Source organism: Pempheris klunzingeri, chromosome 16 (genome assembly GCF_042242105.1).
Source record: "Pempheris klunzingeri isolate RE-2024b chromosome 16, fPemKlu1.hap1, whole genome shotgun sequence".
Taxonomy (NCBI): domain Eukaryota; kingdom Metazoa; phylum Chordata; class Actinopteri; order Acropomatiformes; family Pempheridae; genus Pempheris; species Pempheris klunzingeri.
In genome coordinates, this window is record NC_092027.1 from 2,143,534 (window position 1) to 2,215,622 (window position 72,089).

Below are 72,089 nucleotides of genomic sequence, written 5' to 3' on the forward strand. Positions count from 1 at the left end.
CAGGACAATATTCCCAGTCTGTATCACTCAGGTTTGATTAAAACTTTAATATCATACTCTATTAAATCCTCCCATACATAAGATTTTCAAATAAATCTGCTAATCAGATGTGCATAGGTCTGTTAATAATAGCGGTGAACACTCTTTGAAAGCCAAACACCAACAGTGAGAGGAGAAAACAGTGAGGCCAAGGATGCTTTGTCTCATCTGAAGCTGCCGCTGTAGCTTAATCCATTATTCTGCTCTGAACAGAGTCATGAGAGGTGAGAGCAGACCAGCAGACCACCAGCCTCATAATGGACTGTGCTTGGATGCCAAACAATGGAAATAAACGGTGGATTCAAACTACTCCAACAAGTACATTTGACTCAGAACAGGTTACTGAATTGCTTTACATTTACTGGAGTAAATGTTACCACCCACCTCTGTACACCACCATGAGATCAGTTTGTTTACTCATGAAAACTGAGAAAACAACAAAATACAATTATTCCCCTTCTTTTAGCCCATATCATGATCAGGAATTAGAGCAGGTTTTCTGGTTACTTATTCTTCCCTCTCAAATGGACAGAATGCAAATGTGTGTTGCACAAAAGTCCCTGTTGGGGTCAGTGGGAGCATTTCCATAGAGAGCCACTTTGCATCAGCAGCACCATGCTCCACTGCTCTGGGAGAGTTTATAGTCCTGAGAGTTGAACACTGGATGACTGACAGCCGTCCTTCACAACAACAGAAGCCACAGAAATCCTCCTCATCACAAACATGACTCTGACCTCCGTCCTCATCTGGACTCTCCTCTGCTGCTGCTTCACAGGTAAAGTCCAGAGCATCAGACTCCTCTCCTCCATCAACATCCGTCTCTCTGAAATGAAGCCGACTAAACCGTGACGCTGCTTTATGTTTCTGTCTCTGTGCCCTCAGAGTCCAGAGGTCAGGTCACAGTGACTCAGCCTGGAGCAGTGAGATCTGCTGTGGGAGGCTCCGTCACCATCAGCTGTAGGATCAGTCAGGATGTTTCTAATGGGAACCGTTTAGCCTGGTACCAACAGAGAGATGGAGAAACTCCTAAACTGCTCATTAAGTATGCTAGCACTCGAGCATCAGGAATTCCAGGTCGTTTTACAGGCAGTGGATCAAACTCTGACTTCACTCTGACCATCAGTGGAGTCCAGACTGAAGATGCAGCAGTTTACTACTGTCAGAGTTATCACAACATCAACAGTCAGTGGGTGTTCACACAGTGAAAAAGCATCGTACAAAAACCTCCCTCAGTCAGACAGAACAGAAACTGAACTGACTGCTGCAGCTGGAAGCTACACACACACACACACACACACACACACACACACACACACACACACACACACACACACACACACACACACACACTCTAACTCAAGTATATAAAAGCATCATACACCTCATGTCCTCTCTCTGTAAAAACACATTCCCATAAAGCTCTCTTTTCATGTCCATTAACCCCTTGGCTGCCTGGATTAGTAGATGGATCAGAGTTTTAAACATCAGATCAGAGTCACAGTGGGTAAAGTAGAGTGGCCTGAAACTGTACTCAAGAAAACACACTGAAGTGGAATAAACATTAAAGTTGTCACCAACATAACCACATGGATTTGAGTACAAAAGCATCTGTGGGACAAAAAAGAGTAAATGTGAAAGAGTAATTATGAGGAGTGTCAACATTCAGTGTGTTTAGTGGAACTGACTGGCTGAATCCACAATGCAGACACAGAACACGATTGGTTTGAAGACAATTAGATTGAATAGAAACACAAAAAGTGGAGTGAAAATGAGGAAGGGACCAGGGGAAGCAGGCTGGAGGTGCAGGTAGCAGGGCTGGAAGGGACACCAGGGTAGCTGACGGGAGAGGGAGACAAAACCGGAGCAGAGACGAGGAACAAGAATATCAATAGTAGTGAGGAACGGCTGGACCGAGAGCCTGAAGTGCACCATCGGAAACGGACAATCTGGCAGTGAGGGAATGAACAGAGCTGGATTAAATAGACAGGGAAGGCGTGGGCGGCCTGATTGCCGATCGGGAACAGGTGTGTGATGTTTGCAGGTGTGTGGGTGGAATGACGTGAGTAACCTCCTCGACTCTGCTCCGGTTCCAGATAGAGGGAGACAAACACACATGAGGGAAAAGGACAGGGAAAGATAACAGGATCCTAACACAGTGTCCTTAAACTTTGATAATTCCAGTATAGATGTCTCAGGTCCCAGTTCCCATCACAGACACCCACAGATCAGGTGTGAACCCACCACATCCAGGTCTGTCCAGTCACATGGAGACAGTGAAATTACACAAGAGGCCAAATCTGTCTGTAGTCTGACTGAGAATGTCTGATATCAGACGTGTCGTTTCTCGTTTGTTTGCTCATGAAAACACCCCAATACAATTATTCCCCTTCTTTTAGCCCATATCATGATCAGGAATTAGAGCAGGTTTTCTGGTTACTTATTCTTCCCTCTCAAATGGACAGAATGCAAATGTGTGTTGCACAAAAGTCCCTGTTGGGGTCAGTGGGAGCATTTCCATAGAGAGCCACTTTGCATCAGCAGCACCATGCTCCACTGCTCTGGGAGAGTTTATAGTCCTGAGAGTTGAACACTGGATGACTGACAGCCGTCCTTCACAACAACAGAAGCCACAGAAATCCTCCTCATCACAAACATGACTCTGACCTCCGTCCTCATCTGGACTCTCCTCTGCTGCTGCTTCACAGGTAAAGTCCAGAGCATCAGACTCCTCTCCTCCATCAACATCCGTCCCTCTGAAATGAAGCCGACTAAACCGTGACGCTGCTTTATGTTTCTGTCTCTGTGCCCTCAGAGTCCAGAGGTCAGGTCACAGTGACTCAGCCTGGAGCAGTGAGCTCTGCTGTGGGAGGCTCCGTCACCATCAGCTGTAGGATCAGTCAGGATGTTGTTTTCTATAACAGCAATCACCTTTTAGCCTGGTACCAACAGAGAGATGGAGAAACTCCTAAACTGCTCATTTATGCTGCTAGCACTCGAGCATCAGGAACTCCAGATCGTTTTACAGGCAGTGGATCAAACTCTGACTTCACTCTGACCATCAGTGGAGTCCAGACTGAAGATGCAGCAGTTTACTACTGTCAGAGTCTACACTACATCAACAGTCAGCTTGTGTTCACACAGTGAAAAAGCGTCGTACAAAAACCTCCCTCAGTCAGACAGAACAGAAACTGAACTGACTGCTGCAGCTGGTGCAGAGACTGATACAGTTCACTGAGAACACACACACACACTCACACAAAGTTAAATCCACTAGAGCAGAACCAATTAATGAAACAAAACTCTTCATAATTTCTTAGAATTTGTAGAAAACAGTTTTCCAGCTGATCACAGTATCATGAGTTCTTCCTCCAAGTTGGTCAATAGCTGCAGAACCAGAAAATCACCTTGTCACTATGTTCTTTATAGTTCCTGCTGCCTGCAGACTCTCAGTACACGTCTGTTGACCCAGACTGACACGTAGAAATGTGACTATATAGGACAGAGTATGTACTTAAAATCAATCATTGGGAGGAATTAGCTAACAGTAAAGTTTCTTTTCATTGAAAACTTCCTAACAAATTATAAATATACAATTAGAATATAATATTCTTGGTTAATGGATATATTAACATGATGTTAGTTTATTGTAGGTTCAAACAAATCTCTGCTAAAATAGCCTGAATATGACTAGAAATACTGCAGTTTTATCATCAACAGAAACACACTGAGTTCTACCAGACATAAAGTGAATTATTTGACTGTAATTAATCCTAATTTACCTGCTTTAGTGGTACAATACATAAGATTGAGCCAGAGTTTTAGTTTAGAACATTAAAAAATGGACTAAATACATAAAACGAATGTGAAGAAATAACAGTACTGATGTCATGTTAAAGGTATCTGTACATAGATATCAGCTGAAGTACCTAAGAAGCTGGCCCAGGCCTGTATTGTCTCATAATCCCACCTTGTATCTGAGGGGTGACAGCAAGTCACTGTAGCGTCTGCTCTCAGACCAACAGGAGAGGAGGAGGAAGTAGCGTTGCCCCATCCAGCAGATAACCAACACCTAACACAGCATCTTTGGTGCAACAAATGACGACACAAACTGTGCCGGAAACATTCCAGAGCAGCGGCTTTGAAATGATCACTGATGCATCATCCAGCCAGACGAGACTTGGCAGCAGGTATCGTTTCAAATATGATCAGAGGCTTTTGAAATGAAGCGTGGGGGGCAGATTAAGAGCAGGGGACCTGCCAATCACTGCCCGTGGCGCTGGATGGCCACCGGTGAGACCAAATGCTGCAGCGGGTGGTGCGACTGTGGTGCCAGAGGAGACGGAGGAGAATCACCAGGATAAGAGCTGAGCCAACCCAGCTGCAACCAGGGCCTGCAGTCATGAGGAGGTGGAGCTGACAAGATGGGACTCAGACTGGACGAGTGAGGGGAAATCAGAGTATCCTTGTGCCCACATGTTTATAGAGAGCTGGCTGCATCTCAGTGTCCAGGATCAAGTTGTTGTGGACCAGCAGACTGAGCTGGACCTTTAAACCCAGACTGGGCTGAGCTCCGCACAACACTGATCTGTACAAAGCTTCTTGGGGCATTAAGAAAAGGTATAAGAGATTTGGAATGGGATGTTTAATGTTCTCTCTTTGTAAAGTGAGGAGCAGCAGAGAGGAGGTGGAAAGGAGGCTCCTTGGCTTTAAAATCAAGACACTTGGAATCAGTCTCTCCATGCAAAACACTGCTGGTTAATATGGAAACTCTCTACAAAATGTTTGATGAATACTCAGTGGGAGCATTTCCATAGAGAGCCACTTTGCATCAGCAGCACCATGCTCCACTGCTCTGGGAGAGTTTATAGTCCTGAGAGTTGAACACTGGATGACTGACAGCCGTCCTTCACAACAACAGAAGCCACAGAAATCCTCCTCATCACAAACATGACTCTGACCTCCGTCCTCATCTGGACTCTCCTCTGCTGCTGCTTCACAGGTAAAGTCCAGAGCATCAGACTCCTCTCCTCCATCAACATCCGTCCCTCTGAAATGAAGCCGACTAAACCGTGACGCTGCTTCATGTTTCTGTCTCTGTGCCCTCAGAGTCCAGAGGTCAGGTCACAGTGACTCAGCCTGGAGCAGTGAGCTCTGCTGTGGGAGGCTCCGTCACCATCAGCTGTAGGATCAGTCAGAAAGTTTATGATGGGAACCGTTTAGCCTGGTACCAACAGAGAGATGGAGAAACTCCTAAACTGCTCATTAAGTACGCTGGCACTCGAGCATCAGGAACTCCAGATCGTTTTACAGGCAGTGGATCAAACTCTGACTTCACTCTGACCATCAGTGGATTACAGGCTGAAGATGCAGCAGTTTACTACTGTCAGAGTTGGCACTACATCAACAGTCAGCATGTGTTCACACAGTGAAAAAGCGTCGTACAAAAACCTCCCTCAGTCAGACAGAACAGAAACTGAACTGACTGCTGCAGCTGGAAGCTACACACACACACACACACACACACACACACACACACACACACACACACACACACACACACACACACACACACACACACACATACACACACACACACACACACACACACACACACACACACACACACAAACCTGTACTGAGGACTCTCATTAACATAATCCATTCTCCAAGCCTTTATCTTAACAGTTTGATCAAGCAGATTGAACGTTTCCCCACTGTTGCTTTAACAACCAATGAACATGGATCAAAACAAGTTCAATGACAAAAAACAGTTTTGGTGTAAATCAATATTCCAGAATGTAGATGCTGAGACTGACCTATACTGATACCACACCTGTATGATATCAGGTGTTAGAACAATACAGTCTTTGTTTCACTGTACCACACAAAAATAAAATATTTAACATATTTAGTTACAAATATTTAATAAATCCTGACTTTTTACATTTAATGTTTGATTTAAAATCCCAGAAACATAATTTTTCTGAACTCAGAGCAGAAAAATAACAGCATAATCAGCTCTTCAAACATAAATTAGTTTCATGTTGATATAAATTGCATCTTGTCATTAATACATTTTATTGAACTCAAACACTTTAGTGAGTTGTTGATTAGATAACCTTTAGAAACTGTATTATACAGCAGAATTCAGTACAGATTAGGACACTGAGCTTTATTTCCTGATAGAATTGCTACATAACATTTTTAAAGTCTTAATTTTTCTTGGATAAATTCTTTGGATTAAATAAATCCACTGATTTAATCTAAAATAGCAACACATGAAGTATTTATTAACATTCATGGACACAGCTGATTTGCTGAATAAATCTTTATTGTTTTAACACACACAGAATGTCAGCATGACTGTAAAGCAATAAATCAAGACAATATGTTGATTCTGCTGACAGACAGCAAATAAATGTCATATACTCATTTATATAAAGTGTTTTGGTGAAATTACACAGACTGGTTTCATTGTTATTGAGTTTAAAATCTCAAATTAGATTCATGTTATCACTGTATGCAGATGATACTCTGCTTTCTGTAAATAATCATTATTATCTAGACTTTTCTAATTCAGATCTTCAGAATAATTCCTTGGTACAATTAAACAACACATGAACATTAGGCATTAGTTATGACAGAGAGCTTTGTGATTTACTACTGAAATGGTCTTACCACATGTGTTCTTACCAACATTATTTAATGTAGATAAAACTGGAACAACAACAGTAGATTATCCACAGTCTTAAAATCTTTAAATAGTAATCTGGAAAATGTGCATTATTCTTGTTAATCTGGTTCTAATACATAATATGTGTCAAAGAATGGAAATAAAGAGAGATTTCAATGCCACTTTTATAACATACATGATAAAATCTTTATTGTTTTAAAATGTTGAAACCAGCCGCCAACATGGTAACGTTGAAATGAGTCATAAGAGAAAGAGAGAATCAGAGAGAGGGAAGTCAGACTGAGAGCAGTAGCAGAGTAAAACCAGTAGCAGAGTCCCAGTGGGTCAGCTCAGGACTGGGGACACTGGTTCCTCATCAGTGTCTCTGAGACTGGAGACTGGGAGCCCTGGGTGGCCTCACAGGTCACAGAGCCCACCTTCTTCCACTGGTCAGCAGGGAGCCTCAGGGTGCTGCTCCAGCTGTAGCGGCCGTCCTTCTCCAGCACCCCGGGGCTCCTGCTCTCCTCCCAGCTGAAGCTGCTGCTGCCGTCCACCTTCCAGGCCAGACTCCAGCCTGAGGGGAAGCCCTTGTTGGCCAAACACATCAGCGTGGCCTTCCCCTTCTCCAGCTCCTCACCGGAGGGGGGCAGCACCGTCAGGGTGGGACGGACATCACCTAGGAGACACCAATCAGCTTAGAGGATGGGGACCACACAGCTGTCAATCAACCACCAGACACTTGGACACCTTCACGATGTGAGAGCTGATTTTGTCCTTTAAGGAGTTTCTGTCAGGTGCTTTTTCTGCTCCACCAGTCACTCACTCACTCACACATTGTTTCACTTCCCTTTAAGAAGCCTCTCATGCACATCAGCACAGAGAGAATCATCATCCAGAGTGACAAGAAATATATCAAACTACACTGGAAATAAAATATCAGCTACTGTCCTCATTTAAACAGGTTCTCATTAAAATCATCCACATCATCAATTATACATTACCTTAAAGGATTTAATGAAAATGTGAAAAGCACAGAAAATTAACTGACCACAATCGAATCAAATACGATTTCAGACATCATTACCAAACTGTTCAAGAGATTTTCACAGTTTCAAACTAAACATGGCACAATGAAGACATCTGAGATTTTGCACATTTCCAGATACCCATTTTTTATCTTCATTCTGTTCAAGTTTACACGTAGAACATGAATTTCAATTCATTGTAACAACAGTTATATTTTCTTGTGGAAACACAACACATATAACTGTTGTTATAACTAATCCTGGTGAATATTTTTACAGTTAGATTAACATTTTACTTTTGTTTCAAGCTGTTTAAATTTGAGTTTGACAGGAATATTTAAAGAAACGTTTAGTGAAGCTTCTCTGAGTTAGCCTTCATGATAAAGGAGCAGAAAGAAAAACATGTACATTAAAAGATTTACACACTGAACAAGCTGATTTATCTGCCTCAACATTTGAAAAATTATTCTTAAGCAGGATATAGTATTTAGTTTTAGTGCAGAAACTTACTTCCAATATCCAGTCTGGTTCCTCCACCGAACGTGTACCACAGTGATACAAACTCATTGAGCCGCCGTACAAAAACCTCTCAGTGTAAAGAGTCACGGCTCTCTGACTTTGTCTGAACTAAACCTACAAACCTGCACGATGCAACTTTACCATTAAAGTTGGAAATAACGATTTAACCTCAGGCTTAAGTTAAATCCATTGCAATTAGTTTTTTGGATCTCTTTTGCCAAAGCTAACTTTGTCTTTTAGTGCAAAATATTTGTGCAAAAATTATTCATCAAAGAGGAAAATCAACAATTTCTTCTGCCACACTGAATATGAAGGAAATAACAAGAAGAATAATTCCTGAAATAACAGAAATCTGAAACATTTGACTTACTTTGACTAACATCCAGTCTGGTTCCTCCACCGAACGTGTACCACAGTGATACAAACTCATTGAGCCGCCGTACAAAAACCTCTCAGTGTAAAGAGTCACGGCTCTCTGACTCTGACACAAACTCTACAGAAATAGTCTCTGATTATAAAATCTTTTCAGATAAAATGAAAAAAGACAATAAAACAGAGAAACAAGTTTACAGAATGAATCATTTTATTTGATACAAATACATTTGGAAATGAATTTATTGATTGTTATACAATTTATTTAAAGAAAACAGAAGACACTTAAAAACTTGTCTGTAAGCAAAAATGTAAAATTAAATAAAATTGGTATTAAACCATTTTTAATCAATACTATGTTGACCTGATTGATCCATTGATTAACGGTATCATCAGAGTAATCCATGTCCCTGTTGGGGTCAGTGGGAGCATTTCCATAGAGAGCCACTTTGCATCAGCAGCACCATGCTCCACTGCTCTGGGAGAGTTTATAGTCCTGAGAGTTGAACACTGGATGACTGACAGCCGTCCTTCACAACAACAGAAGCCACAGAAATCCTCCTCATCACAAACATGACTCTGACCTCCGTCCTCATCTGGACTCTCCTCTGCTGCTGCTTCACAGGTAAAGTCCAGAGCATCAGACTCCTCTCCTCTACCAACATCCGTCCCTCTGAAATGAAGCCGACTAAACCGTGACGCTGCTTTATGTTTCTGTCTCTGTGTCCTCAGAGTCCAGAGGTCAGGTCACAGTGACTCAGCCTGGAGCAGTGAGCTCTGCTGTGGGAGGCTCCGTCACCATCAGCTGTAGGATCAGTCAGGATGTTTATAGTGGGAGCTATTTCCACTGGTACCAACAGAAAGATGGAGAAGCTCCTAAACTGCTCATTTACTACACTAGCACTCAAGCATCAGGAACTCCAGATCGTTTTACAGGCAGTGGATCAAACTCTGACTTCACTCTGACCATCAGTGGAGTCCAGACTGAAGATGCAGCAGTTTACTACTGTCAGAGTTTACACAACATCAACAGTCAGAATGTGTTCACACAGTGAAAAAGCGTCGTACAAAAACCTCCCTCAGTCAGACAGAACAGAAACTGAACTGACTGCTGCAGCTGGAAGCTACACACACTCACACACACACACTCACACACACACACACACACACACACACACACACACACACACACTCACACACACACACACACACTCTAACTCAAGTATATAAAAGCATCATACACCTCATGTCCTCTCTCTGTAAAAACACATTCCCATAAAGATCTCTTTTCATGTCCATTAACCCCTTGGCTGCCTGGATTAGTAGATGGATCAGAGTTTCAAACATCAGATCAGAGTCACAGTGGGTAAAGTAGAGTGGCCTGAAACTGTACTCAAGAAAACACACTGAAGTGGAATAAACATTAAAGTTGTCACCAACATAACCACATGGATTTGAGTACAAAAGCATCTGTGGGACAAAAAAGAGTAAATGTGAAAGAGTAATTATGAGGAGTGTCAACATTCAGTGTGTTTAGTGGAACTGACTGGCTGAATCCACAATGCAGACACAGAACACGATTGGTTTGAAGACAATTAGATTGAATAGAAACACAAAAAGTGGAGCGAAAATGAGGAAGGGACCAGGGGAAGCAGGCTGGAGGTGCAGGTAGCAGGGCTGGAAGGGACACCAGGGTAGCTGACGGGAGAGGGAGACAAAACCGGAGCAGAGACGAGGAACAAGAATATCTATAGTAGTGAGGAACGGCTGGACCGAGAGCCTGAAGTGCACCATCGGAAACGGACAATCTGGCAGTGAGGGGATGAACAGAGCTGGATTAAATAGACAGGGAAGGCGTGGGCGGCCTGATTGCCGATCGGGAACAGGTGTGTGATGTTTGCAGGTGTGTGGGTGGAATGACGTGAGTAACCTCCTCGACTCTGCTCCGGTTCCAGATAGAGGGAGACAAACACACATGAGGGAAAAGGACAGGGAAAGATAACAGGATCCTAACACAGTGTCCTTAAACTTTGATAATTCCAGTATAGATGTCTCAGGTCCCAGTTCCCATCACAGACACCCACAGATCAGGTGTGAACCCACCACATCCAGGTCTGTCCAGTCACATGGAGACAGTGAAATTACACAAGAGGCCAAATCTGTCTGTAGTCTGACTGAGAATGTCTGATATCAGACGTGTCGTTTCTCGTTTGTTTGCTCATGAAAACACCACAATACAATTATTCCCCTTCTTTTAGGCCATATCATGATCAGGAATTAGAGCAGGTTTTCTGGTTACTTATTCTTCCCTCTCAAATGGACAGAATGCAAATGTGTGTTGCACAAAAGTCCCTGTTGGGGTCAGTGGGAGCATTTCCATAGAGAGCCACTTTGCATCAGCAGCACCATGCTCCACTGCTCTGGGAGAGTTTATAGTCCTGAGAGTTGAACACTGGATGACTGACAGCCGTCCTTCACAACAACAGAAGCCACAGAAATCCTCCTCATCACAAACATGACTCTGACCTCCGTCCTCATCTGGACTCTCCTCTGCTGCTGCTTCACAGGTAAAGTCCAGAGCATCAGACTCCTCTCCTCCATCAACATCCGTCCCTCTGAAATGAAGCCGACTAAACCGTGACGCTGCTTTATGTTTCTGTCTCTGTGCCCTCAGAGTCCAGAGGTCAGGTCACAGTGACTCAGCCTGGAGCAGTGAGCTCTGCTGTGGGAGGCTCCGTCACCATCAGCTGTAGGATCAGTCAGGATGTTGTTTTCTATAACAGCAATCACCTTTTAGCCTGGTACCAACAGAGAGATGGAGAAACTCCTAAACTGCTCATTTATGCTGCTAGCACTCGAGCATCAGGAACTCCAGATCGTTTTACAGGCAGTGGATCAAACTCTGACTTCACTCTGACCATCAGTGGAGTCCAGACTGAAGATGCAGCAGTTTACTACTGTCAGAGTCTACACTACATCAACAGTCAGCTTGTGTTCACACAGTGAAAAAGCGTCGTACAAAAACCTCCCTCAGTCAGACAGAACAGAAACTGAACTGACTGCTGCAGCTGGTGCAGAGACTGATACAGTTCACTGAGAACACACACACACACTCACACAAAGTTAAATCCACTAGAGCAGAACCAATTAATGAAACAAAACTCTTCATAATTTCTTAGAATTTGTAGAAAACAGTTTTCCAGCTGATCACAGTATCATGAGTTCTTCCTCCAAGTTGGTCAATAGCTGCAGAACCAGAAAATCACCTTGTCACTATGTTCTTTATAGTTCCTGCTGCCTGCAGACTCTCAGTACACGTCTGTTGACCCAGACTGACACGTAGAAATGTGACTATATAGGACAGAGTATGTACTTAAAATCAATCATTGGGAGGAATTAGCTAACAGTAAAGTTTCTTTTCATTGAAAACTTCCTAACAAATTATAAATATACAATTAGAATATAATATTCTTGGTTAATGGATATATTAACATGATGTTAGTTTATTGTAGGTTCAAACAAATCTCTGCTAAAATAGCCTGAATATGACTAGAAATACTGCAGTTTTATCATCAACAGAAACACACTGAGTTCTACCAGACATAAAGTGAATTATTTGACTGTAATTAATCCTAATTTACCTGCTTTAGTGGTACAATACATAAGATTGAGCCAGAGTTTTAGTTTAGAACATTAAAAAATGGACTAAATACATAAAACGAATGTGAAGAAATAACAGTACTGATGTCATGTTAAAGGTATCTGTACATAGATATCAGCTGAAGTACCTAAGAAGCTGGCCCAGGCCTGTATTGTCTCATAATCCCACCTTGTATCTGAGGGGTGACAGCAAGTCACTGTAGCGTCTGCTCTCAGACCAACAGGAGAGGAGGAGGAAGTAGCGTTGCCCCATCCAGCAGATAACCAACACCTAACACAGCATCTTTGGTGCAACAAATGACGACACAAACTGTGCCGGAAACATTCCAGAGCAGCGGCTTTGAAATGATCACTGATGCATCATCCAGCCAGACGAGACTTGGCAGCAGGTATCGTTTCAAATATGATCAGAGGCTTTTGAAATGAAGCGTGGGGGGCAGATTAAGAGCAGGGGACCTGCCAATCACTGCCCGTGGCGCTGGATGGCCACCGGTGAGACCAAATGCTGCAGCGGGTGGTGCGACTGTGGTGCCAGAGGAGACGGAGGAGAATCACCAGGATAAGAGCTGAGCCAACCCAGCTGCAACCAGGGCCTGCAGTCATGAGGAGGTGGAGCTGACAAGATGGGACTCAGACTGGACGAGTGAGGGGAAATCAGAGTATCCTTGTGCCCACATGTTTATAGAGAGCTGGCTGCATCTCAGTGTCCAGGATCAAGTTGTTGTGGACCAGCAGACTGAGCTGGACCTTTAAACCCAGACTGGGCTGAGCTCCGCACAACACTGATCTGTACAAAGCTTCTTGGGGCATTAAGAAAAGGTATAAGAGATTTGGAATGGGATGTTTAATGTTCTCTCTTTGTAAAGTGAGGAGCAGCAGAGAGGAGGTGGAAAGGAGGCTCCTTGGCTTTAAAATCAAGACACTTGGAATCAGTCTCTCCATGCAAAACACTGCTGGTTAATATGGAAACTCTCTACAAAATGTTTGATGAATACTCAGTGGGAGCATTTCCATAGAGAGCCACTTTGCATCAGCAGCACCATGCTCCACTGCTCTGGGAGAGTTTATAGTCCTGAGAGTTGAACACTGGATGACTGACAGCCGTCCTTCACAACAACAGAAGCCACAGAAATCCTCCTCATCACAAACATGACTCTGACCTCCGTCCTCATCTGGACTCTCCTCTGCTGCTGCTTCACAGGTAAAGTCCAGAGCATCAGACTCCTCTCCTCCATCAACATCCGTCCCTCTGAAATGAAGCCGACTAAACCGTGACGCTGCTTTATGTTTCTGTCTCTGTGTCCTCAGAGTCCAGAGGTCAGGTCACAGTGACTCAGCCTGGAGCAGTGAGATCTGCTGTGGGAGGCTCCGTCACCATCAGCTGTAGGATCAGTCAGGATGTTTATATTGGTAGCAGCAATCACCTTTTAGCCTGGTACCAACAGAGAGATGGAGAAACTCCTAAACGGCTCATTTACCACGCTAGCAGTCGAGCATCAGGAACTCCAGGTCGTTTTACAGGCAGTGGATCAAACTCTGACTTCACTCTGACCATCAGTGGAGTCCAGACTGAAGATGCAGCAGTTTACTACTGTAAGAGTCAACACTACATCAACAGTCAGTGGGTGTTCACACAGTGAAAAAGCGTCGTACAAAAACCTCCCTCAGTCAGACAGAACAGAAACTGAACTGACTGCTGCAGCTGGAAGCTACACACACACACACACACACACACACACACACACACACACACACACATACACACACACACACACACACACACACACACACACACACAAACCTGTACTGAGGACTCTCATTAACATAATGCATTCTCCAAGCCTTTATCTTAACAGTCTGATCAAGCAGATTGAACGTTTCCCCACTGTTGCTTTAACAACCAATGAACATGGATCAAAACAAGTTCAATGACAAAAAAACAGTTTTGGTGTAAATCAATATTCCAGAATGTAGATGCTGAGACTGACCTATACTGATACCACACCTGTATGATATCAGGTGTTGGATCAATACAGTCTTTGTTTCATTGTAACACACATAAATAAAATATTTAACACATTTAGGTACAAATATTTAATAATCCTAACGTTTAATGTTTGATTTTAAAATCCCAGAAACATAATTTTTCTGAACTCAGAGCAGAAAAATAACAGCATAATCAGCTCTTCAAACTTAAATTAGTTTCATATTGATGTAAATTGAATCTTGTCATTGATACATTTTATTCAACTCAAACACTTTAGTGACTTGTTGATTAGATAACCTTTAGATACTGTATTATACAGCAGAATTCAGTACAGATTAGGACACTGAGCTTTATTTCCTGATAGAATTGCTGCATAACATTTTTAAAGTCTTAATTTTTCTTGGATAAATTCTTTGGATTAAATAAATCCACTGATTTAATTTGAGATAGCAACACATGAAGTATTCATTAACATTCATGGACACAGATGATTTGCTGAATAAATCTTTATTGTTTTAACACACACAGAATGTCAGCATTACTGTAAAGCAATAAAACAAGACAATATGTTCATTCTGCTGACAGACAGCAAATAAATGTCATATACTCATTTATACAAAGTGCTTTGGTGAAATTACACTGACTGGTTTCATTGTCATTGAGTTTAAAATCTCAAATTAGATTCATGTTATCACTTTATGCAGATGATACTCTGCTTTCTGTAAATAATCATTATTATCTAGACTTTTCTAATTCAGATCTTCAGAATAATTCCTTGGTGCAATTAAACAACACATGAACATTAGGCATTAGTTATGACAGAGAGCTTTGTGATTTACTACTGAAATGGTCTTAACCACATGTGTTCTTACCAACATTATTTAATTTAGATAAAACTGGAACAACAACAGTAGATTATCTACAGTCTTAAAATCTTTAAATAGTAATCTGGAAAACATGTACATTTACATGTACATGTTATTTTTGTTAATCTGGTTCTAATACATAATATGTGTCACAGAATGGAAATAAAGAGACATTTCAATGCCACTTTTATAACATACATGATAAAATCTTTATTGTTTTAAAATGTTGAAACCAGCCGCCAACATGGTAACGTTGAAATGAGTCATAAGAGAAAGAGAGAATCAGAGAGAGGGAAGTCAGACTGAGAGCAGTAGCAGAGTAAAACCAGTAGCAGAGTCCCAGTGGGTCAGCTCAGGACTGGGGACACTGGTTCCTCATCAGTGTCTCTGAGACTGGAGACTGGGAGCCCTGGGTGGCCTCACAGGTCACAGAGCCCACCTTCTTCCACTGGTCAGCAGGGAGCCTCAGGGTGCTGCTCCAGCTGTAGCGGCCGTCCTTCTCCAGCACCCCGGGGCTCCTGCTCTCCTCCCAGCTGAAGCTGCTGCTGCCGTCCACCTTCCAGGCCAGACTCCAGCCTGAGGGGAAGCCCTTGTTGGCCAGACACATCAGCGTGGCCTTCCCCTTCTCCAGCTCCTCACCGGAGGGGGGCAGCACCGTCAGGGTGGGACGGACATCACCTAGGAGACACCAATCAGCTTAGAGGACGGGGACCACACAGCTGTCAATCAACCACCAGACACTTGGACACCTTCACGATGTGAAAGCTGATTTTGTCCTTTAAGGAGTTTCTGTCAGGTGCTTTTTCTGCTCCACCAGTCACTCACTCACTCACACATTGTTTCACTTCCCTTTAAGAAGCCTCTCATGCACATCAGCACAGAGACAATCATCATCCAGAGTGACAAGAAATATATCAAACTACACTGGAAATAAAATATCAGCTACTGTCCTCATTTAAACACGTTCTCATTAAAATCATCCACATCATCAATTATACATTACCTTAAAGGATTTAATGAAAATGTGAAAAGCACAGAACATTAACTGACCACAATCAAATCAAATACGATTTCAGACATCATTACCAAACTGTTCAAGAGATTTTCACAGTTTCAAACTAAACATGGCACAATGAAGACATCTGAGATTTTGCACATTTCCAGATACCCATTTTTTATCTTCATTCTGTTCAAGTTTACACGTAGAACATGAATTTCAACTCATTGTAACAACAGTTATATTTTCTTGTGGAAACACAACACATATAACTGTTGTTATAACTAATCCTGGTGAATATTTTTACAGTTAGATTAACATTTTACTTTAGTTTCAAGCTGTTTAAATTTGAGTTTGACAGGAATATTTAAAGAAACGTTTAGTGAAGCTTCTCTGAGTTAGCCTTCATGATAAAGGAGCAGAAAGAAAAACATGTACATTAAAAGATTTACACACTGAACAAGCTGATTTATCTGCCTCAACATTTGAAAAATGATTCTAAAGCAGAATAAAGTATTTAGTTTTAGTGCAGAAACTTACTTCCAATATCCAGTCTGGTTCCTCCACCAAAAGTCCACCACAGTGATACAAACTCATTGAGCCGCCGTACAAAAACCTCTCAGTGTAAAGAGTCACGGCTCTCTGACTTTGTCTGAACTAAACCTACAAACCTGCACGATGCAACTTTACCATTAAAGTTGGAAATAATGATTTATCCTCTGGCTTAAGTTAAATCCATTGCAATTAGTTTTTTGGATCTCTTTTGCCAAAGCTAACTTTGTCTTTTAGTGCAAAATATTTGTGCAAAAATTATTCATCAAAGAGGAAAATCAACTATTTCTTGTGCCACACTGAATATGAAGGAAATAACAAGAAAAATAATTCCTGGAATAATAGAAATCTGGAACATTTGACTTACTTCCAATATCCAGTCTGGTTCCTCCACCAAAAGTCAACCACAGTGATACAAACTCATTGAGCCGCCGTACAAAAACCTCTCAGTGTAAAGAGTCACGGCTCTCTGACTCTGACACAAACTCTACAGAAATAGTCTCTGATTATAAAATCTTTTCAGATAAAATGAAAAAAGACAATAAAACAGAGAAACAAGTTTACAGAATGAATCATTTTATTTGATACAAATACATTTGGAAATGAATTTATTGATTGTTATACAATTTATTTAAAGAAAACAGAAGACACTTAAAAACTTGTCTGTAAGCAAAAATGTAAAATTAAATAAAATTGGTATCAAACCATTTTTAATCAATACTATGTTGACCTGATTGATCCATTGATGAACGGTATCATCAGAGTAATACATGTCCCTGTTGGGGTCAGTGGGAGCATTTCCATAGAGAGCCACTTTGCATCAGCAGCACCATGCTCCACTGCTCTGGGAGAGTTTATAGTCCTGAGAGTTGAACACTGGATGACTGACAGCCGTCCTTCACAACAACAGAAGCCACAGAAATCCTCCTCATCACAAACATGACTCTGACCTCCGTCCTCATCTGGACTCTCCTCTGCTGCTGCTTCACAGGTAAAGTCCAGAGCATCAGACTCCTCTCCTCCATCAACATCCGTCCCTCTGAAATGAAGCCGACTAAACCGTGACGCTGCTTTATGTTTCTGTCTCTGTGCCCTCAGAGTCCAGAGGTCAGTACACAGTGACTCAGCCTGGAGCAGTGAGCTCTGCTGTGGGAGGCTCCGTCACCATCAGCTGTAAGACCAGTCAGGATGTTCATGGTGGGAGCTATTTACACTGGTACCAACAGAGAGATGGAGAAACTCCTAAACTGCTCATTTACTACACTAGCAATCGAGCATCAGGAACTCCAGATCGTTTTACAGGCAGTGGATCAAACTCTGACTTCACTCTGACCATCAGTGGAGTCCAGACTGAAGATGCAGCAGTTTACTACTGTCAGAGTTGGCACATCATCAACAGTCAGAATGTGTTCACACAGTGAAAAAGCGTCGTACAAAAACCTCCCTCAGTCAGACAGAACAGAAACTGAACTGACTGCTGCAGCTGGAAGCTACACACACACACACACACACACACACACACACACACACACACACACTCTAACTCAAGTATATAAAAGCATCATACACCTCATGTCCTCTCTCTGTAAAAACACATTCCCATAAAGATCTCTTTTCATGTCCATTAACCCCTTGGCTGCCTGGATTAGTAGATGGATCAGAGTTTCAAACATCAGATCAGAGTCACAGTGGGTAAAGTAGAGTGGCCTGAAACTGTACTCAAGAAAACACACTGAAGTGGAATAAACATTAAAGTTGTCACCAACATAACCACATGGATTTGAGTACAAAAGCATCTGTGGGACAAAAAAGAGTAAATGTGAAAGAGTAATTATGAGGAGTGTCAACATTCAGTGTGTTTAGTGGAACTGACTGGCTGAATCCACAATGCAGACACAGAACACGATTGGTTTGAAGACAATTAGATTGAATAGAAACACAAAAAGTGGAGTGAAAATGAGGAAGGGACCAGGGGAAGCAGGCTGGAGGTGCAGGTAGCAGGGCTGGAAGGGACACCAGGGTAGCTGACGGGAGAGGGAGACAAAACCGGAGCAGAGACGAGGAACAAGAATATCAATAGTAGTGAGGAACGGCTGGACCGAGAGCCTGAAGTGCACCATCGGAAACGGACAATCTGGCAGTGAGGGAATGAACAGAGCTGGATTAAATAGACAGGGAAGGCGTGGGCGGCCTGATTGCCGATCGGGAACAGGTGTGTGATGTTTGCAGGTGTGTGGGTGGAATGACGTGAGTAACCTCCTCGACTCTGCTCCGGTTCCAGATAGAGGGAGACAAACACACATGAGGGAAAAGGACAGGGAAAGATAACAGGATCCTAACACAGTGTCCTTAAACTTTGATAATTCCAGTATAGATGTCTCAGGTCCCAGTTCCCATCACAGACACCCACAGATCAGGTGTGAACCCACCACATCCAGGTCTGTCCAGTCACATGGAGACAGTGAAATTACACAAGAGGCCAAATCTGTCTGTAGTCTGACTGAGAATGTCTGATATCAGACGTGTCGTTTCTCGTTTGTTTGCTCATGAAAACACCACAATACAATTATTCCCCTTCTTTTAGGCCATATCATGATCAGGAATTAGAGCAGGTTTTCTGGTTACTTATTCTTCCCTCTCAAATGGACAGAATGCAAATGTGTGTTGCACAAAAGTCCCTGTTGGGGTCAGTGGGAGCATTTCCATAGAGAGCCACTTTGCATCAGCAGCACCATGCTCCACTGCTCTGGGAGAGTTTATAGTCCTGAGAGTTGAACACTGGATGACTGACAGCCGTCCTTCACAACAACAGAAGCCACAGAAATCCTCCTCATCACAAACATGACTCTGACCTCCGTCCTCATCTGGACTCTCCTCTGCTGCTGCTTCACAGGTAAAGTCCAGAGCATCAGACTCCTCTCCTCTACCAACATCCGTCCCTCTGAAATGAAGCCGACTAAACCGTGACGCTGCTTTATGTTTCTGTCTCTGTGCCCTCAGAGTCCAGAGGTCAGGTCACAGTGACTCAGCCTGGAGCAGTGAGCTCTGCTGTGGGAGGCTCCGTCACCATCAGCTGTAGGATCAGTCAGGATGTTGTTTTCTATAACAGCAATCACCTTTTAGCCTGGTACCAACAGAGAGATGGAGAAACTCCTAAACTGCTCATTTATGCTGCTAGCACTCGAGCATCAGGAACTCCAGATCGTTTTACAGGCAGTGGATCAAACTCTGACTTCACTCTGACCATCAGTGGAGTCCAGACTGAAGATGCAGCAGTTTACTACTGTCAGAGTCTACACTACATCAACAGTCAGCTTGTGTTCACACAGTGAAAAAGCGTCGTACAAAAACCTCCCTCAGTCAGACAGAACAGAAACTGAACTGACTGCTGCAGCTGGTGCAGAGACTGATACAGTTCACTGAGAACACACACACACACTCACACAAAGTTAAATCCACTAGAGCAGAACCAATTAATGAAACAAAACTCTTCATAATTTCTTAGAATTTGTAGAAAACAGTTTTCCAGCTGATCACAGTATCATGAGTTCTTCCTCCAAGTTGGTCAATAGCTGCAGAACCAGAAAATCACCTTGTCACTATGTTCTTTATAGTTCCTGCTGCCTGCAGACTCTCAGTACACGTCTGTTGACCCAGACTGACACGTAGAAATGTGACTATATAGGACAGAGTATGTACTTAAAATCAATCATTGGGAGGAATTAGCTAACAGTAAAGTTTCTTTTCATTGAAAACTTCCTAACAAATTATAAATATACAATTAGAATATAATATTCTTGGTTAATGGATATATTAACATGATGTTAGTTTATTGTAGGTTCAAACAAATCTCTGCTAAAATAGCCTGAATATGACTAGAAATACTGCAGTTTTATCATCAACAGAAACACACTGAGTTCTACCAGACATAAAGTGAATTATTTGACTGTAATTAATCCTAATTTACCTGCTTTAGTGGTACAATACATAAGATTGAGCCAGAGTTTTAGTTTAGAACATTAAAAAATGGACTAAATACATAAAACGAATGTGAAGAAATAACAGTACTGATGTCATGTTAAAGGTATCTGTACATAGATATCAGCTGAAGTACCTAAGAAGCTGGCCCAGGCCTGTATTGTCTCATAATCCCACCTTGTATCTGAGGGGTGACAGCAAGTCACTGTAGCGTCTGCTCTCAGACCAACAGGAGAGGAGGAGGAAGTAGCGTTGCCCCATCCAGCAGATAACCAACACCTAACACAGCATCTTTGGTGCAACAAATGACGACACAAACTGTGCCGGAAACATTCCAGAGCAGCGGCTTTGAAATGATCACTGATGCATCATCCAGCCAGACGAGACTTGGCAGCAGGTATCGTTTCAAATATGATCAGAGGCTTTTGAAATGAAGCGTGGGGGGCAGATTAAGAGCAGGGGACCTGCCAATCACTGCCCGTGGCGCTGGATGGCCACCGGTGAGACCAAATGCTGCAGCGGGTGGTGCGACTGTGGTGCCAGAGGAGACGGAGGAGAATCACCAGGATAAGAGCTGAGCCAACCCAGCTGCAACCAGGGCCTGCAGTCATGAGGAGGTGGAGCTGACAAGATGGGACTCAGACTGGACGAGTGAGGGGAAATCAGAGTATCCTTGTGCCCACATGTTTATAGAGAGCTGGCTGCATCTCAGTGTCCAGGATCAAGTTGTTGTGGACCAGCAGACTGAGCTGGACCTTTAAACCCAGACTGGGCTGAGCTCCGCACAACACTGATCTGTACAAAGCTTCTTGGGGCATTAAGAAAAGGTATAAGAGATTTGGAATGGGATGTTTAATGTTCTCTCTTTGTAAAGTGAGGAGCAGCAGAGAGGAGGTGGAAAGGAGGCTCCTTGGCTTTAAAATCAAGACACTTGGAATCAGTCTCTCCATGCAAAACACTGCTGGTTAATATGGAAACTCTCTACAAAATGTTTGATGAATACTCAGTGGGAGCATTTCCATAGAGAGCCACTTTGCATCAGCAGCACCATGCTCCACTGCTCTGGGAGAGTTTATAGTCCTGAGAGTTGAACACTGGATGACTGACAGCCGTCCTTCACAACAACAGAAGCCACAGAAATCCTCCTCATCACAAACATGACTCTGACCTCCGTCCTCATCTGGACTCTCCTCTGCTGCTGCTTCACAGGTAAAGTCCAGAGCATCAGACTCCTCTCCTCCATCAACATCCGTCCCTCTGAAATGAAGCCGACTAAACCGTGACGCTGCTTTATGTTTCTGTCTCTGTGTCCTCAGAGTCCAGAGGTCAGGTCACAGTGACTCAGCCTGGAGCAGTGAGATCTGCTGTGGGAGGCTCCGTCACCATCAGCTGTAGGATCAGTCAGGATGTTTATATTGGTAGCAGCAATCACCTTTTAGCCTGGTACCAACAGAGAGATGGAGAAACTCCTAAACGGCTCATTTACCACGCTAGCAGTCGAGCATCAGGAACTCCAGGTCGTTTTACAGGCAGTGGATCAAACTCTGACTTCACTCTGACCATCAGTGGAGTCCAGACTGAAGATGCAGCAGTTTACTACTGTAAGAGTCAACACTACATCAACAGTCAGTGGGTGTTCACACAGTGAAAAAGCGTCGTACAAAAACCTCCCTCAGTCAGACAGAACAGAAACTGAACTGACTGCTGCAGCTGGAAGCTACACACACACACACACACACACACACACACACACACATACACACACACACACACACACACACACACACACACACACAAACCTGTACTGAGGACTCTCATTAACATAATGCATTCTCCAAGCCTTTATCTTAACAGTCTGATCAAGCAGATTGAACGTTTCCCCACTGTTGCTTTAACAACCAATGAACATGGATCAAAACAAGTTCAATGACAAAAAAACAGTTTTGGTGTAAATCAATATTCCAGAATGTAGATGCTGAGACTGACCTATACTGATACCACACCTGTATGATATCAGGTGTTGGATCAATACAGTCTTTGTTTCATTGTAACACACATAAATAAAATATTTAACACATTTAGGTACAAATATTTAATAATCCTAACGTTTAATGTTTGATTTTAAAATCCCAGAAACATAATTTTTCTGAACTCAGAGCAGAAAAATAACAGCATAATCAGCTCTTCAAACTTAAATTAGTTTCATATTGATGTAAATTGAATCTTGTCATTGATACATTTTATTCAACTCAAACACTTTAGTGACTTGTTGATTAGATAACCTTTAGATACTGTATTATACAGCAGAATTCAGTACAGATTAGGACACTGAGCTTTATTTCCTGATAGAATTGCTGCATAACATTTTTAAAGTCTTAATTTTTCTTGGATAAATTCTTTGGATTAAATAAATCCACTGATTTAATTTGAGATAGCAACACATGAAGTATTCATTAACATTCATGGACACAGATGATTTGCTGAATAAATCTTTATTGTTTTAACACACACAGAATGTCAGCATTACTGTAAAGCAATAAAACAAGACAATATGTTCATTCTGCTGACAGACAGCAAATAAATGTCATATACTCATTTATACAAAGTGCTTTGGTGAAATTACACTGACTGGTTTCATTGTCATTGAGTTTAAAATCTCAAATTAGATTCATGTTATCACTTTATGCAGATGATACTCTGCTTTCTGTAAATAATCATTATTATCTAGACTTTTCTAATTCAGATCTTCAGAATAATTCCTTGGTGCAATTAAACAACACATGAACATTAGGCATTAGTTATGACAGAGAGCTTTGTGATTTACTACTGAAATGGTCTTAACCACATGTGTTCTTACCAACATTATTTAATTTAGATAAAACTGGAACAACAACAGTAGATTATCTACAGTCTTAAAATCTTTAAATAGTAATCTGGAAAACATGTACATTTACATGTACATGTTATTTTTGTTAATCTGGTTCTAATACATAATATGTGTCACAGAATGGAAATAAAGAGACATTTCAATGCCACTTTTATAACATACATGATAAAATCTTTATTGTTTTAAAATGTTGAAACCAGCCGCCAACATGGTAACGTTGAAATGAGTCATAAGAGAAAGAGAGAATCAGAGAGAGGGAAGTCAGACTGAGAGCAGTAGCAGAGTAAAACCAGTAGCAGAGTCCCAGTGGGTCAGCTCAGGACTGGGGACACTGGTTCCTCATCAGTGTCTCTGAGACTGGAGACTGGGAGCCCTGGGTGGCCTCACAGGTCACAGAGCCCACCTTCTTCCACTGGTCAGCAGGGAGCCTCAGGGTGCTGCTCCAGCTGTAGCGGCCGTCCTTCTCCAGCACCCCGGGGCTCCTGCTCTCCTCCCAGCTGAAGCTGCTGCTGCCGTCCACCTTCCAGGCCAGACTCCAGCCTGAGGGGAAGCCCTTGTTGGCCAGACACATCAGCGTGGCCTTCCCCTTCTCCAGCTCCTCACCGGAGGGGGGCAGCACCGTCAGGGTGGGACGGACATCACCTAGGAGACACCAATCAGCTTAGAGGACGGGGACCACACAGCTGTCAATCAACCACCAGACACTTGGACACCTTCACGATGTGAGAGAGCTGATTTTGTCCTTTAAGGAGTTTCTGTCAGGTGCTTTTTCTGCTCCACCAGTCACTCACTCACTCACACATTGTTTCACTTCCCTTTAAGAAGCCTCTCATGCACATCAGCACAGAGACAATCATCATCCAGAGTGACAAGAAATATATCAAACTACACTGGAAATAAAATATCAGCTACTGTCCTCATTTAAACACGTTCTCATTAAAATCATCCACATCATCAATTATACATTACCTTAAAGGATTTAATGAAAATGTGAAAAGCACAGAACATTAACTGACCACAATCGAATCAAATACGATTTCAGACATCATTACCAAACTGTTCAAGAGATTTTGACTGTTTCAAACTAAACATGGCACAATGAAGACATCTGAGATTTTGCACATTTCCAGATACCCATTTTTTATCTTCATTCTGTTCAAGTTTACACGTAGAACATGAATTTCAATTCATTGTAACAACAGTTATATTTTCTTGTGGAAACACAACACATATAACTGTTGTTATAACTAATCCTGGTGAATATTTTTACAGTTAGATTAACATTTTACTTTTGCTTCAAGCTGTTTAAATTTGAGCTTGACAGGAATATTTAAAGAAACGTTTAGTGAAGCTTCTCTGAGTTAGCCTTCATGATAAAGGAGCAGAAAGAAAAACATGTACAATTAAAGTTTTAGACACTGAACAAGCTGATTTATCTGCCTCAACATTTGAAAAATGATTCTAAAGCAGGATAAAGTATTTAGTTTTAGTGCAGAAACTTACTTCCAATATCCAGTCTGGTTCCTCCACCAAAAGTCCACCACAGTGATACAAACTCATTGAGCCGCCGTACAAAAACCTCTCAGTGTAAAGAGTCACGGCTCTCTGACTTTGTCTGAACTAAACCTACAAACCTGCACGATGCAACTTTACCATTAAAGTTGGAAATAACGATTTAACCTCAGGCTTAAGTTAAATCCATTGCAATTAGTTTTTTAGATCTCTTTTGCCAAAACTAACTTTGTCTTTTAGTGCAAAATATTTGTACAAAAATTATTCATCAAAGAGGAAAATCAACTATTTCTTGTGCCACACTGAATATGAAGGAAATAACAAGAGAAATAATTCCTGGAACAATAGAAATCCGGAACATTTGACTTACTTCCAATATCCAGTCTGGTTCCTCCACCAAAAGTCCTCCACAGTGATACAAACTCATTGAGCCGCCGTACAAAAACCTCTCAGTGTAAAGAGTCACGGCTCTCTGACTCTGACACAAACTCTACAGAAATAGTCTCTGATTATAAAATCTTTTCAGATAAAATGAAAACGGACAATAAAACGGAGGAACATATTTACAGAATGAATCATTTTATTTGATATAAATACATTTGAAAAGGAATTTATTGATCTTATGCAATTTATTTAAATAAAACATGACAGTCTAAAAAATTTTCTGCAAGCAAAAATGTAAAATCAAGTAAAATTAGTATTAAACAATTTTTAATCAATACTCTGATAAACTGATTGATCCATTCATAATGATCATCATCAGAGTAATCCATGTCCCTGTTGGGGTCAGTGGGAGCATTTCCATAGAGAGCCACTTTGCATCAGCAGCACCATGCTCCACTGCTCTGGGAGAGTTTATAGTCCTGAGAGTTGAACACTGGATGACTGACAGCCGTCCTTCACAACAACAGAAGCCACAGAAATCCTCCTCATCACAAACATGACTCTGACCTCCGTCCTCATCTGGACTCTCCTCTGCTGCTGCTTCACAGGTAAAGTCCAGAGCATCAGACTCCTCTCCTCTACCAACATCCGTCCCTCTGAAATGAAGCCGACTAAACTGTGACGCTGCTTTATGTTTCTGTCTCTGTGCCCTCAGAGTCCAGAGGTCAGTACACAGCGACTCAGCCTGGAGCAGTGAGCTCTGCTGTGGGAGGCTCCGTCACCATCAGCTGTAGGATCAGTCAGAAAGTTTATAATGGAGACTATTTAGCCTGGTACCAACAGAGAGATGGAGAAACTCCTAAACTGCTTGTTTATCGTGCTAGCACTCGAGCATCAGGAACTCCAGATCGTTTTACAGGCAGTGGATCAAACTCTGACTTCACTCTGACCATCAGTGGAGTCCAGACTGAAGATGCAGCAGTTTACTACTGTCAGAGTGCACACAGCATCAACAGTCAGTATGTGTTCACACAGTGAAAAAGCGTCGTACAAAAACCTCCCTCAGTCAGACAGAACAGAAACTGAACTGACTGCTGCAGCTGGAAGCTACACACACTCACACACACACACACACACACTTGTATTGAGGACTCTAATTAACATAATCCATTCTCCAAGCCTTTATCTTAACAGTTTGATCAAGCAGATTGAACGTTTCCCCACTGTTGCTTTAACAACCAATGAACATGGATCAAAACAAGTTCAATGACGAAAACCGGTTTTGGTGTAAATCAATATTCCAGAATGTAGATGCTGAGACTGACCTATACTGATACCACACCTGTATGATATCAGGTGTTAGAACAATACAGTCTTTGTTTCACTGTAACACACAACAACAAAATACTTAACACATTTATGTACAAATATTTAATAATCCTAATGTTTAATGTTTGATTTAAAATCTCAGAAACATAATTTTTCTGAACTCAGAGCAGAAAAATAACAGCATAATCAGCTCTTCAAACATAAATTAGTTTCATGTCGATGTAAATTGAATCTTGTCATTAATACATTTTATTCAACTCAAACACTTTAGTGACTTGTTGATTAGATAACCTTTAGAAACTGTATTATACAGCAGAATTCAGTACAGATTAGGACACTGAGCTTTTTTTCCTGATAGAATTGCTACATAACATTTTCAAAGTCTTAATTTTTCTTGGATAAATTCTTTGGATTAAATAAATCCACTGATTTAATTTAAGATAGCAAAACATGAAGTATTTATTAACATTCATGGACACAGCTGATTTGCTGAATAAATCTTTATTGTTTTAACACACACAGAATGTCAGCATGACTGTAAAGCAATAAAACAAGACAATATGTTGATTCAGACAGACAGCAAATAAATGTCATATACTCATTTATATAAAGTGTTTTGGTGAAATTACACTGACTGGTTTCATTGTTATTGAGTTTAAATTAGATTCATGTTATCACTTTATGCAGATGATACTCTGCTTTCTGTAAATAATCATTATTATCTAGACTTTTCTAATTCAGATCTTCAGAATAATTCCTTGGTACAATTAAACAACACATGAACATTAGGCATTCGTTATGACAGAGAGCTTTGTGAATAATTTAATTTGATATAAATACATTTGAAAAGGAATTCATTGAATTTTATGCAGTTTATTTAAATAAAACATGACAGTCTAAAAAATTGTTTCCCAGCAAAAATGTAAAATTTAATAAAATTGGCATTAAACCACTTTTAATCAATACTCTGATAAACTGATTGCTTCATTCGTAATGATCATCATCAGAGTAATCCATGTCCCTGTTGGGGTCAGTGGGAGCATTTCCATAGAGAGCCACTTTGCATCAGCAGCACCATGCTCCACTGCTCTGGGAGAGTTTATAGTCCTGAGAGTTGAACACTGGATGACTGACAGCCGTCCTTCACAACAACAGAAGCCACAGAAATCCTCCTCATCACAAACATGACTCTGACCTCCGTCCTCATCTGGACTCTCCTCTGCTTTACTCACGGTGAGGAAAATCATCTTTCTGTGATGTGAAAATCATTTGTTGTGTGAGTTTCAGCTCACCATCTCATGTCCTGTGCTTCTTCTCTTTCCTCAGGCTCTGTTGGACAAAATGTTGTCTTGACTCAGCCAGCAGCCAAAGCAGTCCAGCTGGGTCAAACTGTTTCTATTGACTGTAAAGCCAGTCCAAAAGTTGCTCACTACACTGGCTCACAGTATCACCTGGCCTGGTACCATCAGAAAACTGGAGAAACTCCTAAAGCTCTGATCTACTTAACATCGGAAAGATTTTCAGGAGTTTCATCCAGATTTAGTGGAAGTGGAGCAGGGAATGGAGTTGACTTCACTCTGACCATCAGTGGATTACAGACTGAAGATGCAGGAGTTTACTACTGTCAGAGTCTACACTACATCAACAGTCAGCTTGTGTTCACACAGTGAAAAAGCGTCGTACAAAAACCTCCCTCAGTCAGACAGAACAGAAACTGAACTGACTGCTGCAGCTGGTGCAGAGACTGATACAGTTCACTGAGAACACACACACACACACTCACACAAAGTTAAATCCACTAGAGCAGAACCAATTAATGAAACAAAACTCTTCATAATTTCTTAGAATTTGTAGAAAACAGTTTTCCAGCTGATCACAGTATCATGAGTTCTTCCTCCAAGTTGGTCAATAGCTGCAGAACCAGAAAATCACCTTGTCACTATGTTCTTTATAGTTCCTGCTGCCTGCAGACTCTCAGTACACGTCTGTTGACCCAGACTGACACGTAGAAATGTGACTATATAGGACAGAGTATGTACTTAAAATCAATCATTGGGAGGAATTAGCTAACAGTAAAGTTTCTTTTCATTGAAAACTTCCTAACAAATTATAAATATACAATTAGAATATAATATTCTTGGTTAATGGATATATTAACATGATGTTAGTTTATTGTAGGTTCAAACAAATCTCTGCTAAAATAGCCTGAATATGAGTAGAAATACTTCAGTTTTATCATCTACAGAAACACACTGAGTTCTACCAGACATACAGTGAATTATTTGACTGTAATTAATCCTAATTTACCTGCTTTAGTGGTACAATACATAAGATTGAGCCAGAGTTTTAGTTTAGAGCATTAAAAAATGGACTAAATACATAAAACGAATGTGAAGAAATAACAGTACTGATGTCATGTTAAAGGTATCTGTACATAGATATCAGCTGAAGTACCTAAGAAGCTGGCCCAGGCCTGTATTGTCTCATAATCCCACCTTGTATCTGAGGGGTGACAGCAAGTCACTGTAGCGTCTGCTCTCAGACCAACAGGAGAGGAGGAGGAAGTAGCGTTGCCCCATCCAGCAGATAACCAACACCTAACACAGCATCTTTGGTGCAACAAATGACGACACAAACTGTGCCGGAAACATTCCAGAGCAGCGGCTTTGAAATGATCACTGATGCATCATCCAGCCAGACGAGACTTGGCAGCAGGTATCGTTTCAAATATGATCAGAGGCTTTTGAAATGAAGCGTGGGGGGCAGATTAAGAGCAGGGGACCTGCCAATCACTGCCCGTGGCGCTGGATGGCCACCGGTGAGACCAAATGCTGCAGCGGGTGGTGCGACTGTGGTGCCAGAGGAGACGGAGGAGAATCACCAGGATAAGAGCTGAGCCAACCCAGCTGCAACCAGGGCCTGCAGTCATGAGGAGGTGGAGCTGACAAGATGGGACTCAGACTGGACGAGTGAGGGGAAATCAGAGTATCCTTGTGCCCACATGTTTATAGAGAGCTGGCTGCATCTCAGTGTCCAGGATCAAGTTGTTGTGGACCAGCAGACTGAGCTGGACCTTTAAACCCAGACTGGGCTGAGCTCCGCACAACACTGATCTGTACAAAGCTTCTTGGGGCATTAAGAAAAGGTATAAGAGATTTGGAATGGGATGTTTAATGTTCTCTCTTTGTAAAGTGAGGAGCAGCAGAGAGGAGGTGTAAAGGAGGCTCCTTGGCTTTAAAATCAAGACACTTGGAATCAGTCTCTCCATGCAAAACACTGCTGGTTAATATGGAAACTCTCTACAAAATGTTTGATGAATACTCAGTGGGAGCATTTCCATAGAGAGCCACTTTGCATCAGCAGCACCATGCTCCACTGCTCTGGGAGAGTTTATAGTCCTGAGAGTTGAACACTGGATGACTGACAGCCGTCCTTCACAACAACAGAAGCCACAGAAATCCTCCTCATCACAAACATGACTCTGACCTCCGTCCTCATCTGGACTCTCCTCTGCTGCTGCTTCACAGGTAAAGTCCAGAGCATCAGACTCCTCTCCTCCATCAACATCCGTCCCTCTGAAATGAAGCCGACTAAACCATGACGCTGCTTTATGTTTCTGTCTCTGTGCCCTCAGAGTCCAGAGGTCAGGTCACAGTGACTCAGCCTGGAGCAGTGAGATCTGCTGTGGGAGGCTCCGTCACCATCAGCTGTAAGATCAGTCAGAAAGTTTATAGTGGGAACCTTTTAGCCTGGTACCAACAGAGAGATGGAGAAACTCCTAAACTGCTCATTTACTACGCTAGCAGTCGAGCATCAGGAACTCCAGGTCGTTTTACAGGCAGTGGATCAAACTCTGACTTCACTCTGACCATCAGTGGAGTCCAGACTGAAGATGCAGCAGTTTACTACTGTCAGAGTGTACACTACATCAACAGTCAGGATGTGTTCACACAGTGAAAAAGCGTCGTACAAAAACCTCCCTCAGTCAGACAGAACAGAAACTGAACTGACTGCTGCAGCTGGAAGCTACACACACACACACACACACACACACACACACATACACACACACACACACACACACACACACACAAACCTGTACTGAGGACTCTCATTAACATAATCCATTCTCCAAGCCTTTATCTTAACAGTTTGATCAAGCAGATTGAACGTTTCCCCACTGTTGCTTTAAGAACCAATGAACATGGATCAAAACAAGTTCAATGACAAAAAACAGTTTTGGTGTAAATCAATATTCCAGAATGTAGATGCTGAGACTGACCTATACTGATACCACACCTGTATGATATCAGGTGTTGGATCAATACAGTCTTTGCTTCATTGTAACACACATAAATAAAATATTTAACACATTTAGGTACAAATATTTAATAATCCTAACGTTTAATGTTTGATTTTAAAATCCCAGAAACATAATTTTTCTGAACTCAGAGCAGAAAAATAACAGAATAATCAGCTCTTCAAACTTAAATTAGTTTCATATTGATGTAAATTGAATCTTGTCATTAATACATTTTATTCAACTCAGTTTGAGTGGCTTGTTGATTAGATAACCTTTAGAAACTGTATTATACAGCAGAATTCAGTACAGATAAGGACAGTGAGCTTTATTTCCTGATAGAATTGCTACATAACATTTTCAAAGTCTTAATTTTTCTTGGATAAATTCTTTGGATTAAATAAACCAACTGATTTAATTTAAGATAGCAACACATGAAGTATTGATTAACATTCATGGACACAGCTGATTTGCTGAATAAGTCTTTATTGTTTTAACACACACAGAATGTCAGCATGACTGTAAAGCAATAAAACAAGACAATATGTTGATTCTGCTGACAGACAGCAAATAAATGTCATATACTCATTTATATAAAGTGCTTTGGTGAAATTACACTGACTGGTTTCATTGTTATTGAGTTTAAAATCTCAAATTAGATTCATGTTATCACTTTATGCAGATGATACTCTGCTTCCTGTAAATAATCATTATTATCTAGACTTTTCTAATTCAGGTCTTCAGAATAATTCCTTGGTACAATTAAACAACACATGAACATTAGGCATTAGTTATGACAGAGAGCTTTGTGATTTACTACTGAAATGGTCTTAACCACATGTGTTCTTACCAACATTATTTAATGTAGATAAAACTGGAACAACAACAGTAGCTTAATTATTAAAATCTTTAAAAAGTAATCTGGAAAATGTGCATTATTTTTGTTAATCTGGTTCTAATACATAATATGTGTCACAGAATGGAAATAAAGAGAAATTTCAATGCCGCTTTTATAACATACATGATAAAATCTTTATTGTTTTAAAATGTTGAAACCAGCCGCCAACATGGTAACGTTGAAATGAGTCATAAGAGAAAGAGAGAATCAGAGAGAGGGAAGTCAGACTGAGAGCAGTAGCAGAGTAAAACCAGTAGCAGAGTCCCAGTGGGTCAGCTCAGGACTGGGGACACTGGTTCCTCATCAGTGTCTCTGAGACTGGAGACTGGGAGCCCTGGGTGGCCTCACAGGTCACAGAGCCCACCTTCTTCCACTGGTCAGCAGGGAGCCTCAGGGTGCTGCTCCAGCTGTAGCGGCCGTCCTTCTCCAGCACCCCGGGGCTCCTGCTCTCCTCCCAGCTGAAGCTGCTGCTGCCGTCCACCTTCCAGGCCAGACTCCAGCCTGAGGGGAAGCCCTTGTTGGCCAGACACATCAGCGTGGCCTTCCCCTTCTCCAGCTCCTCACCGGAGGGGGGCAGCACCGTCAGGGTGGGACGGACATCACCTAGGAGACACCAATCAGCTTAGAGGACGGGGACCACACAGCTGTCAATCAACCACCAGACACTTGGACACCTTCACGATGTGAGAGAGCTGATTTTGTCCTTTAAGGAGTTTCTGTCAGGTGCTTTTTCTGCTCCACCAGTCACTCACTCACTCACACATTGTTTCACTTCCCTTTAAGAAGCCTCTCATGCACATCAGCACAGAGAGAATCATCATCCAGAGTGACAAGAAATATATCAAACTACACTGGAAATAAAATATCAGCTACTGTCCTCATTTAAACACGTTCTCATTAAAATCATCCACATCATCAATTATACATTACCTTAAAGGATTTAATGAAAATGTTAAAAGCACAGAGAATTAACTGACCACAATCAAATCAAATACGATTTCAGACATCATTACCAAACTGTTCAAGAGATTTTCACAGTTTCAAACTAAACATGGCACAATGAAGACATCTGAGATTTTGCACATTTCCAGATACCCATTTTTTATCTTCATTCTGTTCAAGTTTACACGTAGAACATGAATTTCAATTCATTGTAACAACAGTTATATTTTCTTGTGGAAACACAACACATATAACTGTTGTTATAACTAATCCTGGTGAATATTTTTACAGTTAGATTAACATTTTACTTTTGCTTCAAGCTGTTTAAATTTGAGTTTGACAGGAATATTTAAAGAAACGTTTAGTGAAGCTTCTCTGAGTTAGCCTTCATGATGAAGGAGCAGAAAGAAAAACATGTACATTAAAAGACTTACACACTGAACAAGCTGATTTATCTGCCTCAACATTTGAAAAATTATTCTAAAGCAGGATAAAGTATTTAGTTTTAGTGCAGAAACTTACTTCCAATATCCAGTCTGGTTCCTCCACCAAAAGTCCACCACAGTGATACAAACTCATTGAGCCGCCGTACAAAAACCTCTCAGTGTAAAGAGTCACGGCTCTCTGACTTTGTCTGAACTAAACCTACAAACCTGCACGATGCAACTTTACCATTAAAGTTGGAAATAATGATTTATCCTCTGGCTTAATTTAAATCTGTTGCAATTAGTTTTTTAGATCTCTTTTGACAAAGCTAACTTTGTCTTTTAGTGCAAAATATTTGTGCAAAAATTATTCATCAAAGAGGAAAATCAACTATTTCTCGTGCCACACTGAATATGAAGGAAATAACAAGAAAAATAATTCCTGAAATAATAGAAATCTGGAACATTTGACTTACTTCCAATATCCAGTCTGGTTCCTCCACCAAAAGTCAACCACAGTGATACAAACTCATTGAGCCGCCGTACAAAAACCTCTCAGTGTAAAGAGTCACGGCTCTCTGACTCTGACACAAACTCTACAGAAATAGTCTCTGATTATAAAATCTTTTCAGCTAAAATGAAAATGGACAATAAAACGGAGGAACATATTCACACAACGAATAATTTTATTTGATATAAATACATTTGAAAAGGAATTTATTGATTTTTATGCAATTTATTCAAATAAAACAGTCTAAAAAATTGTCTCCAAGCAAAAATTTAAAAATTAAATGAAATTAGTATCAAACAATTTTTAATCAATACTCTGATGAACTGATTGATCCATTCGTAATGATCATCATCAGAGTAATCCATGTCCCTGTTGGGGTCAGTGGGAGCATTTCCATAGAGAGCCACTTTGCATCAGCAGCACCATGCTCCACTGCTCTGGGAGAGTTTATAGTCCTGAGAGTTGAACACTGGATGACTGACAGCCGTCCTTCACAACAACAGAAGCCACAGAAATCCTCCTCATCACAAACATGACTCTGACCTCCGTCCTCATCTGGACTCTCCTCTGCTGCTGCTTCACAGGTAAAGTCCAGAGCATCAGACTCCTCTCCTCCATCAACATCCGTCCCTCTGAAATGAAGCCGACTAAACCATGACGCTGCTTTATGTTTCTGTCTCTGTGCCCTCAGAGTCCAGAGGTCAGGTCACAGTGACTCAGCCTGGAGCAGTGAGATCTGCTGTGGGAGGCTCCGTCACCATCAGCTGTAAGATCAGTCAGAAAGTTTATAGTGGGAACCTTTTAGCCTGGTACCAACAGAGAGATGGAGAAACTCCTAAACTGCTCATTTACTACGCTAGCAGTCGAGCATCAGGAACTCCAGGTCGTTTTACAGGCAGTGGATCAAACTCTGACTTCACTCTGACCATCAGTGGAGTCCAGACTGAAGATGCAGCAGTTTACTACTGTCAGAGTGTACACTACATCAACAGTCAGGATGTGTTCACACAGTGAAAAAGCGTCGTACAAAAACCTCCCTCAGTCAGACAGAACAGAAACTGAACTGACTGCTGCAGCTGGAAGCTACACACACACACACACACACACACACACACACATACACACACACACACACACACACACACACACAAACCTGTACTGAGGACTCTCATTAACATAATCCATTCTCCAAGCCTTTATCTTAACAGTTTGATCAAGCAGATTGAACGTTTCCCCACTGTTGCTTTAAGAACCAATGAACATGGATCAAAACAAGTTCAATGACAAAAAACAGTTTTGGTGTAAATCAATATTCCAGAATGTAGATGCTGAGACTGACCTATACTGATACCACACCTGTATGATATCAGGTGTTGGATCAATACAGTCTTTGCTTCATTGTAACACACATAAATAAAATATTTAACACATTTAGGTACAAATATTTAATAATCCTAACGTTTAATGTTTGATTTTAAAATCCCAGAAACATAATTTTTCTGAACTCAGAGCAGAAAAATAACAGAATAATCAGCTCTTCAAACTTAAATTAGTTTCATATTGATGTAAATTGAATCTTGTCATTAATACATTTTATTCAACTCAGTTTGAGTGGCTTGTTGATTAGATAACCTTTAGAAACTGTATTATACAGCAGAATTCAGTACAGATAAGGACAGTGAGCTTTATTTCCTGATAGAATTGCTACATAACATTTTCAAAGTCTTAATTTTTCTTGGATAAATTCTTTGGATTAAATAAACCAACTGATTTAATTTAAGATAGCAACACATGAAGTATTGATTAACATTCATGGACACAGCTGATTTGCTGAATAAGTCTTTATTGTTTTAACACACACAGAATGTCAGCATGACTGTAAAGCAATAAAACAAGACAATATGTTGATTCTGCTGACAGACAGCAAATAAATGTCATATACTCATTTATATAAAGTGCTTTGGTGAAATTACACTGACTGGTTTCATTGTTATTGAGTTTAAAATCTCAAATTAGATTCATGTTATCACTTTATGCAGATGATACTCTGCTTCCTGTAAATAATCATTATTATCTAGACTTTTCTAATTCAGGTCTTCAGAATAATTCCTTGGTACAATTAAACAACACATGAACATTAGGCATTAGTTATGACAGAGAGCTTTGTGATTTACTACTGAAATGGTCTTAACCACATGTGTTCTTACCAACATTATTTAATGTAGATAAAACTGGAACAACAACAGTAGCTTAATTATTAAAATCTTTAAAAAGTAATCTGGAAAATGTGCATTATTTTTGTTAATCTGGTTCTAATACATAATATGTGTCACAGAATGGAAATAAAGAGAAATTTCAATGCCGCTTTTATAACATACATGATAAAATCTTTATTGTTTTAAAATGTTGAAACCAGCCGCCAACATGGTAACGTTGAAATGAGTCATAAGAGAAAGAGAGAATCAGAGAGAGGGAAGTCAGACTGAGAGCAGTAGCAGAGTAAAACCAGTAGCAGAGTCCCAGTGGGTCAGCTCAGGACTGGGGACACTGGTTCCTCATCAGTGTCTCTGAGACTGGAGACTGGGAGCCCTGGGTGGCCTCACAGGTCACAGAGCCCACCTTCTTCCACTGGTCAGCAGGGAGCCTCAGGGTGCTGCTCCAGCTGTAGCGGCCGTCCTTCTCCAGCACCCCGGGGCTCCTGCTCTCCTCCCAGCTGAAGCTGCTGCTGCCGTCCACCTTCCAGGCCAGACTCCAGCCTGAGGGGAAGCCCTTGTTGGCCAGACACATCAGCGTGGCCTTCCCCTTCTCCAGCTCCTCACCGGAGGGGGGCAGCACCGTCAGGGTGGGACGGACATCACCTAGGAGACACCAATCAGCTTAGAGGACGGGGACCACACAGCTGTCAATCAACCACCAGACACTTGGACACCTTCACGATGTGAGAGAGCTGATTTTGTCCTTTAAGGAGTTTCTGTCAGGTGCTTTTTCTGCTCCACCAGTCACTCACTCACTCACACATTGTTTCACTTCCCTTTAAGAAGCCTCTCATGCACATCAGCACAGAGAGAATCATCATCCAGAGTGACAAGAAATATATCAAACTACACTGGAAATAAAATATCAGCTACTGTCCTCATTTAAACACGTTCTCATTAAAATCATCCACATCATCAATTATACATTACCTTAAAGGATTTAATGAAAATGTTAAAAGCACAGAGAATTAACTGACCACAATCAAATCAAATACGATTTCAGACATCATTACCAAACTGTTCAAGAGATTTTCACAGTTTCAAACTAAACATGGCACAATGAAGACATCTGAGATTTTGCACATTTCCAGATACCCATTTTTTATCTTCATTCTGTTCAAGTTTACACGTAGAACATGAATTTCAATTCATTGTAACAACAGTTATATTTTCTTGTGGAAACACAACACATATAACTGTTGTTATAACTAATCCTGGTGAATATTTTTACAGTTAGATTAACATTTTACTTTTGCTTCAAGCTGTTTAAATTTGAGTTTGACAGGAATATTTAAAGAAACGTTTAGTGAAGCTTCTCTGAGTTAGCCTTCATGATGAAGGAGCAGAAAGAAAAACATGTACATTAAAAGACTTACACACTGAACAAGCTGATTTATCTGCCTCAACATTTGAAAAATTATTCTAAAGCAGGATAAAGTATTTAGTTTTAGTGCAGAAACTTACTTCCAATATCCAGTCTGGTTCCTCCACCGAACGTGTACCACAGTGATACAAACTCATTGAGCCGCCGTACAAAAACCTCTCAGTGTAAAGAGTCACGGCTCTCTGACTTTGTCTGAACTAAACCTACAAACCTGCACGATGCAACTTTACCATTAAAGTTGGAAATAATGATTTATCCTCTGGCTTAATTTAAATCTGTTGCAATTAGTTTTTTAGATCTCTTTTGACAAAGCTAACTTTGTCTTTTAGTGCAAAATATTTGTGCAAAAATTATTCATCAAAGAGGAAAATCAACTATTTCTCGTGCCACACTGAATATGAAGGAAATAACAAGAAAAATAATTCCTGAAATAATAGAAATCTGGAACATTTGACTTACTTCCAATATCCAGTCTGGTTCCTCCACCAAAAGTCAACCACAGTGATACAAACTCATTGAGCCGCCGTACAAAAACCTCTCAGTGTAAAGAGTCACGGCTCTCTGACTCTGACACAAACTCTACAGAAATAGTCTCTGATTATAAAATCTTTTCAGCTAAAATGAAAATGGACAATAAAACGGAGGAACATATTCACACAACGAATAATTTTATTTGATATAAATACATTTGAAAAGGAATTTATTGATTTTTATGCAATTTATTCAAATAAAACAGTCTAAAAAATTGTCTCCAAGCAAAAATTTAAAAATTAAATGAAATTAGTATCAAACAATTTTTAATCAATACTCTGATGAACTGATTGATCCATTCGTAATGATCATCATCAGAGTAATCCATGTCCCTGTTGGGGTCAGTGGGAGCATTTCCATAGAGAGCCACTTTGCATCAGCAGCACCATGCTCCACTGCTCTGGGAGAGTTTATAGTCCTGAGAGTTGAACACTGGATGACTGACAGCCGTCCTTCACAACAACAGAAGCCACAGAAATCCTCCTCATCACAAACATGACTCTGACCTCCGTCCTCATCTGGACTCTCCTCTGCTGCTGCTTCACAGGTAAAGTCCAGAGCATCAGACTCCTCTCCTCCATCAACATCCGTCCCTCTGAAATGAAGCCGACTAAACCGTGACGCTGCTTTATGTTTCTGTCTCTGTGTCCTCAGAGTCCAGAGGTCAGGTCACAGTGACTCAGCCTGGAGCAGTGAGCTCTGCTGTGGGAGGCTCCGTCACCATCAGCTGTAAGATCAGTCAGAAAGTTTATAGTGGGAACCTTTTAGCCTGGTACCAACAGAGAGATGGAGAAACTCCTAAACTGCTCATTTACTACGCTAGCACTCGAGAATCAGGAACTCCAGATCGTTTTACAGGCAGTGGATCAAACTCTGACTTCACTCTGACCATCAGTGGAGTCCAGACTGAAGATGCAGCAGTTTACTACTGTCAGAGTTTTCATGTTATCAACAGTCAGCATGTGTTCACACAGTGAAAAAGCGTCGTACAAAAACCTCCCTCAGTCAGACAGAACAGAAACTGAACTGACTGCTGCAGCTGGAAGCTACACACACACACACACACACACACACACACACACACACTCTCTAACTCAAGTATATAAAAGCATCATACACCTCATGTCCTCTCTCTGTAAAAACACATTCCCATAAAGATCTCTTTTCATGTCCATTAACCCCTTGGCTGCCTGGATTAGTAGATGGATCAGAGTTTCAAACATCAGATCAGAGTCACAGTGGGTAAAGTAGAGTGGCCTGAAACTGTACTCAAGAAAACACACTGAAGTGGAATAAACATTAAAGTTGTCACCAACATAACCACATGAATTTGAGTACAAAAGCATCTGTGGGACAAAAAAGAGTAAATGTGAAAGAGTAATTATGAGGAGTGTCAACATTCAGTGTGTTTAGTGGAACTGACTGGCTGAATCCACAATGCAGACACAGAACACGATTGGTTTGAAGACAATTAGATTGAATAGAAACACAAAAAGTGGAGCGAAAATGAGGAAGGGACCAGGGGAAGCAGGCTGGAGGTGCAGGTAGCAGGGCTGGAAGGGACACCAGGGTAGCTGACGGGAGAGGGAGACAAAACCGGAGCAGAGACGAGGAACAAGAATATCAATAGTAGTGAGGAACGGCTGGACTGAGAGCCTGAAGTGCACCATCGGAAACGGACAATCTGGCGGTGAGGGAATGAACAGAGCTGGATTAAATAGACAGGGAAGGCGTGGGCAGCCTGATTGCCGATCGGGAACAGGTGTGTGATGTTTGCAGGTGTGTGGGTGGAATGACGTGAGTAACCTCCTCGACTCTGCTCCGGTTCCAGATAGAGGGAGACAAACACACATGAGGGAAAAGGACAGGGAAAGATAACAGGATCCTAACACAGTGTCCTTAAACTTTGATAATTCCAGTATAGATGTCTCAGGTCCCAGTTCCCATCACAGACACCCACAGATCAGGTGTGAACCCACCACATCCAGGTCTGTCCAGTCACATGGAGACAGTGAAATTACACAAGAGGCCAAATCTGTCTGTAGTCTGACTGAGAATGTCTGATATCAGACGTGTCGTTTCTCGTTTGTTTGCTCATGAAAACACCACAATACAATTATTCCCCTTCTTTTAGCCCATATCATGATCAGGAATTAGAGCAGGTTTCCTGGTTACTTATTCTTCCCTCTCAAATGGACAGAATGCAAATGTGTGTTGCACAAAAGTCCCTGTTGGGGTCAGTGGGAGCATTTCCATAGAGAGCCACTTTGCATCAGCAGCACCATGCTCCACTGCTCTGGGAGAGTTTATAGTCCTGAGAGTTGAACACTGGATGACTGACAGCCGTCCTTCACAACAACAGAAGCCACAGAAATCCTCCTCATCACAAACATGACTCTGACCTCCGTCCTCATCTGGACTCTCCTCTGCTTTACTCACGGTGAGGAAAATCATCTTTCTGTGATGTGAAAATCATTTGTTGTTTGAGTTTCAGCTCACCATCTCATGTCCTGTGCTTCTTCTCTTTCCTCAGGCTCTGTTGGACAAAATGTTGTCTTGACTCAGCCAGCAGCCAAAGCAGTCCAGCTGGGTCAAACTGTTTCTATTGACTGTAAAGCCAGTCCAAAAGTTGCTCACTACTCTGGCTCACAGTATTTCCTGGCCTGGTACCATCAGAAAACTGGAGAAACTCCTAAAGCTCTGATCTACAGAACATCGGACAGATTGTCAGGAGTTTCATCCAGATTTAGTGGAAGTGGAGCAGGGAATGGAGTTGACTTCACTCTGACCATCAGTGGATTACAGGCTGAAGATGCAGGAGTTTACTACTGTCAGAGTTATCACAGCATCAACAGTCAGAATGTGTTCACACAGTGAAAAAGCGTCGTACAAAAACCTCCCTCAGTCAGACAGAACAGAAACTGAACTGACTGCTGCAGCTGGTGCAGAGACTGATACAGTTCACTGAGAACACACACACACTCACACAAAGTTAAATCCACTAGAGCAGAACCAATTAATGAAACAAAACTCTTCATAATTTCTTAGAATTTGTAGAAAACAGTTTTCCAGCTGATCACAGTATCATCAGTTCTTCCTCCAAGTTGGTCAATAGCTGCAGAACCAGAAAATCACCTTGTCACTATGTTCTTTATAGTTCCTGCTGCCTGCAGACTCTCAGTACACGTCTGTTGACCCAGACTGACACGTAGAAATGTGACTATATAGGACAGAGTATGTACTTAAAATCAATCATTGGGAGGAATTAGCTAACAGTAAAGTTTCTTTTCATTGAAAACTTCCTAACAAATTATAAATATACAATTAGAATATAATATTCTTGGTTAATGGATATATTAACATGATGTTAGTTTATTGTAGGTTCAAACAAATCTCTGCTAAAATAGCCTGAATATGAGTAGAAATACTGCAGTTTTATCATCAACAGAAACACACTGAGTTCTACCAGACATAAAGTGAATTATTTGACTGTAATTAATCCTAATTTACCTGCTTTAGTGGTACAATACATAAGATTGAGCCAGAGTTTTAGTTTAGAGCATTAAAAAATGGACTAAATACATAAAACGAATGTGAAGAAATAACAGTACTGATGTCATGTTAAAGGTATCTGTACATAGATATCAGCTGAAGTACCTAAGAAGCTGGCCCAGGCCTGTATTGTCTCATAATCCCACTTTGTATCTGAGGGGTGACAGCAAGTCACTGTAGCGTCTGCTCTCAGACCAACAGGAGAGGAGGAGGAAGTAGCGTTGCCCCATCCAGCAGATAACCAACACCTAACACAGCATCTTTGGTGCAACAAATGACGACACAAACTGTGCCGGAAACATTCCAGAGCAGCGGCTTTGAAATGATCACTGATGCATCATCCAGCCAGACGAGACTTGGCAGCAGGTATCGTTTCAAATATGATCAGAGGCTTTTGAAATGAAGCGTGGGGGGCAGATTAAGAGCAGGGGACCTGCCAATCACTGCCCGTGGCGCTGGATGGCCACCGGTGAGACCAAATGCTGCAGCGGGTGGTGCGACTGTGGTGCCAGAGGAGACGGAGGAGAATCACCAGGATAAGAGCTGAGCCAACCCAGCTGCAACCAGGGCCTGCAGTCATGAGGAGGTGGAGCTGACAAGATGGGACTCAGACTGGACGAGTGAGGGGAAATCAGAGTATCCTTGTGCCCACATGTTTATAGAGAGCTGGCTGCATCTCAGTGTCCAGGATCAAGTTGTTGTGGACCAGCAGACTGAGCTGGACCTTTAAACCCAGACTGGGCTGAGCTCCGCACAACACTGATCTGTACAAAGCTTCTTGGGGCATTAAGAAAAGGTATAAGAGATTTGGAATGGGATGTTTAATGTTCTCTCTTTGTAAAGTGAGGAGCAGCAGAGAGGAGGTGGAAAGGAGGCTCCTTGGCTTTAAAATCAAGACACTTGGAATCAGTCTCTCCATGCAAAACACTGCTGGTTAATATGGAAACTCTCTACGAAATGTTTGATGAATACTCAGTGGGAGCATTTCCATAGAGAGCCACTTTGCATCAGCAGCACCATGCTCCACTGCTCTGGGAGAGTTTATAGTCCTGAGAGTTGAACACTGGATGACTGACAGCCGTCCTTCACAACAACAGAAGCCACAGAAATCCTCCTCATCACAAACATGACTCTGACCTCCGTCCTCATCTGGACTCTCCTCTGCTGCTGCTTCACAGGTAAAGTCCAGAGCATCAGACTCCTCTCCTCTACCAACATCCGTCCCTCTGAAATGAAGCCGACTAAACCGTGACGCTGCTTTATGTTTCTGTCTCTGTGTCCTCAGAGTCCAGAGGTCAGGTCACAGTGACTCAGCCTGGAGCAGTGAGATCTGCTGTGGGAGGCTCCGTCACCATCAGCTGTAAGACCAGTCAGGATGTTTATATCTATAACAGCAATCACCTTTTAGCCTGGTACCAACAGAGAGATGGAGAAACTCCTAAACTGCTCATTTACTACACTAGCACTCGAGCATCAGGAACTCCAGATCGTTTTACAGGCAGTGGATCAAACTCTGACTTCACTCTGACCATCAGTGGAGTCCAGACTGAAGATGCAGCAGTTTACTACTGTCAGAGTCGACACAGCATCAACAGTCAGGCTGTGTTCACACAGTGAAAAAGCGTCGTACAAAAACCTCCCTCAGTCAGACAGAACAGAAACTGAACTGACTGCTGCAGCTGGAAGCTACACACACACACACACACACACACACACACACACACACACACACACACAAACTTGTATTGAGGACTCTCATTAACATAATCCATTCTCCAAGCCTTTATCTTAACAGTTTGATCAAGCAGATTGAACGTTTCCCCACTGTTGCTTTAACAACCAATGAACATGGATCAAAACAAGTTCAATGACAAAAACCAGTTTTGGTGTAAATCAATATTCCAGAATGTAGATGCTGAGACTGACCTATACTGATACCACACCTGTATGATATAAGGTTTAGAACAATACAGTCTTTGTTTCACTGTAACACACAGCAATAAAATATTTAACACATTTACTTAAAAATATTTAATAATCCTAACGTTTAATGTTTGATTTTAAAATCCCAGAAACATAATTTTTTTGAACTCAGAGCAGAAAAATAACAGCATAATCAGCTCTTCAAACATAAATTAGTTTCATATTGATGTAAATTGAATCTTGTCATTAATACATTTTATTCAACTCAAACACTTTAGTGGCTTGTTGATTAGATAACCTTTAGAAACTGTATTATACAGCAGAATTCACTACAGATTAGGACACTGAGCTTTTTTTCCTGATAGAATTGCTACATAACATTTTCAAAGTCTTAATTTTTCTTGGATAAATTCTTTGGATTAAATAAATCCACTGATTTAATTTAAGATAGCAACACATGAAGTATTGATTAACATCCATGGACACAGCTGATTTGCTGAATAAGTCTTTATTGTTTTAACACACACAGAATGTCAGCATGACTGTAAAGCAATAAAACAAGACAATATGTTGATTCTGCTGACAGACAGCAAATAAATGTCATATACTCATTTATATAAAGTGCTTTGGTGAAATTACACTGACTGGTTTCATTGTCATTGAGTTTAAAATCTCAAATTAGATTCATGTTATCACTTTATGCAGATGATACTCTGCTTTCTGTAAATAATCATTATTATCTAGACTTTTCTAATTCAGATCTTCAGAATAATTCCTTGGTACAATTAAACAACACATGAACATTAGGCATTAGTTATGACAGAGAGCTTTGTGATTTACTACTGAAATGGTCTTACCACATGTGTTCTTACCAACATTATTTAATTTAGATAAAACTGGAACAACAACAGTAGATTATCCACAGTCTTAAAATCTTTAAATAGTAATCTGGAAAATGTGCATTATTTTTGTTAATCTGGTTCTAATACATAATATGTGTCAAAGAATGGAAATAAAGAGACATTTCAATGCCACTTTTATAACATACATGATAAAATCTTTATTGTTTTAAAATGTTTAAACCAGCCGCCAACATGGTAACGTTGAAATGAGTCATAAGAGAAAGAGAGAATCAGAGAGAGGGAAGTCAGACTGAGAGCAGTAGCAGAGTAAAACCAGTAGCAGAGTCCCAGTGGGTCAGCTCAGGACTGGGGACACTGGTTCCTCATCAGTGTCTCTGAGACTGGAGACTGGGAGCCCTGGGTGGCCTCACAGGTCACAGAGCCCACCTTCTTCCACTGGTCAGCAGGGAGCCTCAGGGTGCTGCTCCAGCTGTAGCGGCCGTCCTTCTCCAGCACCCCGGGGCTCCTGCTCTCCTCCCAGCTGAAGCTGCTGCTGCCGTCCACCTTCCAGGCCAGACTCCAGCCTGAGGGGAAGCCCTTGTTGGCCAGACACATCAGCGTGGCCTTCCCCTTCTCCAGCTCCTCACCGGAGGGGGGCAGCACCGTCAGGGTGGGACGGACATCACCTAGGAGACACCAATCAGCTTAGAGGACGGGGACCACACAGCTGTCAATCAACCACCAGACACTTGGACACCTTCAGGATGTGAGAGCTGATTTTGTCCTTTAAGGAGTTTCTGTCAGGTGCTTTTTCTGCTCCACCAGTCACTCACTCACTCACACATTGTTTCACTTCCCTTTAAGAAGCCTCTCATGCACATCAGCACAGAGACAATCATCATCCAGAGTGACAAGAAATATATCAAACTACACTGGAAATAAAATATCAGCTACTGTCCTCATTTAAACACGTTCTCATTAAAATCATCCACATCATCAATTATACATTACCTTAAAGGATTTAATGAAAATGTTAAAAGCACAGAACATTAACTGACCACAATCAAATGCTCTTCATGTGGATTTCAGTCATAAGTATTGAACTGTTCAAGAGATTTTCACAGTTTCAAACTAAACATGGCACAATGAAGACATCTGAGATTTTGCACATTTCCAGATACCCATTTTTTATCTTCATTCTGTTCAAGTTTACACGTAGAACATGAATTTCAATTCATTGTAACAACAGTTATATTTTCTTGTGGAAACACAACACATATAACTGTTGTTATAACTAATCCTGGTGAATATTTTTACAGTTAGATTAACATTTTACTTTTGTTTCAAGCTGTTTAAATTTGAGCTTGACAGGAATATTTAAAGAAACGTTTAGTGAAGCTTCTCTGAGTTAGCCTTCATGATGAAGGAGCAGAAAGAAAAACATGTACATTTAAAGTTTTAGACACTGAACAAGCTGATTTATCTGCCTCAACATTTGAAAAATTATTCTAAAGCAGGATATAGTATTTAGTTTTAGTGCAGAAACTTACTTCCAAATTCCAGTCTGGTTCCTCCACCAAAAGTCCACCACAGTGATACAAACTCATTGAGCCGCCGTACAAAAACCTCTCAGTGTAAAGAGTCACGGCTCTCTGACTTTGTCTGAACTAAACCTACAAACCTGCACGATGCAACTTTACCATTAAAGTTGGAAATAACGATTTAACCTCAGGCTTAAGTTAAATCCATTGCAATTAGTTTTTTAGATCTCTTCTGCCAAAGCTAACTTTGTCTTTTAGTGCAAAATATTTGTGCAAAAATTATTCATCAAAGAGGAAAATCAACTATTTCTTGTGCCACACTGAATATGAAGGAAATAACAAGAAAAATAATTCCTGAAATAACAGAAATCTGAAACATTTGACTTACTTCCAATATCCAGTCTGGTTCCTCCACCAAAAGTCCACCACAGTGATACAAACTCATTGAGCCGCCGTACAAAAACCTCTCAGTGTAAAGAGTCACGGCTCTCTGACTCTGACACAAACTCTACAGAAATAGTCTCTGATTATAAAATCTTTTCAGCTAAAATGAAAAAAGACAATAAAACGGAGGAACATATTTACAGAATGAATAATTTTATTTGATATAAATACATTTGAAAAGGAATTTATTGATTTTTATGCAATTTATTTAAATAAAACATGACAGTCTAAAAAATTGTCTCCCAGCAAAAATGTAAAATTTAAAAAAATTGGTATTAAACAATTTTTAATCAATACTCTGATAAACTGATTGATCCATTCGTAATGATCATCATCAGAGTAATCCATGTCCCTGTTGGGGTCAGTGGGAGCATTTCCATAGAGAGCCACTTTGCATCAGCAGCACCATGCTCCACTGCTCTGGGAGAGTTTATAGTCCTGAGAGTTGAACACTGGATGACTGACAGCCGTCCTTCACAACAACAGAAGCCACAGAAATCCTCCTCATCACAAACATGACTCTGACCTCCGTCCTCATCTGGACTCTCCTCTGCTGCTGCTTCACAGGTAAAGTCCAGAGCATCAGACTCCTCTCCTCCATCAACATCCGTCTCTCTGAAATGAAGCCGACTAAACCGTGACGCTGCTTTATGTTTCTGTCTCTGTGTCCTCAGAGTCCAGAGGTCAGGTCACAGTGACTCAGCCTGGAGCAGTGAGCTCTGCTGTGGGAGGCTCCGTCACCATCAGCTGTAAGACCAGTCAGAATGTTTATAGTACGAGCTATTTAGCCTGGTACCAACAGAGAGATGGAGAAACTTCTAAACTGCTCATTAAGTACACTAGCACTCGAGCATCAGGAACTCCAGATCGTTTTACAGGCAGTGGATCAAACTCTGACTTCACTCTGACCATCAGTGGAGTCCAGACTGAAGATGCAGCAGTTTACTACTGTCAGAGTCTACACTACATCAACAGTCAGTGGGTGTTCACACAGTGAAAAAGCGTCGTACAAAAACCTCCCTCAGTCAGACAGAACAGAAACTGAACTGACTGCTGCAGCTGGAAGCTACACACACACACACACACACACACACACACACACACACACACACACACACACACACACACTCTAACTCAAGTATATAAAAGCATCATACACCTCATGTCCTCTCTCTGTAAAAACACATTCCCATAAAGATCTCTTTTCATGTCCATTAACCCCTTGGCTGCCTGGATTAGTAGATGGATCAGAGTTTCAAACATCAGATCAGAGTCACAGTGGGTAAAGTAGAGTGGCCTGAAACTGTACTCAAGAAAACACACTGAAGTGGAATAAACATTAAAGTTGTCACCAACATAACCACATGGATTTGAGTACAAAAGCATCTGTGGGACAAAAAAGAGTAAATGTGAAAGAGTAATTATGAGGAGTGTCAACATTCAGTGTGTTTAGTGGAACTGACTGGCTGAATCCACAATGCAGACACAGAACACGATTGGTTTGAAGACAATTAGATTGAATAGAAACACAAAAAGTGGAGCGAAAATGAGGAAGGGACCAGGGGAAGCAGGCTGGAGGTGCAGGTAGCAGGGCTGGAAGGGACACCAGGGTAGCTGACGGGAGAGGGAGACAAAACCGGAGCAGAGACGAGGAACAAGAATATCTATAGTAGTGAGGAACGGCTGGACCGAGAGCCTGAAGTGCACCATCGGAAACGGCCAATCTGGCAGTGAGGGGATGAACAGAGCTGGATTAAATAGACAGGGAAGGCGTGGGCGGCCTGATTGCCGATCGGGAACAGGTGTGTGATGTTTGCAGGTGTGTGGGTGGAATGACGTGAGTAACCTCCTCGACTCTGCTCCGGTTCCAGATAGAGGGAGACAAACACTCATGAGGGAAAAGGACAGGGAAAGATAACAGGATCCTAACACAGTGTCCTTAAACTTTGATAATTCCAGTATAGATGTCTCAGGTCCCAGTTCCCATCACAGACACCCACAGATCAGGTGTGAACCCACCACATCCAGGTCTGTCCAGTCACATGGAGACAGTGAAATTACACAAGAGGCCAAATCTGTCTGTAGTCTGACTGAGAATGTCTGATATCAGACGTCTCGTTTCTCATTTGTTTGCTCATGAAAACAACACAATACAATTATTCCCCTTCTTTTAGCCCATATCATGATCAGGAATTAGAGCAGGTTTTCTGGTTACTTATTCTTCCCTCTCAAATGGACAGAATGCAAATGTGTGTTGCACAAAAGTCCCTGTTGGGGTCAGTGGGAGCATTTCCATAGAGAGCCACTTTGCATCAGCAGCACCATGCTCCACTGCTCTGGGAGAGTTTATAGTCCTGAGAGTTGAACACTGGATGACTGACAGCCGTCCTTCACAACAACAGAAGCCACAGAAATCCTCCTCATCACAAACATGACTCTGACCTCCGTCCTCATCTGGACTCTCCTCTGCTGCTGCTTCACAGGTAAAGTCCAGAGCATCAGACTCCTCTCCTCCATCAACATCCGTCCCTCTGAAATGAAGCCGACTAAACCGTGACGCTGCTTTATGTTTCTGTCTCTGTGCCCTCAGAGTCCAGAGGTCAGGTCACAGTGACTCAGCCTGGAGCAGTGAGCTCTGCTGTGGGAGGCTCCGTCACCATCAGCTGTAGGATCAGTCAGGATGTTGTTTTCTATAACAGCAATCACCTTTTAGCCTGGTACCAACAGAGAGATGGAGAAACTCCTAAACTGCTCATTTACTACACTAGCACTCGAGCATCAGGAACTCCAGGTCGTTTTACAGGCAGTGGATCAAACTCTGACTTCACTCTGACCATCAGTGGAGTCCAGACTGAAGATGCAGCAGTTTACTACTGTCAGAGTCGACACAACATCAACAGTCAGAGTGTGTTCACACAGTGAAAAAGCGTCGTACAAAAACCTCCCTCAGTCAGACAGAACAGAAACTGAACTGACTGCTGCAGCTGGAAGCTACACACACACACACACACACACACACACACACACACACACACACACACACACTCTCATACATGAATATCATGAGCTGGATAAAAACAGTATATGCAGCAGACACGTCCTGTATTGCTTTTGCATTTTTTGATCCTCATCTTAGATGCTCATGTTCAGGAATAAACACGTGTTGTCAAGCACCTACTCACACAGCCGTAGTTTCAGCTTTTTCACAGACAACAATCTAAGTAGTAAACAAGACCTTTTCCTGTTCTCTCTCCTTCTATCAGTCAATAATCTGATCAGGCAGGAGATCAACAGTGAAGAAGAATATCTTTCTGAGAATTAACTGTCTTTCAGCCATGATGTCTGCCATTCCACACTGACAGCGGCTTTACTCTCAGCACTGATGTTAATAAGATGTTCTGTTCCTTCTGAAGCCTCACTGACTCTGTGAAACTGCACCTCCTTTTTAGCATTACTTCTTCTATTATTATCACATTATTTATCTCCACACAGCTCCTGTTCCATGTTGTAAAAGAGAAATATCATAAAATGTCATATGACCAATGAAGACCAGTGATTTGGTGGAATAGATTTCTGAGACCTTAAACAACACGTTCAGCTCATTCAACAACACTCTGGTTGAAATGTAAAAACTGATTTCAGCTCTCATTCGCAGCCTTTTGCCATCCATTCAGACCCCATCATCATGTCATGGATCATTTCAACAGTCTGAGCTCTGAGGGGAAACTCCATGATATGTTGAGGACGGCTACAGTTCACTGACTCTGTGTGTTTGCATGTGTGTCCTGCCTCTCTGCTCCCAGACGTTAAGAGACCAGTGTTGATCGGTGGCTGTTCAGACCTTTCAGAGACGCTGACACGCCGGCAGCACGATGATGATGTCACTGACTCTACTGCTGGCCACCCTGGGGCTCCTTGTTCAGGGTGAGACTCTCTTCTGGAAACTTTGCTTCAGGGTGCAGCCAGGTTCACCACAATGATGCTCTGCTATGATGGAGAATCACTGAAACAAGCAGCATTGACCTTCTTCCATCTGTTCTCCATGTTAAACATTTGATTATCTTCTGTTTGGATGTTGATCATCTTCCTCCAGGCTGGATTTGTCTCAATAACCCTTCTCCTCTTTTTCATGTTCTCCAGATTCATCAGCAGAAATTATCCTGACTCAGTCTCCTGAATCTCAGTCTGCTGTTCTAGGACAGACTGTCTCTATCAGATGTAAAGTTAGTCAAAGCACCAGCTACTGCTTCAGCTGGTACCTTCAGAAACCAGGAGAGGCTCCTAAACTCCTCATTTCCTGTGCTTCAACCCGCCAGTCTGGGATATCAGATCGTTTCACTGGGACGGGCTCAGGGACCGACTACAGTCTGACCATCAGTGGAGTCCAGACTGAAGATGCAGCAGTTTACTACTGTCAGAGTGCACACAACATCAACAGTCAGGCTGTGTTCACACAGTGAAAAAGCGTCGTACAAAAACCTCCCTCAGTCAGACAGAACAGAAACTGAACTGACTGCTGCAGCTGGAAGCTACACACACACACACACACACACACACACTCTCTAACTCAAGTATATAAAAGCATCATACACCTCATGTCCTCTCTCTGTAAAAACACATTCCCACAAAGATCTCTTTTCATGTCCATTAACCCCTTGGCTGCCTGGATTAGTAGATGGATCAGAGTTTCAAACATCAGATCAGAGTCACAGTGGGTAAAGTAGAGTGGCCTGAAACTGTACTCAAGAAAACACACTGAATTTGAGTTTAAGTTTTAAGTTTGATTTCAAAATCCCAGAAACATAATTTTTCTGAACTCAGAGCAGAAAAATAACAGCATAATCAGCTCTTCAAACTTAAATTTGTTTCATGTTGATGTACATTGCATCTTGTCATTGATACATTTTATTCAACTCAAACACTTTAGTGACTTGTTGATTAGATAACCTTTAGAAACTGTATTATACAGCAGAATTCACTACAGATTAGGACACTGAGCTTTATTTCCTGATAGAATTGCTACATAACATTTTTAAAGTCTTAATTTTTCTTGGATAAATTCTTTGGATTAAATGAACCCACTGATTTAATCTAAGATAGCAACACATGAAAACAGTATTTATTAACATTCATGGACACAGCTGATTTGCTGAATAAATCTTTATTGTTTTAACACACACAGAATGTCAGCATGACTGTAAAGCAATAAAACAAGACAATATGTTGATTCTGCTGACAGACAGCAAATAAATGTCATATACTCATTTATATAAAGTGTTTTAGTGAAATTACACTGACTGGTTTCATTGTTATTGAGTTTAAAATCTCAAATTAGATTCATGTTATCACTGTATGCAGATGATACTCTGCTTTCTGTAAATAATCATTATTATCTAGACTTTTCTAATTCAGGTCTTCAGAATAATTCCTTGGTACAATTAAACAACACATGAACATTAGGCATTAGTTATGACAGAGAGCTTTGTGATTTACTACTGAAATGGTCTTAACCACATGTGTTCTTACCAACATTATTTAATGTAGATAAAACTGGAACAACAATAGTAGATTATCTACAGTCTTAAAATCTTTAAAAAGTAATCTGGAAAACATATACATTTACATGTACATGTTATTTTTGTTAATCTGGTTCTAATACATAATATGTGTCAAAAGATGGAAATAAAGAGACATTTCAATGCCACTTTTATAACATACATGATAAAATCTTTATTGTTTTAAAATGTCGAAACCAGCCGCCAACATGGTAACGTTGAAATGAGTCATAAGAGAAAGAGAGAATCAGAGAGAGGGAAGTCAGACTGAGAGCAGTAGCAGAGTAAAACCAGTAGCAGAGTCCCAGTGGGTCAGCTCAGGACTGGGGACACTGGTTCCTCATCAGTGTCTCTGAGACTGGAGACTGGGAGCCCTGGGTGGCCTCACAGGTCACAGAGCCCACCTTCTTCCACTGGTCAGCAGGGAGCCTCAGGGTGCTGCTCCAGCTGTAGCGGCCGTCCTTCTCCAGCACCCCGGGGCTCCTGCTCTCCTCCCAGCTGAAGCTGCTGCTGCCGTCCACCTTCCAGGCCAGACTCCAGCCTGAGGGGAAGCCCTTGTTGGCCAGACACATCAGCGTAGCCTTCCCCTTCTCCAGCTCCTCACCGGAGGGGGGCAGCACCGTCAGGGTGGGACGGACATCACCTAGGAGACACCAATCAGATTAGAGGACGGGGACCACACAGCTGTCAATCAACCATCAGACACTTGGACACCTTCACGATGTGAGAGCTGATTTTGTCCTTTAAGGAGTTTCTGTCAGGTGCTTTTTCTGCTCCACCAGTCACTCACTCACTCACACATTGTTTCACTTCCCTTTAAGAAGCCTCTCATGCACATCAGCACAGAGAGAATCATCATCCAGAGTGACAAGAAATATATCAAACTACACTGGAAATAAAATATCAGCTACTGTCCTCATTTAAACAGGTTCTCATTAAAATCATCCACATCATCAATTATACATTACCTTAAAGGATTTAATGAAAATGTTAAAAGCACAGAAAATTAACTGACCACAATCGAATCAAATACGATTTCAGACATCATTACCAAACTGTTCAAGAGATTTTCACAGTTTCAAACTAAACATGGCACAATGAAGACATCTGAGATTTTGCACATTTCCAGATACCCATTTTTTATCTTCATTCTGTTCAAGTTTACACGTAGAACATGAATTTCAATTCATTGTAACAACAGTTATATTTTCTTGTGGAAACACAACACATATAACTGTTGTTATAACTAATCCTGGTGAATATTTTTACAGTTAGATTAACATTTTACTTTTGCTTCAAGCTGTTTAAATTTGAGTTTGACAGGAATATTTAAAGAAACGTTTAGTGAAGCTTCTCTGAGTTAGCCTTCATGATAAAGGAGCAGAAAGAAAAACATGTACATTTAAAGTTTTAGACACTGAACAAGCTGATTTATCTGCCTCAACATTTGAAAAATGATTCTAAAGCAGGATAAAGTATTTAGTTTTAGTGCAGAAACTTACTTCCAATATCCAGTCTGGTTCCTCCACCAAAAGTCCACCACAGTGATACAAACTCATTGAGCCGCCGTACAAAAACCTCTCAGTGTAAAGATTCACGGCTCTCTGACTTTGTCTGAACTAAACCTACAAACCTGCACGATGCAACTTTACCATTAATGTTGGAAATAATGATTTATCCTCTGGCTTAAGTTAAATCCATTGCAATTAGTTTTTTAGATCTCTTTTGCCAAAGCTAACTTTGTCTTTTAGTGCAAAATATTTGTGCAAAAATTATTGATCAAAGAGGAAAATCAACTATTTCTTGTGCCACACTGAATATGAAGGAAATAACAAGAAGAATAATTCCTGAAATAACAGAAATCTGAAACATTTGACTTACTTTGACTAACATCCAGTCTGGTTCCTCCACCGAACGTGTACCACAGTGATACAAACTCATTGAGCTGCCGTACAAAAACCTCTCAGTGTAAAGAGTCACGGCTCTCTGACTCTGACACAAACTCTACAGAAATAGTCTCTGATTATAAAATCTTTTCAGATAAAATGAAAAAAGACAATAAAACAGAGAAACAAGTTTACAGAATGAATCATTTTATTTGATACAAATACATTTGGAAATGAATTTATTGATTGTTATACAATTTATTTAAAGAAAACAGAAGACACTTAAAAACTTGTCTGTAAGCAAAAATGTAAAATTAAATAAAATTGGTATTAAACCATTTTTAATCAATACTATGTTGACCTGATTGATCCATTGATGAACGGTATCATCAGAGTAATCCATGTCCCTGTTGGGGTCAGTGGGAGCATTTCCATAGAGAGCCACTTTGCATCAGCAGCACCATGCTCCACTGCTCTGGGAGAGTTTATAGTCCTGAGAGTTGAACACTGGATGACTGACAGCCGTCCTTCACAACAACAGAAGCCACAGAAATCCTCCTCATCACAAACATGACTCTGACCTCCGTCCTCATCTGGACTCTCCTCTGCTGCTGCTTCACAGGTAAAGTCCAGAGCATCAGACTCCTCTCCTCTACCAACATCCGTCCCTCTGAAATGAAGCCGACTAAACTGTGACGCTGCTTTATGTTTCTGTCTCTGTGCCCTCAGAGTCCAGAGGTCAGTACACAGTGACTCAGCCTGGAGCAGTGAGCTCTGCTGTGGGAGGCTCCGTCACCATCAGCTGTAGGATCAGTCAGAAAGTTTATAATGGGAACTATTTACACTGGTACCAACAGAGAGATGGAGAAACTCCTAAACTGCTCATTTACTACACTAGCAATCGAGCATCAGGAACTCCAGATCGTTTTACAGGCAGTGGATCAAACTCTGACTTCACTCTGACCATCAGTGGAGTCCAGACTGAAGATGCAGCAGTTTACTACTGTCAGAGTTATCACTACATCAACAGTCAGCGTGTGTTCACACAGTGAAAAAGCGTCGTACAAAAACCTCCCTCAGTCAGACAGAACAGAAACTGAACTGACTGCTGCAGCTGGAAGCTACACACACACACACACACACACACACACACACACACACACACACACACACACACTCTAACTCAAGTATATAAAAGCATCATACACCTCATGTCCTCTCTCTGTAAAAACACATTCCCATAAAGATCTCTTTTCATGTCCATTAACCCCTTGGCTGCCTGGATTAGTAGATGGATCAGAGTTTCAAACATCAGATCAGAGTCACAGTGGGTAAAGTAGACTGGCCTGAAACTGTACTCAAGAAAACACACTGAAGTGGAATAAACATTAAAGTTGTCACCAACATAACCACATGGATTTGAGTACAAAAGCATCTGTGGGACAAAAAAGAGTAAAGTAACTAAATAAGTCAAAGAAAGATCAGCAGCACACAGCTGTCTCTTTCACACTGTTTTATTTAATGTGAATATGTCTGATGTCATTTGAACCACAGATTGTCCTCCTCTGATAAAAGTACAGAGATGAACACACACCTGTATTTTTGGTCACTGTGTGTTAAAATATCACCTCATCATGTCCTGATCAGATAATCTGCTCCAAAAGCACCAGGACAATATTCCCAGTCTGTATCACTCAGGTTTCATTCAAAGTTTAATATTATCCTCTATTAAATCCTCCCATACATAATATTTTCAAATAAATCCTCAAATCAGATGTGCAGAGACCATGTTTATTATGTGAAAGAGTAATTATGAGGAGTGTCAACATTCAGTGTCCTTAAACTTTGATAATTCCAGTATAGATGTCTCAGGTCCCAGTTCCCATCACAGACACCCACAGATCAGGTGTGAACCCACCACATCCAGGTCTGTCCAGTCACATGGAGACAGTGAAATTACACAAGAGGCCAAATCTGTCTGTAGTCTGACTGAGAATGTCTGATATCAGACGTGTCGTTTCTCGTTTGTTTGCTCATGAAAACACCACAATACAATTATTCCCCTTCTTTTAGCCCATATCATGATCAGGAATTAGAGCAGGTTTTCTGGTTACTTATTCTTCCCTCTCAAATGGACAGAATGCAAATGTGTGTTGCACAAAAGTCCCTGTTGGGGTCAGTGGGAGCATTTCCATAGAGAGCCACTTTGCATCAGCAGCACCATGCTCCACTGCTCTGGGAGAGTTTATAGTCCTGAGAGTTGAACACTGGATGACTGACAGCCGTCCTTCACAACAACAGAAGCCACAGAAATCCTCCTCATCACAAACATGACTCTGACCTCCGTCCTCATCTGGACTCTCCTCTGCTGCTGCTTCACAGGTAAAGTCCAGAGCATCAGACTCCTCTCCTCTACCAACATCCGTCCCTCTGAAATGAAGCCGACTAAACCGTGACGCTGCTTTATGTTTCTGTCTCTGTGCCCTCAGAGTCCAGAGGTCAGGTCACAGTGACTCAGCCTGGAGCAGTGAGATCTGCTGTGGGAGGCTCCGTCACCATCAGCTGTAAGATCAGTCAGGATGTTTATATTTGGAGCAGCAATCACCTTTTATTCTGGTACCAACAGAGAGATGGAGAAACTCCTAAACGGCTCATTTACTACGCTAACACTCGAGCATCAGGAACTCCAGGCCGTTTTACAGGCAGTGGATCAAACTCTGACTTCACTCTGACCATCAGTGGAGTCCAGACTGAAGATGCAGCAGTTTACTACTGTCAGAGTCGACACTACATCAACAGTCAGTGGGTGTTCACACAGTGAAAAAGCGTCGTACAAAAACCTCCCTCAGTCAGACAGAACAGAAACTGAACTGACTGCTGCAGCTGGAAGCTACACACACACACACACACACACACACAAACCTGTATTGAGGACTCTCATGAACATCATCCATTCTCCAAGCCTTTATCTTAACAGTCTGATCAAGCAGATTGAACGTTTCCCCACTGTTGCTTTAACAACCAATGAACATGGATCAAAACAAGTTCAATGACAAAAAACAGTTTTGGTGTAAATCAATATTCCAGAATGTAGATGCTGAGACTGACCTATACTGATACCACACCTGTATGATATCAGGTGTTAGAACAATACAGTCTTTGTTTCACTGTAACACACAGCAATAAAATACTTAACACATTTAGGTACAAATATTTAATAAATCCTGAATTCTTATATTTAATGTTTAATTTAAAATCTCAGAAACATAATTTTTCTGAACTCAGAGCAGAAAAATAACAGAATAATCAGCTCTTCAAACATAAATTAGTTTCATATTGATGTAAATTGCATCTTGTCATTGATACATTTTATTCAACTCAAACACTTTAGTGACTTGTTGATTAGATAACCTTTAGAAACTGTATTATACAGCAGAATTCACTACAGATTAGGACACTGAGCTTTATTTCCTGATAGAATTGCTACATAACATTTTCAAAGTCTTAATTTTTCTTGGATAAATTCTTTGGATTAAATAAACCAACTGATTTAATTTAAGATAGCAACACATGAAGTATTTATTAACATTCATGGACACAGCTGATTTGCTGAAAAAAATCTTTATTGTTTTAACACACACAAAATGTCAGCATTACTGTAAAGCAATAAATCAAGACAATATGTTGATTCTGCTGACAGACAGCAAATAAATGTCATATACTCATTTATATAAAGTGTTTTGGTGAAATTACACTGACTGGTTTCATTGTCATTGAGTTTAAAATCTCAAATTAGATTCATGTTATCACTTTATGCAGATGATACTCTGCTTTCTGTAAATAATCATTATTATCTAGACTTTTCTAATTCAGATCTTCAGAATAATTCCTTGGTACAATTAAACAACACATTAACATTAGGCATTAGTTATGACAGAGAGCTTTGTGATTTACTACTGAAATGGTCTTACCACATGTGTTCTTACCAACATTATTTAATGTAGATAAAACTGGAACTTAAAACCTTCCCAAAGTAATCTGGAAAACATGTACATGTTATTTTTGTTAATCTGGTTCTAATACATAATATGTGTCAAAGAATGGAAATAAAGAGACATTTCAATGCCACTTTTATGACATACATGATAAAATCTTTATTGTTTTAAAATGTTGAAACCAGCCGCCAACATGGTAACGTTGAAATGAGTCATAAGAGAAAGAGAGAATCAGAGAGAGGGAAGTCAGACTGAGAGCAGTAGCAGAGTAAAACCAGTAGCAGAGTCCCAGTGGGTCAGCTCAGGACTGGGGACACTGGTTCCTCATCAGTGTCTCTGAGACTGGAGACTGGGAGCCCTGGGTGGCCTCACAGGTCACAGAGCCCACCTTCTTCCACTGGTCAGCAGGGAGCCTCAGGGTGCTGCTCCAGCTGTAGCGGCCGTCCTTCTCCAGCACCCCGGGGCTCCTGCTCTCCTCCCAGCTGAAGCTGCTGCTGCCGTCCACCTTCCAGGCCAGACTCCAGCCTGAGGGGAAGCCCTTGTTGGCCAAACACATCAGCGTGGCCTTCCCCTTCTCCAGCTCCTCACCGGAGGGGGGCAGCACCGTCAGGGTGGGACGGACATCACCTAGGAGACACCAATCAGCTTAGAGGACGGGGACCACACAGCTGTCAATCAACCACCAGACACTTGGACACCTTCACGATGTGAGAGAGCTGATTTTGTCCTTTAAGGAGTTTCTGTCAGGTGCTTTTTCTGCTCCACCAGTCACTCACTCACTCACACATTGTTTCACTTCCCTTTAAGAAGCCTCTCATGCACATCAGCACAGAGAGAATCATCATCCAGAGTGACAAGAAATATATCAAACTACACTGGAAATAAAATATCAGCTACGGTCCTCATTTAAACACGTTCTCATTAAAATCATCCACATCATCAATTATACATTACCTTAAAGGATTTAATGAAAATGTTAAAAGCACAGAAAATTAACTGACCACAATCAAATCAAATACGATTTCAGACATCATTACCAAACTGTTCAAGAGATTTTCACAGTTTCAAACTAAACATGGCACAATGAAGACATCTGAGATTTTGCACATTTCCAGATACCCATTTTTTATCTTCATTCTGTTCAAGTTTACACGTAGAACATGAATTTCAATTCATTGTAACAACAGTTATATTTTCTTGTGGAAACACAACACATATAACTGTTGTTATAACTAATCCTGGTGAATATTTTTACAGTTAGATTAACATTTTACTTTTTTTTCAAGCTGTTTAAATTTGAGTTTGACAGGAATATTTAAAGAAACGTTTAGTGAAGCTTCTCTGAGTTAGCCTTCATGATGAAGGAGCAGAAAGAAAAACATGTACATTTAAAGTTTTAGACACTGAACAAGCTGATTTATCTGCCTCAACATTTGAAAAATTATTCTTAAGCAGGATATAGTATTTAGTTTTAGTGCAGAAACTTACTTCCAATATCCAGTCTGGTTCCTCCACCGAACGTGTACCACAGTGATACAAACTCATTGAGCCGCCGTACAAAAACCTCTCAGTGTAAAGAGTCACGGCTCTCTGACTTTGTCTGAACTAAACCTACAAACCTGCACGATGCAACTTTACCATTAAAGTTGGAAATAACGATTTAACCTCAGGCTTAAGTTAAATCCATTGCAATTAGTTTTTTGGATCTCTTTTGCCAAAGCTAACTTTGTCTTTTAGTGCAAAATATTTGTGCAAAAATTATTCATCAAAGAGGAAAATCAACTATTTCTTGTGCCACACTGAATATGAAGGAAATAACAAGAAAAATAATTCCTGGAATAATAGAAATCTGGAACATTTGACTTACTTCCAATATCCAGTCTGGTTCCTCCACCAAAAGTCCACCACAGTGATACAAACTCATTGAGCCGCCGTACAAAAACCTCTCAGTGTAAAGAGTCACGGCTCTCTGACTCTGACACAAACTCTACAGAAATAGTCTCTGATTATAAAATCTTTTCAGCTAAAATGAAAACGGACAATAAAACGGAGGAACATATTTACAGAATGAATAATTTTATTTGATATAAATACATTTGAAAAGGAATTTATTGATTTTATGCAGTTTATTTCAATGAAAAAGGACAGTCTAAAAAATTGTCTCCAAGCAAAAATGTAAAATCAAGTAAAATTAGTATTAAACAATTTTTAATCAATACTCTGATGAACTGATTGATCCATTCGTAATGATCATCATCAGAGTAATCCATGTCCCTGTTGGGGTCAGTGGGAGCATTTCCATAGAGAGCCACTTTGCATCAGCAGCACCATGCTCCACTGCTCTGGGAGAGTTTATAGTCCTGAGAGTTGAACACTGGATGACTGACAGCCGTCCTTCACAACAACAGAAGCCACAGAAATCCTCCTCATCACAAACATGACTCTGACCTCCGTCCTCATCTGGACTCTCCTCTGCTGCTGCTTCACAGGTAAAGTCCAGAGCATCAGACTCCTCTCCTCCATCAACATCCGTCCCTCTGAAATGAAGCCGACTAAACCGTGACGCTGCTTTATGTTTCTGTCTCTGTGTCCTCAGAGTCCAGAGGTCAGGTCACAGTGACTCAGCCTGGAGCAGTGAGCTCTGCTGTGGGAGGCTCCGTCACCATCAGCTGTAAGACCAGTCAGAATGTTTATAGTACGAGCTATTTAGCCTGGTACCAACAGAGAGATGGAGAAACTTCTAAACTGCTCATTAAGTACACTAGCACTCGAGCATCAGGAACTCCAGATCGTTTTACAGGCAGTGGATCAAACTCTGACTTCACTCTGACCATCAGTGGAGTCCAGACTGAAGATGCAGCAGTTTACTACTGTCAGAGTCTACACTACATCAACAGTCAGTGGGTGTTCACACAGTGAAAAAGCGTCGTACAAAAACCTCCCTCAGTCAGACAGAACAGAAACTGAACTGACTGCTGCAGCTGGAAGCTACACACACACACACACACACACACACTCTAACTCAAGTATATAAAAGCATCATACACCTCATGTCCTCTCTCTGTAAAAACACATTCCCATAAAGATCTCTTTTCATGTCCATTAACCCCTTGGCTGCCTGGATTAGTAGATGGATCAGAGTTTCAAACATCAGATCAGAGTCACAGTGGGTAAAGTAGAGTGGCCTGAAACTGTACTCAAGAAAACACACTGAAGTGGAATAAACATTAAAGTTGTCACCAACATAACCACATGGATTTGAGTACAAAAGCATCTGTGGGACAAAAAAGAGTAAATGTGAAAGAGTAATTATGAGGAGTGTCAACATTCAGTGTGTTTAGTGGAACTGACTGGCTGAATCCACAATGCAGACACAGAACACGATTGGTTTGAAGACAATTAGATTGAATAGAAACACAAAAAGTGGAGCGAAAATGAGGAAGGGACCAGGGGAAGCAGGCTGGAGGTGCAGGTAGCAGGGCTGGAAGGGACACCAGGGTAGCTGACGGGAGAGGGAGACAAAACCGGAGCAGAGACGAGGAACAAGAATATCTATAGTAGTGAGGAACGGCTGGACCGAGAGCCTGAAGTGCACCATCGGAAACGGACAATCTGGCAGTGAGGGAATGAACAGAGCTGGATTAAATAGACAGGGAAGGCGTGGGCGGCCTGATTGCCGATCGGGAACAGGTGTGTGATGTTTGCAGGTGTGTGGGTGGAATGACGTGAGTAACCTCCTCGACTCTGCTCCGGTTCCAGATAGAGGGAGACAAACACTCATGAGGGAAAAGGACAGGGAAAGATAACAGGATCCTAACACAGTGTCCTTAAACTTTGATAATTCCAGTATAGATGTCTCAGGTCCCAGTTCCCATCACAGACACCCACAGATCAGGTGTGAACCCACCACATCCAGGTCTGTCCAGTCACATGGAGACAGTGAAATTACACAAGAGGCCAAATCTGTCTGTAGTCTGACTGAGAATGTCTGATATCAGACGTCTCGTTTCTCATTTGTTTGCTCATGAAAACAACACAATACAATTATTCCCCTTCTTTTAGCCCATATCATGATCAGGAATTAGAGCAGGTTTTCTGGTTACTTATTCTTCCCTCTCAAATGGACAGAATGCAAATGTGTGTTGCACAAAAGTCCCTGTTGGGGTCAGTGGGAGCATTTCCATAGAGAGCCACTTTGCATCAGCAGCACCATGCTCCACTGCTCTGGGAGAGTTTATAGTCCTGAGAGTTGAACACTGGATGACTGACAGCCGTCCTTCACAACAACAGAAGCCACAGAAATCCTCCTCATCACAAACATGACTCTGACCTCCGTCCTCATCTGGACTCTCCTCTGCTTTACTCACGGTGAGGAAAATCATCTTTCTGTGATGTGGAAATCATTTGTTGTTTGAGTTTCAGCTCACCATCTCATGTCCTGTGCTTCTTCTCTTTCCTCAGGCTCTGTTGGACAAAATGTTGTCTTGACTCAGCCAGCAGCCAAAGCAGTCCAGCTGGGTCAAACTGTTTCTATTGACTGTAAAGCCAGTCCAAAAGTTGCTCAGTACTCTGGCTCACAGTATTACCTGGCCTGGTACCATCAGAAAACTGGAGAAACTCCTAAAGCTCTGATCTACAGAACATCGGAAAGATTTTCAGGAGTTTCATCCAGATTTAGTGGAAGTGGAGCAGGGAATGGAGTTGACTTCACTCTGACCATCAGTGGATTACAGGCTGAAGATGCAGGAGTTTACTACTGTCAGAGTTATCACTACATCAACAGTCAGGATGTGTTCACACAGTGAAAAAGCGTCGTACAAAAACCTCCCTCAGTCAGACAGAACAGAAACTGAACTGACTGCTGCAGCTGGTGCAGAGACTGATACAGTTCACTGAGAACACACACACACTCACACAAAGTTAAATCCACTAGAGCAGAACCAATTAATGAAACAAAACTCTTCATAATTTCTTAGAATTTGTAGAAAACAGTTTTCCAGCTGATCACAGTATCATCAGTTCTTCCTCCAAGTTGGTCAATAGCTGCAGAACCAGAAAATCACCTTGTCACTATGTTCTTTATAGTTCCTGCTGCCTGCAGACTCTCAGTACACGTCTGTTGACCCAGACTGACACGTAGAAATGTGACTATATAGGACAGAGTATGTACTTAAAATCAATCATTGGGAGGAATTAGCTAACAGTAAAGTTTCTTTTCATTGAAAACTTCCTATCAAATTATAAATATACAATTAGAATATAATATTCTTGGTTAATGGATATATTAACATGATGTTAGTTTATTGTAGGTTCAAACAAATCTCTGCTAAAATAGCCTGAATATGACTAGAAATACTTCAGTTTTATCATCAACAGAAACACACTGAGTTCTACCAGACATATAGTGAATTATTTGACTGTAATTAATCCTAATTTACCTGCTTTAGTGGTACAATACATAAGATTGAGCCAGAGTTTTAGTTTAGAGCATTAAAAAATGGACTAAATACATAAAACGAATGTGAAGAAATAACAGTACTGATGTCATGTTAAAGGTATCTGTACATAGATATCAGCTGAAGTACCTAAGAAGCTGGCCCAGGCCTGTATTGTCTCATAATCCCACCTTGTATCTGAGGGGTGACAGCAAGTCACTGTAGCGTCTGCTCTCAGACCAACAGGAGAGGAGGAGGAAGTAGCGTTGCCCCATCCAGCAGATAACCAACACCTAACACAGCATCTTTGGTGCAACAAATGACGACACAAACTGTGCCGGAAACATTCCAGAGCAGCGGCTTTGAAATGATCACTGATGCATCATCCAGCCAGACGAGACTTGGCAGCAGGTATCGTTTCAAATATGATCAGAGGCTTTTGAAATGAAGCGTGGGGGGCAGACTCTGCACAACACTGATCTGTACAAAGCTTCTTGGGGCATTAAGAAAAGGTATAAGAGATTTGGAATGGGATGTTTAATGTTCTCTCTTTGTAAAGTGAGGAGCAGCAGAGAGGAGGTGTAAAGGAGGCTCCTTGGCTTTAAAATCAAGACACTTGGAATCAGTCTCTCCATGCAAAACACTGCTGGTTAATATGGAAACTCTCTACAAAATGTTTGATGAATACTCAGTGGGAGCATTTCCATAGAGAGCCACTTTGCATCAGCAGCACCATGCTCCACTGCTCTGGGAGAGTTTATAGTCCTGAGAGTTGAACACTGGATGACTGACAGCCGTCCTTCACAACAACAGAAGCCACAGAAATCCTCCTCATCACAAACATGACTCTGACCTCCGTCCTCATCTGGACTCTCCTCTGCTGCTGCTTCACAGGTAAAGTCCAGAGCATCACACTCCTCTCCTCTACCAACATCCGTCCCTCTGAAATGAAGCCGACTAAACCGTGACGCTGCTTTATGTTTCTGTCTCTGTGCCCTCAGAGTCCAGAGGTCAGGTCACAGTGACTCAGCCTGGAGCAGTGAGCTCTGCTGTGGGAGGCTCCGTCACCATCAGCTGTAGGATCAGTCAGAAAGTTCATGGTGGGAACCATTTAGCCTGGTACCAACAGAGAGATGGAGAAACTCCTAAACTGCTCATTTATGCTGCTAGCACTCGAGAATCAGGAACTCCAGGTCGTTTTACAGGCAGTGGATCAAACTCTGACTTCACTCTGACCATCAGTGGAGTCCAGACTGAAGATGCAGCAGTTTACTACTGTCAGAGTTTTCATGTTATCAACAGTCAGCTTGTGTTCACACAGTGAAAAAGCGTCGTACAAAAACCTCCCTCAGTCAGACAGAACAGAAACTGAACTGACTGCTGCAGCTGGAAGCTACACACACACACACACACACACACACACACACACACACACACACACACACAAACTTGTATTGAGGACTCTCATTAACATCATCCATTCTCCAAGCCTTTATCTTAACAGTTTGATCAAGCAGATTGAACGTTTCCCCACTGTTGCTTTAACAACCAATGAACATGGATCAAAACAAGTTCAATGACAAAAAACAGTTTTGGTGTAAATCAATATTCCAGAATGTAGATGCTGAGACTGACCTATACTGATACCACACCTGTATGATATCAGGTGTTAGAACAATACAGTCTTTGTTTCACTGTAACACACAACAACAAAATACTTAACTCATTTATGTACAAATATTTAATAATCCTAACGTTTAATGTTTGATTTAAAATCTCAGAAACATAATTTTTCTGAACTCAGAGCAGAAAAATAACAGCATAATCAGCTCTTCAAACTTAAATTTGTTACATGTTGATGTTGATGATGATGTAAATTGCATCTTGTCATTGATACATTTTATTCAACTCAAACACTTTAGTGACTTGTTGATTAGATAACCTTTAGAAACTGTATTATACAGCAGAATTCAGTACAGATTAGGACAATGAGCTTTATTTCCTGATAGAATTGCTACATAACATTTTCAAAGTCTTAATTTTTCTTGGATAAATTCTTTGGATTAAATAAACCAACTGATTTAATTTAAGATAGCAACACATGAAGTATTGATTAACATTCATGGACACAGCTGATTTGCTGAATAAATCTTTATTGTTTTAACACACACAGAATGTCAGCATTACTGTAAAGCAATAAAACAAGACAATATGTTGATTCTGCTGACAGACAGCAAATGACTGTGATATACTCTCATTCATGTAAAGTGTTTTGGTGAAATTACACTGACTGGTTTCATTGTTATTGAGTTTAAAATCTCAAATTAGATTCATGTTATCACTGTATGCAGATGATACTCTGCTTTCTGTAAATAATCATTATTATCTAGACTTTTCTAATTCAGATCTTCAGAATAATTCCTTGGTACAATTAAACAACACATGAACATTAGGCATTAGTTATGACAGAGAGCTTTGTGATTTACTACTGAAATGGTCTTAACCACATGTGTTCTTACCAACATTATTTAATGTAGATAAAACTGGAACAACAATAGCGGATTATCTACAGTCTTAAAATCTTTAAATAGTAATCTGGAAAACATGTACGTTATTTTTGTTAATCTGAATGATGGTTCTAATACATAATATGTGTCAAAAGATGGAAATAAAGAGACATTTCAATGCCACTTTTATAACATACATGGTAAAATCTTTATTGTTTTAAAATGTCGAAACCAGCCGCCAACATGGTAACGTTGAAATGAGTCATAAGAGAAAGAGAGAATCAGAGAGAGGGAAGTCAGACTGAGAGCAGTAGCAGAGTAAAACCAGTAGCAGAGTCCCAGTGGGTCAGCTCAGGACTGGGGACACTGGTTCCTCATCAGTGTCTCTGAGACTGGAGACTGGGAGCCCTGGGTGGCCTCACAGGTCACAGAGCCCACCTTCTTCCACTGGTCAGCAGGGAGCCTCAGGGTGCTGCTCCAGCTGTAGCGGCCGTCCTTCTCCAGCACCCCGGGGCTCCTGCTCTCCTCCCAGCTGAAGCTGCTGCTGCCGTCCACCTTCCAGGCCAGACTCCAGCCTGAGGGGAAGCCCTTGTTGGCCAGACACATCAGCGTGGCCTTCCCCTTCTCCAGCTCCTCACCGGAGGGGGGCAGCACCGTCAGGGTGGGACGGACATCACCTAGGAGACACCAATCAGCTTAGAGGACGGGGACCACACAGCTGTCAATCAACCACCAGACACTTGGACACCTTCACGATGTGAGAGCTGATTTTGTCCTTTAAGGAGTTTCTGTCAGGTGCTTTTTCTGCTCCACCAGTCACTCACTCACTCACACATTGTTTCACTTCCCTTTAAGAAGCCTCTCATGCACATCAGCACAGAGACAATCATCATCCAGAGTGACAAGAAATATATCAAACTACACTGGAAATAAAATATCAGCTACTGTCCTCATTTAAACACGTTCTCATTAAAATCATCCACATCATCAATTATACATTACCTTAAAGGATTTAATGAAAATGTTAAAAGCACAGAACATTAACTGACCACAATCAAATCAAATACGATTTCAGACATCATTACCAAACTGTTCAAGAGATTTTCACTGTTTCAAACTAAACATGGCACAATGAAGACATCTGAGATTTTGCACATTTCCAGATACCCATTTTTTATCTTCATTCTGTTCAAGTTTACACGTAGAACATGAATTTCAACTCATTGTAACAACAGTTATATTTTCTTGTGGAAACACAACACATATAACTGTTGTTATAACTAATCCTGGTGAATATTTTTACAGTTAGATTAACATTTTACTTTGGCTTCAAGCTGTTTAAATTTGAGTTTGACAGGAATATTTAAAGAAACGTTTAGTGAAGCTTCTCTGAGTTAGCCTTCATGATGAAGGAGCAGAAAGAAAAACGTGTACATTTAAAGTTTTAGACACTGAACAAGCTGATTTATCTGCCTCAACATTTGAAAAATTATTCTTAAGCAGGATAAAGTATTTAGTTTTAGTGCAGAAACTTACTTCCAATATCCAGTCTGGTTCCTCCACCGAACGTGTACCACAGTGATACAAACTCATTGAGCCGCCGTACAAAAACCTCTCAGTGTAAAGAGTCACGGCTCTCTGACTTTGTCTGAACTAAACCTACAAACCTGCACGATGCAACTTTACCATTAAAGTTGGAAATAACGATTTAACCTCAGGCTTAAGTTAAATCCATTGCAATTAGTTTTTTGGATCTCTTTTGCCAAAGCTAACTTTGTCTTTTAGTGCAAAATATTTGTGCAAAAATTATTCATCAAAGAGGAAAATCAACTATTTCTTGTGCCACACTGAATATGAAGGAAATAACAAGAAAAATAATTCCTGGAATAATAGAAATCTGGAACATTTGACTTACTTCCAATATCCAGTCTGGTTCCTCCACCAAAAGTCAACCACAGTGATACAAACTCATTGAGCCGCCGTACAAAAACCTCTCAGTGTAAAGAGTCACGGCTCTCTGACTTTGTCTGAACTAAACCTACAAACCTGCCCGATGCAACTTTACCATTAAAGTTGGAGATAACGATTTAACCTCAGGCTTAATATCTTAAACACACCGGAATAAGCTTTCATAAATCTGTTTTTTGTTAATATTACCTTTGTCTGTAAGTGCAATATATTTGAACAAAAATTCATCATCATTACGGATAATAAACAATTCTTGCTGATTATGACGGAAATAACAAGAAAAATAACGACTGGAATAACAGAAATCTAAAACATTTGACTTACTTCCAAATTCCAGTCTGGTTCCTCCACCAAAAGTCAACCACAGTGATACAAACTCATTGAGCCGCCGTACAAAAACCTCTCAGTGTAAAGAGTCACGGCTCTCTGACTCTGACACAAACTCTACAGAAATAGTCTCTGATTATAAAATCTTTTCCGATAAAATGAAAAAAGACAATAAAACGAAGGAACATATTTACAAAATGAATAATTTAATTTGATATAAATACATTTGAAAAAGAAATTTATTTTTATGCAATTTATTTAAATAAAACAGAAGGCACTTAAAAAATTGTAAAAATTGTTGTCTGCAAGCAGAAATGTAAAATTAAACAAAATTGGTATTAAACCATTTTTAATCAATACTCCGATGAACTGATTGATCCATTGATGAACAGTATCATCAGAGTAATCCATGTCCCTGTTGGGGTCAGTCGGAGCATTTCCATGGAGAGCCTCTATTTTTTTATATTCAAACAAACTTCCAAAGGACTTTCTTTTAGATATCACATGTAACACTGAGGATCTTGTTTGCGTGTTGAAAAGACCTTGTGTCAAGATATAAGTGGGACAGGCCACCCATTCCCTGAAATAGATAATTAATCAATGTTATACCACAGTCTGGGTAAATACTTGATTCTAAATGACCTCTGTTTACAGTGCTTACAATGTTTACAGTGTGTTGCAGCATCTCACTAAGGTGGCTTATTTCCATCAGTGAGTGTAACGCTGCTCCTTTCGGCTTTGGTTCAAATGATCTCTCTGTGATCAGTTTAATTGAACCTAAAGGTATTACCCGGGAAACTGAGTTATGGTTTGTGATAAACTTTACATTTTGGTTGCAAAACCATGAAAATATAAATGAATGGTCTTAATTTTTTTTCTTAATGTTTTTTTGTGTTTGTTTTTGTGTGTATTTTTGTTGACCGTAGTATAAACGGGATAATGCCCTTCAAGGTGTCCATTATCAGGAATTAATGGATTGTGCATCGGACACCTCATCGTCCATTGGTCATTCGTCAGGACTTGTCCTTGTTTATGGTTCATTGTTGTTGGTTGTAAAGACGTTTTCTGTTGCATCATTTCTTGTAGTGAAGGTTTGTGTGTGGGACGTGCAGATGTTTTAACATTCGGGTTAATTACTGGAATGTCTACGTACTCACATGTTCTCTCATCCTGTGGTAACCTTCATTACTACATAATTAAACCACATGCAGAGACTCTTGTTTGCAGAATCCCTTAATATTTCTATCAGATTTCTTCTCATGTCACATCAGTAATTCTATGTAAGGAAATCAATATTCTAGTTCAAAGCAAAACAAAGTGTGTTAATGCTGTTGCCTCTATTGACTGATCTACTTTTTAAAGCATCTACAATAGATGAAGTTTTATCAGATTTTCAGTTTGATCAGATCATTTATTACCATTATAACTTCCAGTGCTTTAAATAGTGTTTCCTGACAGTACTCTGTCAGATGGACTTCACTGTCAGTCAAACCACTAAAGTGTCTGTGCAGCTGTTGAGTCGGATCAGTTCCTCTGCAGCTGAGGGAGGTTTTTGTACGACGCTTTTTCACTGTGTGAACGGGAAGCTGTGATCCTGCTGACAGTAATAAACTCCTGCATCTTCAGTCTGGACTCTACTGATGGTCAGAGTGAAGTCATTTCCAGACTGACTCCCACTGAAACGATCTGAAACTCCAGACTGACGGTTAGAGGCCCAATAAACCAGGAGTTTTGGAGCTTCTCCAGGTTTTTGAAGGTACCACTCTACCTCATTGCTAACATATGTACTGGCTTTACATGTGATAGAGACAGTCTGTCCTAGAACAACAGACTGAGATTCAGGAGACTGAGTCAGGATAATTTCTGCTGATGAATCTGGAAAACATGAAAAAGAGGAGAAGGGTTATTGAGACAAATCCAGCTTGGAGGAAGATGATCAACATCCAAACAGAAGAGAATCAAATGTTTAACATGGAGAACAGATGGAAGAAGGTCAATGCTGCTTGTTTCAGTGATTCTCCATCATAGCAGAGCATCATTGTGGTGAACCTGGCTGCACCCTGAAGCAAAGTTTCCAGAAGAGAGTCTCACCCTGAACAAGGAGCCCCAGGGTGGCCAGCAGTAGAGTCAGTGACATCATCATCGTGCTGCCGGCGTGTCAGCGTCTCTGAAAGGTCTGAACAGCCACCGATCAACACTGGTCTCTTAACGGCCGGGAGCAGAGAGGCAGGACACACATGCAAACACACAGAGTCAGTGAACTGTAGCCGTCCTCAACATATCATGGAGTTTCCCCTCAGAGCTCAGACTGTTTCAGGACTGAAGATAAAAAGTTAAATCTATCACAGTTTTTCTCAGCTTTATATTTTGTTAACTTTCAAATTAAACATTGTGAGTTTCACAAATCAAAACTTTGAATGAAGAATGAGACTTTTATGGTTTTAACTATCTTAAATATTTCTTGTCTCAAGCCAAGAGTTTATGAATAATGACGTGTTTGTTCTCATCTTGTCTGCATTGCAACTGTAGTCAACTTTTTTTTAATGCTTCTTTGTTTTTGTGTATTTTTGTTGACCGTGGTCTAAACAGGATAATGCCCTTCAAGGTGTCCATTATCAGGAAATAATGGATTGTGCATCGGGCACCTCATCGTCCATTATCCTTCACTAAAACTTCAATAAGGCAAAAAGATTCATCTGATCTTGCTCAAAGTCATTTTTCTCAATATTCTCATCCCATCTCTTCCCTTCAGATTCTAAGACACTGAAACTGAAATAATACAAAATGTTCAGGTTCAGTCGTCCTGAGGAGGTTTTATCTTTGGGTTTTAATTCAGGATGTGAGATTAATGTCATGATGATTTTCCTTTCAAACTGTCGTCATCAACTATGACAGGACTTGTCCTTGTTTATGGTTCATTGCTGTTGGTTGTAAAGACGTTTTCTGTTGCATCATTTCTTGTAGTGAAGGTTTGTGTGTGGGACGTGCAGATGTTTTAACATTCGGGTTAATTACTGGAATGTCTACGTACTCACATGTTCTCTCATCCTGTGGTAACCTTCATTACTACATAATTAAACCACATGCAGAGACTCTTGTTTGCAGAATCCCTGAATTTCTATCAGATTTCTTCTCATGTCACATCAGTAATTCTATGTAAGGAAATCAATATTCTAGTTCAAAGCAAAACAAAGTGTGTTAATGCTGTTGCCTCTATTGACTTGTTTACCTTTTAATGCATCTACAATAGATGTAGTTTTATCAGATTTTCAGTTTGATAATCTATTTGATCAGATCATTTATTGCCATCATAACTTCCAGTGCTTTAAATAGTGTTTCCTGACAGTACTCTGTCAGATGGACTTCACTGTCAGTCAAACCTCTAAAGTGTCTGAGTGTCTGTGCAGCTGTTGAGTCGGATCAGTTCCTCTGCAGCTGAGGGAGGTTTTTGTACGACGCTGTTTCACTGTGTGAACGGGAAGCTGTAATCCTGCTGACAGTAATAAACTCCTGCATCTTCAGTCTGGACTCTACTGATGGTCAGAGTGAAGTCATTTCCAGACTGACTCCCACTGAAACGATCTGAAACTCCAGACTGACGGTTAGAGGCCCAATAAACCAGGAGTTTTGGAGCTTCTCCAGGTTTTTGAAGGTACCAGTCTACCTCATTGGTAACAGATGTACTGGTTTTACATTTGATAGAGACAGTCTGTCCTAGAACAACAGACTGAGATTCAGGAGACTGAGTCAGGATAATTTCTGCTGATGAATCTAGAAAACATGAAAAAGAGGAGAAGGGTTATTGAGACAAATCCAGCCTGGAGGAAGATGATCAACATCCAAACAGAAGAGAATCAAATGTTTAACATGGAGAACAGATGGAAGAAGGTCAATGCTGCTTGTTTCAGTGATTCTCCATCATAGCAGAGCATCATTGTGGTGAACCCGGCTGCACCCTGAAGCAAAGTTTCCAGAAGAGAGTCTCACCCTGAACAAGGAGCCCCAGGGTGGCCAGCAGTAGAGTCAGTGACATCATCATCGTGCTGCCGGCGTGTCAGCGTCTCTGAAAGGTCTGAACAGCCACCGAT

The 72,089-nt window shown here is 41.1% G+C and overlaps 13 gene segments (V, D, J or C); 4 read left to right on the forward strand and 9 right to left on the reverse strand.

The window, feature by feature from the left end:
* Window positions 1-6,895: 6,895 nt before the first annotated feature.
* On the reverse strand, window positions 6,896-8,645 carry LOC139215083 (Ig kappa-b4 chain C region-like). The segment is given in 2 exon segments: window positions 6,896-7,388; window positions 8,627-8,645. A coding segment is annotated over 1 exon segment (255 nt).
* Window positions 8,646-15,326: 6,681 nt separating this feature from the next.
* On the reverse strand, window positions 15,327-17,886 carry LOC139215764 (Ig kappa-b4 chain C region-like). The segment is given in 3 exon segments: window positions 15,327-15,819; window positions 17,058-17,133; window positions 17,806-17,886. Coding segments are annotated over 3 exon segments (483 nt in total).
* Window positions 17,887-23,704: 5,818 nt separating this feature from the next.
* On the reverse strand, window positions 23,705-25,494 carry LOC139215768 (Ig kappa-b4 chain C region-like). The segment is given in 3 exon segments: window positions 23,705-24,197; window positions 25,059-25,134; window positions 25,438-25,494. Coding segments are annotated over 3 exon segments (459 nt in total).
* A 6,594-nt stretch (window positions 25,495-32,088) lies between these two features.
* Window positions 32,089-34,221, reverse strand: LOC139215769 (Ig kappa-b4 chain C region-like). The segment is given in 3 exon segments: window positions 32,089-32,581; window positions 33,822-33,897; window positions 34,171-34,221. Coding segments are annotated over 3 exon segments (453 nt in total).
* Window positions 34,222-36,221: 2,000 nt separating this feature from the next.
* Window positions 36,222-38,354, reverse strand: LOC139215770 (Ig kappa-b4 chain C region-like). The segment is given in 3 exon segments: window positions 36,222-36,714; window positions 37,576-37,651; window positions 38,304-38,354. Coding segments are annotated over 3 exon segments (453 nt in total).
* LOC139215771 (Ig kappa chain V region K16-167-like) lies at window positions 38,345-39,003 on the forward strand. The segment is given in 2 exon segments: window positions 38,345-38,573; window positions 38,681-39,003. Coding segments are annotated over 2 exon segments (375 nt in total).
* A 1,414-nt stretch (window positions 39,004-40,417) lies between these two features.
* Window positions 40,418-40,903, forward strand: LOC139215772 (immunoglobulin kappa variable 4-1-like). The segment is given in 2 exon segments: window positions 40,418-40,466; window positions 40,560-40,903. Coding segments are annotated over 2 exon segments (393 nt in total).
* Window positions 40,904-44,547: 3,644 nt separating this feature from the next.
* LOC139215773 (Ig kappa-b4 chain C region-like) lies at window positions 44,548-47,240 on the reverse strand. The segment is given in 3 exon segments: window positions 44,548-45,029; window positions 45,894-45,969; window positions 47,205-47,240. Coding segments are annotated over 3 exon segments (438 nt in total).
* A 2,918-nt stretch (window positions 47,241-50,158) lies between these two features.
* LOC139216020 (Ig kappa chain V region 3368-like) lies at window positions 50,159-50,981 on the forward strand. The segment is given in 2 exon segments: window positions 50,159-50,252; window positions 50,469-50,981. Coding segments are annotated over 2 exon segments (372 nt in total).
* A 1,067-nt stretch (window positions 50,982-52,048) lies between these two features.
* On the reverse strand, window positions 52,049-53,783 carry LOC139215481 (Ig kappa-b4 chain C region-like). The segment is given in 2 exon segments: window positions 52,049-52,526; window positions 53,765-53,783. A coding segment is annotated over 1 exon segment (255 nt).
* A 4,115-nt stretch (window positions 53,784-57,898) lies between these two features.
* Window positions 57,899-62,146, reverse strand: LOC139215774 (Ig kappa-b4 chain C region-like). The segment is given in 3 exon segments: window positions 57,899-58,391; window positions 59,253-59,330; window positions 62,095-62,146. Coding segments are annotated over 3 exon segments (456 nt in total).
* Window positions 62,147-64,041: 1,895 nt separating this feature from the next.
* Window positions 64,042-64,523, forward strand: LOC139215776 (Ig kappa chain V region K16-167-like). The segment is given in 2 exon segments: window positions 64,042-64,093; window positions 64,201-64,523. Coding segments are annotated over 2 exon segments (375 nt in total).
* A 1,372-nt stretch (window positions 64,524-65,895) lies between these two features.
* LOC139215675 (Ig kappa chain V region Mem5-like) lies at window positions 65,896-72,055 on the reverse strand. The segment is given in 4 exon segments: window positions 65,896-66,383; window positions 67,999-68,033; window positions 71,475-71,772; window positions 71,989-72,055. Coding segments are annotated over 4 exon segments (711 nt in total).
* Between the last annotated feature and the right edge of the window lie 34 nt (window positions 72,056-72,089).